Source organism: Lissotriton vulgaris, chromosome 12, assembly GCF_964263255.1.
Source record: "Lissotriton vulgaris chromosome 12, aLisVul1.2, whole genome shotgun sequence".
Lineage (NCBI taxonomy): Eukaryota > Metazoa > Chordata > Amphibia > Caudata > Salamandridae > Lissotriton > Lissotriton vulgaris.
Window position 1 is genome coordinate 112336940 of NC_141700.1, and position 72089 is coordinate 112409028.

General features: G+C 47.3%; 1 protein-coding gene across 1 annotated transcript; it reads left to right on the plus strand.

Moving 5' to 3' along the window:
• The first annotated feature begins 13908 nt into the window (after nucleotides 1-13908).
• Nucleotides 13909-36404, plus strand: LOC147673557 (cortexin-3-like). The gene is made up of 2 exons (XM_086946373.1): nucleotides 13909-14052; nucleotides 33170-36404. The coding sequence occupies exon 2, from the start codon at nucleotides 33213-33215 to the stop codon at nucleotides 33444-33446; it is 234 nt and encodes a 77-aa protein (XP_086802499.1). The 5' UTR covers nucleotides 13909-14052; nucleotides 33170-33212; the 3' UTR covers nucleotides 33447-36404.
• Nucleotides 36405-72089: the final 35685 nt, after the last annotated feature.

A 72089-nucleotide genomic window follows, 5' to 3' on the forward strand; every position in this document is an offset into this window, starting at 1 on the left:
TGAGGTGCATAGAGCGCATCATCGCTGGTTATTATTCCAGGTGCATATCATCGCTGGTTATTATTCAACACCATCAACCGCCAAACGGAACAAGCGAAAATTGCAGCAACTAATAACCCCTACCCACAGTTATTCAACTGCCAATCTTTCTTTCTACTTCCTCAGTTTGGAGCCTACTTGAACATTCCAAAACCTCTGCATGAAAAGAACTTGATGTATAGCTATGAATGATTCTTGCTCATGTGTTTGTATTTGAATGGTACTCTCCTTACGCTCCATCCTCTGCCGGCCTTAGTTCCTTTAAGTGTACTCAACCCATTTACTTGCCTTCCGCCCTACTCTCTACTAAACTTCAGTAAACTACCCATACCCCTCATAACAAATCATAAACTCTCCTTATGAGGAACCTCTCATGCGTCACTTAACCTGTAGTACCTATCTGCATACCCCACTCCCATAAATAGCATATTCTTCTTGTGTGTAACTTCTCTTTGCAAGGACCCAACATCTAACCTCCTCCACCCTATGTATTTACCCATCCCTTTTCCACTTGTTGGTACACACTAATAACTACACCTAACTCCGATTAACAAAATAAATTGCCCTCTTGAAAATAGAGACAATGTGTCAGTTCCCATAGAGCACAAGACCAACCCAATAACCTACAAATTTACAATAATAACCACTGGATTAACCACTAACTTTGGGTCACAGAGCAACGTGCCTTGTGAGAGCTGGACTTGTCCCATTGGGCGCAGGGTCAAGACTGATTTGCATATGGCTGGGTCCAAACTGGAATGGCATGGTGAGCAAAAAAACAATGGATTTAGGCCCAGATCTCTGTACTGGGGTGAATGTATGACATTGTTCTGCATTATGTCCATCAAGTGTTCTTTTTGCATTTGTCAGAGCTAGCAAGCACTATATAAATGCAAATACAATCCATGACACGTCATTGCCTCATTATTATTCATGCTGCATGCCATGGCTGTCCCCTCGAGTGCACATCGCATGTCACTCTCAGGTTATTACTTCTATAGTTTAAACAACATTGGTCCCTTCCTTGCCAGAAGCTCTCTCGTGTGCACTAGGCACGCCATCGCCTGGTTATTATTGCTAAGGTGTGACCCGGAAGCATTCTCCTGGGATGATGATATGAACAGCTTTTGCCTGTGATTCCACTGGGGATGGCACCAATTACATCATCTGGCACTGCCGTTGAATCCCTGGGCGCGAGCTTGGTCTGGCCTCGTGCAGGTAGTACAGCGACAGAGACGGGCGTGGAAAGTGATGGAGGTGAGGTTGGGAGGCGACAAGAGTGCTACCTCATGTGGAGACATCCTTTACCAATCAAGGGGCTCTACGTCACGTGGAGACACCCTTTACCAATCAATGTGCTCTACCTGATGTGGAGATGTCCTTCCTCAGTCAGAGAGGGGCGCTACCTGATGTGGAGACATCCTTCCCCTAGCAGAGGGCGCCACGTCATGTGGGGACGTCCTTCACCAATCAAGGAGGGCTACCTCATGTGGGAACATCCTATACAAATCAGGGTGCGCTACATCATGTGAAGACGTCCTTCACCAATCAAGAGAGGGATACCTCATGTGGGAACGTCCTTCGCCAATCAAGGGGCCCTACCTCAGGTGGAGACCTCCTTCACCAATCAAGTGGCGCTACCACATGAGGAGACATCCTATACCAATCAAGGGGCACTATGTCATGTGGAGACATCCTTCCCCAATCAAGGAGCGCTACCTCATGAGGAGATGTCCTTCTCCAGTCAGGGAAGGCGCTACCTCATGTGGAGACGTCCTTTACCAATCAAGGGGCGCTACCTCATGTGGAGACGTCCTTCACCAATCAAGGAGCGCTACCTCATGAGGAGACATCCTTTAACAATCGAGGAGCGATATGTCATGTGGAGACATCCTTCCCCAATCGGGGGCGCTACATCATGTGGAGACGTCCTTCACCAATCAAGAGGCAATCTCATGTGGAGACGTCCTTCACCAATCAAGAGGCGATACATCATGTGGGGATGTCCTTCACCAATCAAAGGGCGCTACCCCATGTGGAGACATTCTTTTAACAATCGAGGAGCGCAACCTCATGTGGAGATGTCCTTCCCCATTCAGGGGGACGCTACCTGATGTAAAGACATCCTTCCCCAATCAGGGTGTGCTACGTCTTGTGGAGACATCCTTCACCAATCAAGAGGCAATACCTCGTGTGGATTTGTCCTTCTCCAATCAAGAGGTGCTACATCATGTGGAGACATCCTTCACTTTTCAAGAGGTTCATGAGAAGACATCCTTCACTCATCAAGTGGCGCTACTTCATGTGGAGACGTCCTTCACCAATCAAAGGGCGCTACCTCATGTGAAGACATTCTACACCAATCAAGAAGCCCTACCTCAAGTGGAGACGTCCTTCACCAATCAAGGGGCGCAACGTCATATGGAGACATCCTTCGCCCATCAAGGGGCACTACCACAGGAGTAACAAAACTTGTGGGGGCCCCTTGCAAGGCACGTGGAGGGGCCGCTCTGGACTCAATCAGAAGATGTCTGACTAGAATACTGCGCTGAGGAGGCCCCTGGGAGCTTGGAGGCCCTCCCCCACAACGGGTGCCTGTGTTACGCCACTGGGCACTAGGTCATGTGGAGACATCCTTCACCAATCAAGGGGCGCTACCTCACGGGGAGACATCCTTCACCAATCAAGGGGCACTACTTCACATGAAGACGTCCTTCACCAATCAAGGGGCGCTACCTCACGTGGAGACATCCTTTCCCAATCAAGGTGCGCTACCTCACATGAAGACGTCCTTCACCAATCAAGGGGCGCTACTTCACATGAAGACGTCCTTCACCAATCAAGGGGCGCTACCTCATGGGGAGACATCCTTCACCAATCAAGGGGCACTACTTCACATGAAGACGTCCTTCACCAATCAAGGGGCGCTACCTCATGTGGAGACATCCTTTCCCAATCAAGGTGCGCTACCTCACGTGGAGACATCCTTCCCAATCTAGGTGCGCTACCTCACATGGAGACATACTTTCCCAATCAGGGTGCGCTACATCTTGTGGAGACGTCCTTCACCAATCAAGAGGCAATACCTCATGTGGATTTGTCCTTCTCCAATCAAGAGGCGCTACATCATGTGGAGACATCCTTTACCAATCAAGGGGCGCTACCTCATGTGGAGACATCCTTCACCAATCAAGGTGCGCTACCTCACGTGGAGACACCCTTTACCAATCAAGGTGGCTCGAAGGACTTGTGCTAGATGGCTGTGATTCGCTTCCACGCTGGATTGCAAGGTCCTTGTGTCGGTTTCTCCATTCACTTCATCAAGACACCATCGAAGGAGCCTCGGTTCAATGGGCACAGACCTCATTCAGGGCTGTAGCTCCAAGGGTGGGCATGGAAGCAGGACTGGGCCTCGCATTTTATTGCCAGCCACCCCTCAAAATTATTTTGACATACTCAGTGCCTAATTTGTGCCTGTGGTGGGCACAGAAACTAATTTTAAGGTGTTTTGCAACTTTAGACGTTTACCCAGAGCAAAATGGAGAAAGGCAGAAAACGAGAAAGGGGAGGCAAATACGAGAACAGTTTCAAACGTAGAAAGCAATGAAGAAAAAGAACCTGCAAGGGTGAGCTTAAGAGACAAGAAATGTAGTGTGTGGAAGAAAAGGTATGAGGTGGAATTAAAACAAGGCATCCTTGGCATCTGGCAGCGTAGGCGCAGAGTCCCCAAGAAAAACTTCGGGCCATTGCACTGATTTTCTTCAAATGATCGGAGCTTGAGGAAACCCCCGTCTGTGCTAATGAAGTCTCGTGCAAGCATCACTTGGCGCAGGGGTCGGGATTCTGAGCTGTGTGATCATCATCAGGCCCTCGTATCTTGCCACAGTCCCAGGAGAGTGCAAAAACAACAGGTGATGGACCGAATGTGGATCAATGTCACACACTCAACCCAGTCCGAAGATCTGGGCCCAAATCCATCGTTTTTTTGCACTCCACACCACCCCGGGTTAGACAATGGCGATATGCAAATCAGCTCTGACCCTGTGCCCCATGGGAACAGTCCAGTCCGAACTACAAAAGCCATGTCCTTCCCAGAACGGAATCAAGCATCCGAGGACCGGACCGGTTTCGAGGTAACACCTCTCATCAGCCCGGCTAGCTTGACTCCAGTGGTGTGGAGTGCCTGGGACCCACGTCTGGGCATCCCCAGCGCACTTAGGGCGGAATTTGCAAAAACAACAGGTGATGGACCGAATGTGGATCAATGTCACACACTCAACCCAGTCCGAAGATCTGGGCCCAAATCCATCGTTTTTTTGCACTCCACACCACCCCGGGTTAGACAATGGCGATATGCAAATCAGCTCTGACCCTGTGCCCCATGGGAACAGTCCAGTCCGAACTACAAAAGCCATGTCCTTCCCAGAACGGAATCAAGCATCCGAGGACCGGACCGGTTTCGAGGTAACACCTCTCATCAGCCCGGCTAGCTTGACTCCAGTGGTGTGGAGTGCCTGGGACCCACGTCTGGGCATCCCCAGCGCACTTAGGGCGGAATTTGCAAAAACAACAGGTGATGGACCGAATGTGGATCAATGTCACACACTCAACCCAGTCCGAAGATCTGGGCCCAAATCCATCGTTTTTTTGCACTCCACACCACCCCGGGTTAGACAATGGCGATATGCAAATCAGCTCTGACCCTGTGCCCCATGGGAACAGTCCAGTCCAAACTACAAAAGCCATGTCCTTCCCAGAACGGAATCAAGCATCCGAGGACCGGACCGGTTTCGAGGTAACACCTCTCATCAGCCCGGCTAGCTTGACTCCAGTGGTGTGGAGTGCCTGGGACCCACGTCTGGGCATCCCCAGCGCACTTAGGGCGGATTTTGCAAAAAACACAGGTGATGGACCGAATGTGGATCAATGTCACACACTCAACCCAGTCCGAAGATATGGGCCCAAATCCATCGTTTTTTTGCACTCCACACCACCCCGGGTTAGACAATGGCGATATGCAAATCAGCTCTGACCCTGTGCCCCATGGGAACAGTCCAGTCCGAACTACAAAAGCCATGTCCTTCCCAGAACGGAATCAAGCATCCGAGGACCGGACCGGTTTCGAGGTAACACCTCTCATCAGCCCGGCTAGCTTGACTCCAGTGGTGTGGAGTGCCTGGGACCCACGTCTGGGCATCCCCAGCGCACTTAGGGCGGAATTTGCAAAAACAACAGGTGATGGACCGAATGTGGATCAATGTCACACACTCAACCCAGTCCGAAGATCTGGGCCCAAATCCATCGTTTTTTTGCACTCCACACCACCCCGGGTTAGACAATGGCGATATGCAAATCAGCTCTGACCCTGTGCCCCATGGGAACAGTCCAGTCCGAACTACAAAAGCCATGTCCTTCCCAGAACGGAATCAAGCATCCGAGGACCGGACCGGTTTCGAGGTAACACCTCTCATCAGCCCGGCTAGCTTAACTCCAGTGGTGTGGAGTGCCTGGGACCCACGTCTGGGCATCCCCAGCGCACTTAGGGCGGAATTTGCAAAAACAACAGGTGATGGACCGAATGTGGATCAATGTCACACACTCAACCCAGTCCGAAGATCTGGGCCCAAATCCATCGTTTTTTTGCACTCCACACCACCCCGGGTTAGACAATGGCGATATGCAAATCAGCTCTGACCCTGTGCCCCATGGGAACAGTCCAGTCCGAACTACAAAAGCCATGTCCTTCCCAGAACGGAATCAAGCATCCGAGGACCGGACCGGTTTCGAGGTAACACCTCTCATCTGCCCGGCTAGCTTGACTCCAGTGGTGTGGAGTGCCTGGGACCCACGTCTGGGCATCCCCAGCGCACTCCACACCACTGGAGTCAAGCTAGCCGGGCTGATGAGAGGTGTTACCTCGAAACCGGTCCGGTCCTCGGATGCTTGATTCCGTTCTGGGAAGGACTGCAAATGCTACTTACCAGTATGCATCTGTTCTTGGCATGTAGGGCTGCTGATATTCATATCTGTGCATAGTCCGCCACCTAGTGTTGGGTCCGGATGATTGCACATTGTTGTCCTGGAAGAGTCTTCGAAGTATCACGAGATAGGTGGCTCCTCCCCTGGACTACAGTGCGCATGGGCATCGCCTCCATCCCCAGATTGTTTTTAGCCATTGGCAGAGATGGAGTGAAGAAAGTGAGTGATGACCATGCTATGAGCATATGTGTATATGAATGAATACTGCAGCTGCTACAGGCGCCGGGGAGGAGGGTGGGCGATATGAATATCAGCAGCCCTACATGCCAAGAACAGATGCATACTGGTAAGTAGCATTTGCAGTTCGAGGCATGTGGGCTGCTGAATTCATATCTGTGCATAGAATACATAGCAGTCCCTCCATTAACAGCGGCCGCCCGTGCCAGCTGCAGCAGTTTGAAAAAGCGTTTTTAGAACAGCCTGACCAACAGCTGCCTGCTGTCTGGAATGCACGTCTACACAGTAGTGCTTAGTGAAGGTATGTGTGGTAGACCATGTGGCTGCTCTACAGATGTCTTCCAAGGGAATGTTACCTAGGAAGGCCATAGAGGCCCCCAACTTCCTAGTGGAGTGGGCCCTTGGTGGGATAGTAAGAGTGCGCTTAGCTTTAGCATAACAGATCTGAATGCACTTTACTATCCATCTAGCAATCCCCGCTTTGGAGATTGCATTACCCTTGTGTTGTGTGGCAAAAGCAACAAAGAGTTGTTTGGTTTTGCGGAAATCTTTTGTCCTGTCCACATAGTACATCAAGGCCCTTTTCACATCAAGAGTGTGGAGCATGCGCTCCGCCAGCGTCTCTGGGTTTTGGAAAAACACTGGCAATTCAATTGTCTGGTTCATGTGGAACTGTGAGACTACCTTGGGTAAGAATTTAGGGTTAGTGCGGAGCACCACCCTGTTAGCATGTATTTGGAAGAAAGGTTCTTGGATGGTGAGCGCCTGCAGCTCGCTCACCCTCCGCAGCGATGTAATTGCTACTAGGAACGCAACCTTCCAAGTCAAGAACTGGAGCTCACAAGAGTGCAGTGGCTCAAAGGGAGGACCCATCAGCCTTGTAAGAACCACATTGAGGTTCCATTCTGGAGCTGGTGGGGTCCTTGGTGGAATGACCCTTTTGAGTCCTTCCAGAAAGGCCCTGATAGCAGGGACCTTAAAGAGTGACAGGTGCTGCCTATTCTGGAGGTATGCTGCCATGGCAGACAGGTGAATGCGGATGGAAGAGTACGCTAGATTACATCGATACAGGTGAAGGAGGTAACATATGATGTTCTGAATGGAAGCATCTAGCGGGTCAATGCTGTGGTTCGCACAGTAGATGACAAACCTCTTCCATTTAGCCGCATAACAAGCTCTCGTAGTGGGCTTCCTTGCCTCCCGAATGATGTCCATACAATCGGGGGGAAGATTGAGGTAGCCAAACTCTAGGACTTCAGGAGCCAGATCGCCAGGTTGAGCTGTTGCGGATCTGGGTGCTGAATGTCGCCATGGCTCTGCGTCAGAAGGCTGGGAGTGAGATGAAGCCTCTGATGCGGTACCACGGAGAGTTCCAGAAACGTGGTGTACCATGGTTGGCGAGCCCACGTTGGAGCAACCAGGATGAGCGTCATCGAGTGTTGCCTGAGCTTGCGTGCCACCAGCGGTATCAGAGGCGCTGGTGGAAAAGCGTACGCAAATCTGCCTGACCAGTTCATCCACATCGCATTGCCCTGTGATTGGGGGTGTGGGAACCTGGCGGCGAAGCTTTGGCATTTTGCGTTCTCCTTTGTGGCGAACAGGTCTATCTCTGGATGACCCCACCTTTGGAAGTACGGTTGGAGTACTGATGGATGTATCTCCCACTCGTGCATCTGATGGCTGTGCCTGCTGAGCAGATCTGCCATTTGATTGTCCTTGCCCGGGAGATGCTCTGCCATGAGGAAGATGTTCCTCTGAAGGGCCCACTTCCACATGCTCTGAGCCAGGTGAGACAGCTGTGGAGAGTGTGTACCTCCCTGCTTCTGGATGTAGTACATGGCCGTCATGTTGTCCGTCCGGATCAACACGACCTTGTTGCACAGATGTACTTTGAACGCCTTTAGGGCCATGAAGATTGCCATCAGTTCCAACACATTGATGTGCATCTTCCTTTGCTGAAGTGTCCACAGTCCCTGCACAGTGTAGTGGAGTACATGCGCTCCCCATCCCTGGAGAGAGGCGTCCGTCGTCAGGATGATCTGTGGGACAGGCTCCTGGAATGGTCGGCCCTTGCAAAGGTTTTGTGGATTCCACCAATGCAGAGAGTTGTATGCCCGACCGCTCACCAACACTAGGTCTGTTAGTCGCCCATGAGCCTGAGTCCACTGACGTGCAAGGCACTCCTGAAGCGGACGCATATGTAGTCTCGCGTGCGGGACAATGGAGATGCAGGAGGCCATCATGCCTATCAACTGCATGAACACCCTCGCTGGAAGCGAGTGTTGGGGTCTGAATCGTTGGATCAGCGCCTGGATACTGGCGATTCTCACTGAATTTGGCTGCGCAGTGGCTGCCAGAGTGTTGATAGTCGCGCCCAGATACTGTCGCACGTGGGCGGGCTGGAGATGGGACTTTGGGTAGTTCAGAGAGAATCCCAGATCGTGCAGGAGGTGAATGGTGCGTGACACGTGGTCTACGCACTGCTGTTCCGTCTTTGCCTGAATAAGCCAATCGTCCAGGTATGGAAAGACATGGACGTGCTGGCGACGGAGATGCGCCGCCACCGTCGCTAGGCATTTTGTAAACACTCTTGGTGCCGTGGTGACCCCGAACGGCAGGACCCTGAACTGGTAGTGCTGGTCTAAAATCTTGAATCTGAGAAACCTTCTGTGGGAAGGATGCAGGGGAATATGAAAATAGGCATCCTTCAGATCCAGCGTTGCTAGGAAGTCCCCCTGTTGAAGCAGGGGAAGCACCTGCTGCAATGTGAGCATATGGAAGTGCTCCGAGTTGATGTACCAGTTCAGTGGCCTGAGGTCCAGGATCGGCCTGAGTGATCCGTCCTTTTTGAGGATTAGGAAATACAGGGAGTAAACCCCCGTTCCCCGTTCTTGCAATGGAACGAGCTCTATTGCCCCTTTTTGCAGCATGACCAGAACTTCTTGCTGCAACAAGGTCAAGTGCTCGTCGGACATAGCACGGCTTCTTGGCGGTATGTCTGGTGGAATAGATGTAAGTTCTAGACAGTACCCGTACTGGATAAGAGACCTCACCCACCTGTCCGTGGTGATGGATCTCCACGCCGGCAGGAACTGTTGGAGTCTCCCCCCGACAGGTGTTGTGTGATCGGGGGGAAGTGACAAGACGTCACTGCTTGTTGGTGGTGGTGGACCTGGATGCATTGTTTCCACGTCCCCTGCCTTTGATATTGTTGCCTCTGTAGCCACCCCTGCCCTTGTTGTTGTTATACGAGGACTGGGAGCCACCCTTGTAGTATTGCGTGGATTGGGATGCCTGGCCCCTTGAGGTGCCTCTTGAGTTGGAGCGGCGAAAAGAACCACCCCGAAACTGCTGGCTTTGTAAAGCTCCCATAGATTTGGCAGTTTCAGTATCTTTTTTCATTTTTTCTAGGGAGGCATCCACCTCTGGGCCGAACAGATGGTCAGGATTCACTGTCTGCCCCAATATTGTGGTCTGTATGTCGGGTTTGAACCCTGAAATACGAAGCCAGGCATGACGTCTAAGTAAAACACTTGTATTGATGGCCCTTGAGGCAGTGTCAGCCACATCTAGGGCACACTTGATGGACGCATTCGTAATGAGTTTACCCTCCTGAATGAGCATCTCCCCCGCCTCCTTATACTGGTCAGGCAAGTGTTGAAGGATGGCCTCTAATGTGTCATAATGGGCCCTATCATAACGTGCGAGCAGGGCTTGAGTGTTAGAGATCCTCCAGATGTTTGCTGCCTGTGCAGCAATGCGTTTGCCTGATGCCTCAAAGATTTTGGACTCTTTGTCAGGGGGAGGAGCGTCACCAGTCGTTTGCGAATTTGCCCTTTTTCGAGCGTTGGAAACCACCAGGGAGTCCAATGGCAAGTGTCCCTTAATATAAGTGGGATCCGCGGGCGCCGCTTTATACTTCCTGTCGATGCGAGGATTGACCACCCGCGCCCGGGTGGGCTCCTTGAACACCTCCTGTGCATGCTTCAGCACTCCTTTAAGCATTGGAAGCGTCTTGACTTGCTTTTCGGCGACTGAGAAGGTGTCGACCAAAAAGTCCGCATCCACTGGATCCGAGTGGAGCTCGACGTCATGGTTCGCCGCAGCTCTCTCTATCAGTGCATTGAATGCCGCCGAGTCCTCCGTCGGGGACGTCTTTGCGGCGAAAAGTTGAGTGTCTTGCCCCGACTGCGGGTCGTTTGCGTCGTCGCCTGCTGTCCAGGGCACCTGCTCCTCGTCCGGATCCGAGTACGCAGGATAGGTGTACTCGGCCTCTTCCTCGTCGACGTCAGGCACGGGGGAATGGGCCGGCGAGTGTTCCAGGCCTTGTGGAGACAGTGGTTCCATCAGAGCCGAAGAGTCCGCAGAGTACTTTTTGCTCTTGAGTGGAATCTTAAAAGGTTCCAAGGTCGGCTCCGATGTAATCTTCCTCTTGAGGAGCGACAATTTTCCCGTGTTGGCGTCGATGTGCACCTCACGACGTTCTTCCGCCGCGAGCGGCTGGAGCCGAAGCTTCGACACCACCAAGGCAGCCTTCGGCGACAAGATGTCCTGAGAGTGTCCGCTCTGCTTAGGCGCGAAGGCTTTCGGCGCCGACTTGGGAGGAAGGGTAAAACGAATGGGCGTTTGCCCCTTGGCAGGCTTCGTCGTGGGCCTAGGCCCCGCAGGGTCCTGGCTGGGAACCACAGACTGCTGGATCCGCCGTAAGGATTCTCCCACCTTCTTGGTAAGGGACGCCGAGGGCTCAAACGACTCGAGCGACTCTTCGTCTTCGAGAGCGTGTTCGACGGTAAGCCTCTTCTTCGGCGCCGACGCCCCATGGCCTGGCGCACTGTCGGCGTGACGCTTTTTAGAAGCCGTCTTCGGGTCCGCGACCCCTTTCGGTGCCGACGCCGCCGCGTCGGATGCCTTCACCTTCGGCGCCGACCCAGATGGCTTTGGCGCGGCTCTTCTGGTCAGCCATTTTGGCGCGGCTCTTCTGGTCAGCCATTTTGGCGTGGCTCTTCAAGTCGGCCATTTTGGGTTTCGTGGAAGTTGACGCCTCCAGAACCTTTTTCACCAGCGCCACTTTTGGTTTCGGTTTCGCATCCGAGGGTGCGAGACCAGTTGGCTTCACTTTCGGTTTCTTGTGAGAAATGTCCGTGACCGGGCCCGGAGGCGGGGACGTAGGACTGGTCGTTAGATCTTGGGTAAGGCCCGAAGGCGATCCCTCGACCTGGGCCGTATAACGGGGAGTAACCCCGGAGTCTTGTTGGGGATGCTCTTCGTCCGAGCTATCACCCATTGCGGGACAAGCCCGGTCGTCGTCCCCTACCTCGTCGGAGACTTCGTCATAGGCCTCATCACCCGCGTCGCCGGTCTCTTCTTCGGACGCGGGGCTGGAGTCCGATTCTTGTACGTCGTCTTCTCCCTCAACCGATTCCTGGAAGATATCCTCAGGTGGGGGTGCCGAAGCCGACAATTGAGCCTGGAGCCGATTAGCCCGGCGAATCTTCAAAGTTTTCTTGCTCCTAAATTTGGAACACGCCATGCAAGTGTCCTCACGATGATCCGGTGACAAGCATGTATTGCACACGGGGTGCACGTCAAGGGGAGAATACTTTGAGTGACACAGCGGACACTTTTTGAATGGCGTCCGCTCCATAGCAAGAGTGTAGTGTAGGCCCGTCCGCGTCGAAGCACGTGGAGGGGCAGTAGGAGATCGGAGCTGAGAGTCAGTAAGTAAACCCGAACGCAACAATACCGACGCCCAGCCTAAAGACCTTTTGGTCTCGAGAAAAGTAGAACAAACTATCGGTCCCGAGAGAGGGTACCGAAACACATCCGAACCCGATGGCGGAAAAAAACAATCTGGGGATGGAGGCGATGCCCATGCGCACTGTAGTCCAGGGGAGGAGCCACCTATCTCGTGATACTTCGAAGACTCTTCCAGGACAACAATGTGCAATCATCCGGACCCAACACTAGGTGGCGGACTATGCACAGATATGAATTCAGCAGCCCACATGCCTCGAACATGGCTTTTGTAGTTCGGACTGGACTGTTCCCATAGGGCACAGGATCAGAGCGGATTTGCATATCGCCATTGTCTAACCCAGGGTGGTATGGAGTGCAAAAAAACGATGGATTTGGGCCCAGATCTTTGGACTGGGGTGAATGTGTGACATTGATCCACATTCGGTCCATCACCTGTTTTGTTTGCAAATTCCGCCATAAGTGCGCTGGGGATGCTCAGACGTGGGTCCCAGGCACTCCACACCACTGGAGTCAAGCTAGCCGGGCTGATGAGAGGTGTTACCTCGAAACCGGTCCGGTCCTCGGATGCTTGATTCCGTTCTGGGAAGGACATGGCTTTTGTAGTTCGGACTGGACTGTTCCCATGGGGCACAGGGTCAGAGCTGATTTGCATATCGCCATTGTCTAACCCAGGGTGGTGTGGAGTGCAAAAAAACGATGGATTTGGGCCCAGATCTTTGGACTGGGGTGAATGTGTGACATTGATCCACATTCGGTCCATCACCTGTTTTGTTTGCACAGTCCCAGGAGAGAGCACCTCTTTGGGGTTAATGCGTGCTACAGTCTATGTTGCACATTACCAGGAGAAAACCCCTCTATAGTCTTGGTGTAAACCCACATCCTGTGTTCACATTCCCAGGGGAGATAGAAGTCTACTGTAGTGTTGGTGTGTGTCCACTATCTGGGTTACACATTGTCTGGAGAGAGCTCCTGTGTATCCATCCGCTGGCTGTGTATCCATCCGCTGGCTGTGTTCCGTAGTCCCTCTAGTTCTGAGGTTCTCGTAAAAATATTTTAACATTTTTAGACCAAAACCTGGGGCAGGTGGAGGAGAATCCGATTGGTCAGAGCAGCTGCCATTAGGGGATGCTAATGATGGTTTACTAATACAGGACCTTTGCCCTTTGGGTGTGTGCAGGGGGGTCCACCGACCCCTCCAATGCAGGAGAAAAAGACCTCCGTCCTCTGTGTGAGTCAAGAGGGTCTGTCACCAGGGGAGGGCAAGACACACACAGTCACGAGAAGGATCGCGCGCCTGGGCTCGGTACATTACAGTGCAAGAAACGAGCATCAGCCTGCTGGTAGAAAGCAGAAAGACCCCCCCCCCTTCACCCTTGGGTGGGGAGAGGGGAGGGGGGGGGGACAGTCCCGCCACTGGGTAAGTGTGTGAGAGGCACCACTCGCTTTCCTGGGTTAACTGCTGAAGCCGCCCCCCTCCCCCCACCTGTGGGCGAGAGCAGGAGTCCCCCGCAGCCTCCCACGCGAGCCGAGTGCAGGCGAGCCTGGACGCAGGAGTCCCCCGCAGACACCCACGCGAGCCGAGTGCAGGCGAGCCTGGATGCAGGAGTCCCCCGCAGACTCCCACGCGAGACGCGAGCCGAGTGCAGGCGAGCCTGGACGCAGGCAGGAGTGAGTGGGTGGCAGCGATGGGCACCTCGCAGGCTCCCGCATCCCCAGCCTCAACAAGTGCGGTGCCTCTGGGGTTGCCATAGCTACCAGTTGCTACCGGCAACCCAAGCATCGCCTTGAAGCATCCAAGGATGCTATGATCACGGAGGCAGAGGAGGCAGGACGGGTCCAAACCGCTGGCGGAGGCGCGCGCGAACCAGCCACCTCCCGGCGCGCGACACACCTGTCCCCAGGAAGGCTGCATCACAGCAGAGGCTACGTAAGGGGGTTCCGAAGGCAATCCCCACAGGCCCTCGCCGCCCCCACCCTGGGCGGGGATGACAAGATAGGGGAGCCCAACAAGTGGAAGACGAGGAGTCTGGAGTGAGACAGGTACTGCATTGGGGGGGGGGGGGGGGGGGGGTAGAGCGGATTCATTTAGTGGCACCCCAAAATATACACATTTAGGCACCAAGGTGCCACCATCAAAGCAGGTGGGCAGGGCACTGCAGACCCCCCAGTCAGGTCCTATATGCATGACTTGGGCTGGTTGCACCAGAAGAATGCAACATCTGCAGGCAGAGTGCAGAGCCTGGCAGCGAATGCGTGATTGGCACAGGGAAGTGACCAGTGACCCGCACGCACGGGGCTGCTGTCACCACAAAACCCGCATCATACCCGATCTCAATAGAGCAATACGGTTTGTGAGGTGCAGGCTTGTGTTGTAGAGGGGTGCTCCGTGTATTGTAGTCACCTGTAGCTGCATGTGCAGGGCTGGTCCTGCACGGATAGCAGGCATTACGTGTATATTGCAGATTCCGACACCAGCATGTAAGGGTCAGGCTCTGATTGGATAACGGACATGAGGATATATATATATTACAGTCCACTTACGCCAGCATGCAGCTCTGGAAGGATAAATGTCAATTCAGTATGTATGTAACGCAGTTCAGCTTCACCTGCTGGTGAGGGGTCAGCTCCGCAAGGATGAAGGGCATTCCAAATACAATGCAGTTCAGCAGCACCTGCATGGGAGGGGTCAGCTCTGCAAGGATGAAGGGCATTCCAAATACAATGCAGTTCAGCAGCACCTGCATGGGAGGGGTCAGCTCCGCAAGGATGAAGGGCATTCCATATACAATGCAGTTCAGCAGCACCTGCATGGGAGGGGTTAGATCTGTAAGGATGAAGGGCATTCCAAATACAATGCAGTTCAGCAGCACCTGCATGGGAGGGGTCAGCTCTGCGAGGATGAAGGGCATTCCATATACAATGCAGTTCAGCAGCACCTGCATGGGAGGGGTTAGATCTGTAAGGATGAAGGGCATTCCAAATACAATGCAGTTCAGCAGCACCTGCATGGGAGGGGTCAGCTCCGCAAGGATAAAGAGCATTCCAAATACAATGCAGTTCAGCAGCACCTGCATGGGAGGGGTCAGCTCCGCAAGGATAAAGGGCATTCATATACAATGCAGTTCAGCAGCACCTGCATGGGAGGGGTCAGCTCCGCAAGGATTAAGAGCATTCCAAATACAATGCAGTTCAGCAGCACCTGCATGGGAGGGGTCAGCTCCGCAAGGATTAAGAGCATTCCAAATACAATGCAGTTCAACGGCACCTGCATGGGAGGGGTCAGCCCCGCTAGGATGAAGGGCCTCCATATACAATGCAGTTCACCAGCACCTGCATGGGAGGGGTCAGCTCTGCGAGGATGAAGGGCATTCCATATACATCCACGCACCCAACCGTCGAACCAACGCACCCCACCGCCACCCTCCGCACCTGGACCGCAGTGACCACCGAAGACACAGCCCGCACGATGAACACCATCTACTCCAGATCTCCGACTGACCCCTGCCCCCACCACGTCTTCAACAGGGCCGACTCCACCATCGCACCCCAACTCCGAGACGTCATCAACACCTCCTTCGACACCGCCACCTTCCCGGAGAGCTGGAAGCATGCCGAGCTCAGCGCCCTACTGAAGAAACCAACAGCGGACCCCACCGACCTCAAAAACATTCGCCCCATCTCGCTCCTCCCTTTTCCTGCAAAAGTCATCGAGAAGATCGCCAACAGACAGCTTGCCGCCTTCTTTGAGACGAATGGATCCCTCGACCCCTCGCAGTCCGGCTTCAGAGCCAACCACAGCACCGAGACCGCCCTCATCGCAGCCACCGACGACATCCGAGCCCTTCTCGACAACGGGGAAACAGAGGCACTCATCCTCCTAGACCTCTCCGCCGCGTTCGACACTGTCTGCCACCGCACCCTAGTCCAACGCCTCAGTAACACCGGCATCCAAGAGAAGGCATTTCAGTGGATCATCTCGTTCCTCGCTGGAAGACCACAGAGAGTCCGCCTCCCCCCGTTTCGTTCCGAGGCCACCAAAGTCATCTGCGGCGTCCCGCAAGGATCATCACTCGGCCCCACACTCTTCAACGTCTACATGAGACCTCTCGCAGCCATCGTACGCCAACACAACCTCAACATCAGCTCCTACGCCGACGACACTCAGCTGATCCTTTCCCTCACCAGAGACCCCGGCACCACCAGAACCAGCCTCCACGAAGGGATGAAAGACGTCGCCCAGTGGATGAAGAACAGCCGCTTGAAACTGAACTCAGACAAGACGGAAGTCCTCATCCTTGGACCATCACCCTCCGCCTGGGACGACTCCTGGTGACCCCCAGCCCTGGGCACCGCCCCCGAGCCGACAAACCACACACACAACCTGGGCTTCATCCTGGACTCCTCCCTCTCGATGACCAGACAAGTCAACGCCGTCTCCTCTTCATGCTTTCACACCCTCCGCATGCTCCGCAAGATCTTCCGATGGATCCCGATCGAAACCAGGAAGACGGTCACCCAAGCCCTCGTCACCAGCCAGCTGGACTACGGAAACACCCTCTACGCCAGAACCACAGCCAAGCTACAGACAAGACTACAACGCATCCAAAACGCCTCCGCCCGACTCATCCTGGACATTCCTCGACGCAGCCACATCTCCGGCCACCTGAGGAACCTGCACTGGCTCCCCGTCAACAAGAGGATCACGTTCAGGCTCCTCACCCACGTACACAAGTCTCTCCACAACCTGGTCCCCAAGTACCTCAACGACCGCCTGACCTTCCACACGCCCACCCGCCCACCCGCCAGCTACGATCCGCTAGCCTCGGCACCGTACCACGCATCCGATGAGCCACCGCCGGAGGCAGATCCTTCTCCTACCTGGCGGCCAAGACATGGAACTCCCTCCCCATCCACCTTCGGCTGACCCAGGACCACCTCGCCTTCAGGAGACAACTCAAGACCTGGCTGTTTGAGCAGTAGCGGCCCCCTTCCCCCAAGCGCCTTGAGACCCTTCCGGGTGAGTAGCGCGCTATACAAGTGTTATGATTGATTGATTGATACAATGCAGTGCAGCAGCACCTGCATGGGAGGGGTCAGCTCTGCGAGGATGAAGGGCATTCCATATACAATGCAGTTCAGCAGCACCTGCATGGGAGGGGTCAGCTCCGCAAGGATTAAGTGCATTCCATATACAATGCAGTTTAGCAGCACCTGCATGGGATGGGAGGGGTCAGCTCCGCAAGGATTAAGGGCATTCCATATACAATGCAGTTCAGCAGCACCTGCATTGGATGGGAGGGGTGAGCTCCGCAAGGATGAAGGGCATTCCATATACAATGCAGTTCAGCAGCACCGGCATGGGAGGGGTCAGCTCTGTGAGGATGAAGGGCATTCCATATACAATGCAGTTCACCAGCACCTGCATGGGAGGGGTCAGCTCTGCAAGGATTAAGGGCATTCCATATACAATGCAGTTCACCAGCACCGGCGTGTGAGGGGTCAGCTCTGCGAGGGTAAAGGGCATTCCATATACAATGCAGTTCAGCAGCACCGGCATGGGAGGGGTCAGCTCTGCGATGATGAAGGACATTTCATATACAATGCAGTTCACACCTGCATGGGAGGGGTCAGCTCTGCAAGGATTAAGGGCATTCCATATACAATGCAGTTCACCAGCATGTGAGGGGTCAGCTCTGCAAGGATGAAGGGCATTCCATATACAATGCAGTTCACCAGCACCTGCATGTGAGGGGTCAGCTCCGCAAGGATCAAGGGCATTCCATAAAAAATGCAGTTCACCAACATCGGCTGAAAGACCCTGGCAGGGTCCAGTCAACCGTAGTGGACACTTAGACTACGCCCGAATTTGGTGGCAATCGTTTTTCCTTCCCAGTGTTGAGAGAGAGGTGACCTGCTGTTGCTGACTGTGGGTGGGGATTTCCGTCCCGCGGACCCGGTATAGATTCCTGCCGGGGTTCGGCAGGTCGGGACCCCGGCCTGCAGTGTTGCACCGGGTTAACGGGGCTGTGGATAACGACGGGTCGCCATCCACGCTTGCCCTTTCGTGATCCTGTTCGTTCCCCCCGAAAATGCCAGATTCACCCGGGGAGTTAATTGTGACTGGTACCGAACTTGATACCATGGATCGAGCGGCGTCTGGGCTAACGCTGAGGTCCATATTGGCAGAACTTTGGGCGGTTCACTCGCAAGTGGATGTGTTATTCACTACAATGGATGCATGCCTAACTGGGATTCTGCTCGAGGTACCAGACCCTGCCCCACGGTTGAACCAGCAATCCACAGCTATTCAAGCCGTGGCCATTTTGACTTTGTGCGAGGACCCAGTGAAGAAACGAGTATCGAAACGAATATCGAAACCAACGGATGGCCCTCTGGTAGATGGTGTCCCCGAGGCCGTGAGTGTATTACCGTACCTTTCATCACCATTAACTTTGGAGGTAACGAATGGCGTTCCCCCCCCTGGAGACTGGCGCTGTAGACTCTTCTCTCATCTTGTGGTTGTCTTTCCCTTTTTTGGAGATTTTACGATCCCGAGGCAAGCAACATCGGAACAGTCAAGTTAGGAGAGGGGAACTTTCTGCGCTTGAAGTTCTTTTGGAGTTACTAGCTACAGGTGGTAATGGATTGATTTTCGATGACTTCCCTCTCATCTATGACTCGTTTGTGTGCTCGTGGGTTTTTCTGTTGAAGGTTCGTGTGCTGGTTCGAAAGGGTCAAGGTTAAGTCAATTGAATCGGGGTGGTTTGGAACTACTGTTATAGATGCTTGAACTGTATCTGTTTGATTAAAGAGGCTGGGCGGTGTATCACGGTGCCCCCTATTGTCTTTTGAAAGAGTAGCTATACTTCCATCTTTTGCGATAGGGAGTGTCTGTTTTTGGTGGGGGAGCCAAGGGGTCGGGAACATCGTACAACTATGCCCTCCTCCATTCTTCTTCTTCCTTCCTTTAGGGTTTAGGTTAATGGGGCGACAGGCACGCTGCTAGTGGGGTTAGGCTATAGCCATCGGCAGGGGTGCAGGGTGGGGGGTTGGAGGTTTTTTTTTTTTTTGCTTTTTTATTTTCTATGGCCTTTTTCTTCCTTCCCTTTATTCCTTTAGGATCAGTATGGTTTGTGTCATATTTTGATTTCATTGTGATCTGGAATTTACTGCCTATGCTTCTTATGTTAGTCGAACTTCTGGGTGAGCAGGCCCTGAGAACTGGTGTTCACGAAAACGTATATTGTTTTGTTGTTTATTTTGATTCATACGCTTTAACGCCAGAGTCCCACGAATGGCTGTTTCTAAATGCATATCCTGTTTCCTTGGCCTGTCCCCCGTATCCAATTGTTAGATTGTATGGCACCTGATCCGCTCATTTAAATAATATAAAATGAAACCTTTATTATATCCTGTGATTTATCAATGCGTTTTAATACAAGATCCATCCTGAATTGCTGCCGGACGTCAGGGTTGTCGGCTGAGGAGCTGTGTTGTATCATGATAAATCGGGTTTTACTTCTGTTTAGCGGCCGGCCCCTGCGGTTGTAGGCCCATACTTGTACTTTATGAATGCTGCAATAAAGGTTTAAAAAAAAAAATTACAGTTCACCAGCATGTGAGGGATCAGCTCCGCAAGGATTAAGGGCATCCATATACAATGCAGTTCAGCAGCACCTGCATGTGAGGGGTCAGCTCTGCGAGGATACAGGACATTCCAAATACAATGCAGTTGACCAGCACCTGCATGGAAGGGGTCAGCTCTGCGAGGATGAAGGGCATTCCATATACAATGCAGTTCACCAGCACCTGCATGGGAGGGGTCAGCTCAGCAAGGATACAGGGCATCCCATATACAATGCAGTTCACCAGCACCTGCATGGGAGGGGTCAGCTCAGCAAGGATACAGGGCATCCCATATACAATGCAGTTCACCAGTACCTGCATGTGAGGGGTCAGCTCAGCAAGGATACAGGGCATTCCATATACAATGCAGTTCAGCAGAACTGGCATGCTTGGGCCAGCACTGCAAAGAGGGACAGAATTCCATATACAATGCAGTCGTCAACACCTGCATGTGAGGGTTACTAAATTGCAGTTCCCAATTACTGGAGGCAGAAGGCACGCGCTACATGGTTAAAGAGCATTTGATATACAATGCAGGTCAACTGCATATGAATGGCAGGCTGTGCAGGGATAAAGGGTATTTGATCTACAGTGCAGGTAAACTCCTGCATGTGAGGCGCAGGCTTTGCATGGATAAAGATAGTCTGATACACAAACCTTTTCCTAAACACCAGCACACAATGAAAGGGATCAGCAGGCATGTCTGACTGCCAGGGCCTGGTGGGTGTAAGGCTTCCCTGATGGACTCCAGCCCAACATACGCTCATCATGCATGGTATCGCCAAAACACTTTATTTCTTTCTGTTTTTGCTACACGTGTTGGCTGTCATCTTAGTGTATGAGCCTCGCGCCTGCACATGTGCTGTGCATGAGACACCAAGTAAAGTCAGAGGCACTAGAGAGAATGGAATGACTCCCATGTTGCACACTGCACAGCAATAGGAATGCCATCATACATGTCAGAGAGGAAATGTGTGCCTATCGCAATGTGTCAAATGCTGCATGTACAATATATGTAATCTGTGCCCATCAAGAGGTTACAGACCAGATTGACAGGGTGGGCCTATGCTAAAGAGGATCTCCTTGGGTTAAAATTGAGTCCATCATATGCCCACTCTTGCGCCCCACTCCCCCCGAAAGATTCCTGGGCTCAATACACTAACATTTGCGCAGGCACTACGCATACAGGACTATTCCATGATAATTTTCATGGTCACAGCGAGATGGGAGTTCCCAATACCCTGGCTCCAAAATGTATTAGCCAGTCATAATGTACTGGGTGACTATGGAATGCATTCTTGTTGCAGTGTTGACCCTGAATATCAACTGCGGAATATCAAGAGATGCTAATATCGCAGACAGAATATCGAGAGGCAAAATATCGAAAGGTGATATGTATAGATTTTCTATACCTTACTCCACATACATGGACCTTGACAATACAAATATCTTCAAGGTACACAGGTGTGGAGTTAAGAAAAGTAAATCCAGCCCACCTCCCTCAAGTTGCAACATGGCAGACCAGAAGGTGGCGTCCGTTGCAAGGTGCGCTGTGGTTAAGCCTAGTAAGGACTGAAGCCTGCAATGCTGCTGGAAGAGGATGAGGGTCAGAGAGCTGCGACGTCCAGGTGGTGATTCTTTCAGGAGAGGTGCGGCTGGTAACTGACTCCCTTCATCGCCTGGAACGTTGAAGGGGAGAGAAGTCACGCCGGAGCGAGGGGAGGAGGACGGTGCGCCCGCATCAGAGAAGCAGGTTAAGGGCGGCCGAACTGGTTGCACCCTTGAAGTTAGGCCACGGCAAGGTGAGTTTTCATCCGAGGAGCCACGCTGAGGCCTGCATTGCCAGAAGTGGGAGACCGAGCGCCGGTGAAGATCGAGTGCACCTGGTTGGTGCCAGAAGACAGAGCCAGGCCCGCGGCATGGTGAGTGGATGAGTAAGAGACACAAGGGCTGAAGCTGGCCCCGCTGGACCAGAGCAGGGCCTGCCAGAGTGGACGCCTCGGGTGGCTTCCCCTAATTAGCTTCCAGGGCCTACCTCTACCAATAATCTGGCGGCGTGGAGGAAACAACACCAGGTTGGTGCGCATGGGAGGACACACTCTCATAGCTTGTCACGGCCTGAAGGGGAAGAAAGGAAGGACATGGCCAAAGACCCTTGACCCCACAAACAGGAGAAGTTTGATAAATTCAGGAAGGTCATAACCCCCCCCTCGGAACTCTGGGAGGTAGCGGAGCACTGGCCATGCCCAACTATACAGAACTCCTTCAGGCTCAAGAGGTTCTCTTGGGACACATCAGGGAGGTAAGCTCCGAGGTCACACTACTCCACCAGGATCTGCGTAATGTTGTGGAACCGATTACAAATACCTAAAATAGAATCTTAGATCTGGAGGACACGTTGCAGACCCTGCGCAAAGAGGTCATCGGCTTACAGGTAACAATGAAGGAGGTGGGCTGGAGGGTAAATGATGTGGAAAACCTTGCGAGACGGAACAACCTGCGCTTTGTGGGCTTCCAAGAAGCAGCGGAAGGCACCGACATGAGTCACTTCTTGGGACAGTGGCTGAAGACCTACCTGCCAGAGGTGCACTTCTCTACCTGCTTTGTGATGATAGAACAAGCTCATTGCACACAGACGATGAGAACTCTGGTGGATGCTTCACCAAGGCCTGTGATTGCCCGCTTCTTAACTAATCATGACCGCGACATGATCCTCCGTGAGGCACGGAGGCTGGGAGACGTCTATTATGAGAACTCCAAAATCATGATATTTCCTACTCCAGGGAGGTGCAAAAATGACAACGTACCTTTGATTCAGTCAAGACGAAGCTGCAGGCACTCTATTTACAATATATGCTTCTATTCCCTGCGAAACTCAAGGTGCTTTATATGGAAAAGACTTCTTTCAGAACCGAGGGGGTATGGACCTGAATAGAGGAGAGACCTTCATCATAAGCCCCAAAAATGCATGAAGTAAGCCACTGTGGCAGAGGAGAGAGAAACCATCTGATGACCCCTCGGTGTGGAAAACGTCATAGAGTCGACATTTCCAATAGGAGGCAGAGGAAGACACCCCTGCCTACTGAGAGTAGACCATCCCAATCGTGTCACTCCACAGAAACAGAGGGCGGAAGTCAACCGACAGTGACCACAAAAACGACCAGGCAGAGGTCGGCCTGGGACTTGAACACACCGGACCGGTCAGAGAGAGAGATCTAAGACTCGGATGACAGGCACCTGATATTGGCAGCAATTCACAACATGGATGGGGGCCTTCGCTGGGATCCCCTACACCAGACAAAAGTTGCAGCGCATAAGGGTTGCTGCTCACTGACTGGAAACACAGGCCCGAAGGTGCTGCATAAGACCAAATAGCTTTCACCTCTCACCCACTCTTTTTTTGTCCTTCTAAAGAGCACTCGCTAAGTGCACAGCTTGTCCATACTCTCACCCTCTTCCTTCCATCCAGTCTTTGCTCTTTCTCCCCCTTCCCCTCCTTTTTCTTCCTTCTTTCTTCACTCTTTCCCTCCCTTTCCCTTTTTTTATTCACTTCACACTGGTCCTCGCATCGCTGGCCCTCGCCTGTGAGTTTCATTTGAGGGTTAATCACTCCTACGATCATAGTTGGCTATACTTTACTAGGGTGGGTGAAAAGGTCAGGAGAGGGTGGACTACAGATCTCTCTGGTTTGACCTGCACCACAGTTGTCCAGTTGATGGAGGGGGAGGTGGGTGGTTGTGTCGGGAGGTGGGGGATGCTGTTACTGTTTTTCTGTTGGGGAAAAAGGGAACAAAGTGTAGACGCATGGCACACACATTAGCAACATATGGACACATGCTTGAGATGGAAACTGGATTACAAACTCAGTTGAGACGCACAAATGGAAGGGCTGGGAGACCACGATGACTCTTCCTATTTCGTTCTGACCTGGAACGTTAATGGGCTGGGGAGCAAAATCAAATGAGGGCTGAAGGCCGCCTACCTCAGGAGATTGTAAGCAGATGTGGAGTTTCTTCAGGAAACACACATGACGGGTACTTACTGCTCTGTCCTGGGTAGGGGAGCCTATGTTACACTGGCAAATACAGGTTTAACCTCAGGTGCCCAGGGGGTCAGCCATACTGACTAGGAAAACACCACCTTTTCGCATAGAAAAAAAATGGCTAGACCCGAATTGAACATATGCTGCAGTGTAGGGTCAATGGGTACGTAGAAGTATCACCCTTATCACAGAGTATGCCCCCCCCCCAGACTCCAAAAATGCACTATGGACAAGGTGGCGGGTATGCTCCAGGAAGCAAACTCATCTCTACATGTTGTGAGAGACTATCTTAACAATGTTCTCGACCCTTCTCTGGACCGCTGCTCAGTCAGGGTAGCTGGGAGGGAGACGCCCCTGGCTTTCTTTGTAGACACTTTAGGATTGGTTGACCTCTCGCATCCCAAACGTCTGGGAGCAAGGGAATATTCTTATTGTTCGGGCTCTCAAAGTTTTTTCTACACTGGATTATACACTTGCTCCCGCTGGAGGGGCCCACTCAGTAAGAAATTAAAAAAAGAACAATTGATGGACAAAATGCAGAACAATGGCATACATTCACCCCAATACAGAGATCTGGTCCTAAATCCATCGTTTTTTTCCCACCATGCCATTCCAGTTTGGACCCGACCATATGCAAATCAATCCTGCGCCAAATGGGAACAGTCCAGCCCGAACGGTCAGGCCAGGTCCTCCCTGGGCTGGAAACAAGCATGCTAGGACAGGTTTTGGGCTTTCAGCCCTCATCAGCCAGGATAGCTTCACTCCAGTGGCATGGAGAACAAGGGACCCACGTCTGGGAATACCCGCCCCACTCGGGGTGTCAAATGCAAAAAGAGCAATTGATGGACAGAATGCAGAACAATGTCATAGATTCAATCAATCAGGGTTATATATATATATAGCACGCTACTCATCCGTGTGGGTCTCAAGGCGCTGGTGGGGGGGTAGCTTCGGATCAGTCGAAGAGCCAGGTCTTGAGGTCCTTCCTGAACACGTGCAGGGTCAGGGAGCATCTGATGTTCACAGGGAGCTTGTTCCAGGTTCCTGTTCTGTTTCTGCGGATGTGGGGGACCTCTGCCAAGGTTCCTCTTGGGTGCGTGAAAGGAAAATCTATTGTTAAGGTTTTTGGGTCCGATGTTGAGTGATTTGTAGGCATGGATGAGGAAATTGTAGGTGACCCTCTTCTAAACGGGGAGCCAGTGGTGGTCTCATAGGTGTTGGGTCATGTGTTCGTGACGTGGTGTCCAGAGGATGAGTCTGGCTGCAGAGTTCTGGATGGGTTTGAGTTTTTGTAGATGGGTTCTGTTGATACCGGCATAAAAGGCGTTGCCGTAGTCCAGTCTGCTGGTTATGAGTATGTGGGTGACTGTTCTTCTGCAGTTGGGGGGATCCATTTGAAAATCTTGCGGAGGATGGGTAGGTAGTTGAAACTGGTGGAGGCGACGGCGTTGATCTGGCATTTCATTCAGAGGGAGGAGTTGAGGATGATGCAGAGGTTTTCTGCATTGTCTGTGGGGATGGGTGGGCTCCCAAGGGCGGCGGACCACCATGTGTTGTCCCAGGCAGAGGTGCAGGGTCCGAGGATGGGGACCTTGATCTTCTCAGAGTTTAGATTCAAACAGCTGTCTCTCATCCAGGTTGCCACATTATTCATTCCTTCCTGAAAACAGAGTCTGGTGTCTTCGGGCTTCTTCGTGAGTGAGAGGATGAGCTGGCTGTCGTCGGCGTAGGATACAATGCTGAGCCCATGCTGTCTGAAGATGGCGGCGAGGGGTGCAATGTAGATGTTGAAGAGAGTGGGGCTGAGCCACGATCCTTTGGGTACTCCGCAGATGATATCGGTGGGTTCGGAGAGGAAGGGAGGGAGAGAGTCTGATCCTCTGGGTTCGGCCGGAGAGGAAGGATTCTATCCAGTCAAGGGTGGTTCCTTGTATCCCCGTGTCGTGAAATCTGGCTGCGAGTGTGTGAAGGGAAACGGTGTTGAAGGCTGCAAAGAGGTCCAGAAGGATGACGGCCGCAGTGTGTCCCTGGTAGAGTAGCTTGCGGATGTCGTCAGTTGTGGCGAGGAGGACGGTCTTGGTGCTGTGGTTGCTGCGGAATCCAGAATGGGAGGCATCCAGGATGGAGTTCTCTTCGATGAAGGTGGTCAGTTGGGTGTTTACGAGTCTCTCAGTGACTTTGGCAGTGAAGGGGAGGAGAGAGATCGGCCGGTAGTTCTTCAGGTCCGTTGGGTCGGCCATTGGTTTCTTCAGGAGGGGTTTAATCTCCGCCTTCTTCCAGTCGTCTGGGAAGATGCCAGATCTGAAGGAGGCGTTGATGGTCCGTCCTAGTTTGGGTGCGATGGGCAGGAGTCGTTGGGGCTCCTGAGTCGGGTTTCTTCATGGTCGCGGTGATGTGTTCTATGGTGGCGAGATTCCAGGTCATGATGAATGGCTTATCGGCGGCGAGGGGGGGTGGGGGGGGCTTTTCGGTGTCCGGCATCTATTCATTGAAGATGTTGTAGAGGACCTTGATCTTCAGATGGAAGTAGGAGCTGAGCTTGTGGCAGAGTTGTTTGGAAGGTGTGAAGTATGTGGCTTCGTGGCGGGGGGGGGTTTGCGAACTGCTGCATGACTGAACAGTTCTGTCACGTTGGTCTAGGCTTTGTCTCTAATGAAGGTCTGTTTGGTGTCTCTTATGCGCCGGTGGTAGTCCTTAAGGGGGCTCCTGTGATTGTTTTGTGCTTTTCTGGTTTCGCCAAGTTTTCTCTAGGCGTCTGCAGAAGCGTCTGGCTTCTTGTGGTTCTGTGGTGAACCAGGCGGCTGTCATGGGGCATTGTTTCGCGGAGCGGGGCGGCAGAGGGGTGCAAGTTTGACGGCGCAGCAGGAGATCCAACGGTGGAATTCCCTGGCTGTGGAGTTGGTGTCGGTAGAGGCACTGGTGGGGTTTGGAGGAGGGTGGCGTTGAGGTGTTCCTCAGAGACCTTGCTCCAGTTCCTTCGTGGCGGGCGCTGGGGATGCTTGGGTGCGGTTTTGGTGTTGAAGGTGAAATGGATGCAGTGGTGGTCCGTTCAGAGGGGCTGGGTGGTGTGGCTGAAGCGGATGTTTGTCCCACCCGCGAAGATAGGGTCGAGGGTGTCCAGCTTTGTCCGTGGGTGTGTTGACCAGTTGCTTCAGTCCGAGGTTGGCGAGGAGAGTGGTGGAGTCTGGGTCGTCGCGGTTGTCGAGGTCGAAATTCAGGTCCCCGAGTAGGATGTAGTCCTTGGAAGTGATGGCGTGGGGGGCTGTGAGTTCGTTGATGGTAGTTGTGGACTGGGTGCGATGTCCCGGTGGTATGTAGATGAGGGTGCTGTTTAGGGTGGGCTGCGTAGGGTGGTCCTGGGGTTGGTCTGATTCTGGAAGTGGAGGTGTTTGGTGTTGGAGTGGGGGTCACTCGTGCTGGATGTGGATAGTCAGAGGGGGGTTCTTGTGTGCGATGGAGAGTCCTCCTCCTGGGCAGTGGGGTCCATCCTTTCTCTAGATCTTGTAGCCGTCGGGGATGGCAATGGCGAGGTCGGGCCGGAGTTGGAGTTGGTCCAAGTTTCTGTGAAGAAAGAGACGTTGGGCGAGAAGGTGTTGATCAAGTCCCAGATCTCTATGGCGTGTCGGTGGAGGGAGCGCATGTTGAGGAGAGTGCAAGTTAGGGTTTCGGCAGTGCGTGCATCATCCTTGCCTTTGGCGGTAGGGGTTGTTTTGTCGACGGTGAAGGATCTGCGGCAGAGTCTGCACAAGAACTGTCAATGGCTGGTGATGGGCAAGGATCTTTCTCTCATTCGTTGTGTCTTCCGGGGTTGAGTGCGTGGAGTCGTATCGGCGGGGACCCAAAGATCCAGGGTTCCTAGCGTTGTCCGCGGTCGGGAACAGGCTTGCCATTATGTAGGGGAGGGGGGAGGGACGTGCAGCTGGGAGGCAGGAGCAGGGCGGTCAGGGGAAGGGGTCATAGGACAATGCGGTGGCGGTGGCATGAGGCAAACAGGGGGGAAACACAGGGAAAAGGGGGAAAAAAAATAACAGTGGCACAATACAAGAAAGGAACCAACAGTAAGGCACAATATAAAGCAATTAAGAGGCACAGAGTGAAAAATGAAAAAAGACCAGATCAGGGTAGTCTTGAACCCTGCAACGGTGGGGCTGCCAGGGGATGCAGAGCACAGCGGAGCTGCAGGGGAGTGTGCGATCCTGGGACTGAAGTCGGAGGTCTCACTCACGTCCCCCCACAGCAGCCACCATTATGTAGAGGAGGGGGGAGGGACGTGCAGCTGGGAGGCGGGAACGGTTCGGTCAGGGGGTAGGGTCACTGGACAATGCGGCGGCAGGAACGTGGGGCAAACGGGGGGAAAACGCAGGTAAAAGTGGAAAAAATAAACCAAACAACAGTGAGGCACAATACAAGAAATTAACCAACAGTGAGGCACAATATAAAGCAATTAGGAGGCACAAAGCGAAAAAATGAAAAAAGACCAGATCAGGGTAGTCTTGAACCCTGCAATGGTGGGGCTGCATGGTGACGCAGAGCACAACGGAGCTGCAGGGGAGAGTGCAATCCTGGGACCGAAGTCGGAGGTCTCACCCCAGTTCAGAGATCTGGGCCTAAATCCATAGTTTTTTTGCTCACCATGCCATTCCAGTTTGGACCCAGCCATATGCAAATCAGTCTTGACCCTGCACCCAATGGGAACAGTCCAGCCCGAACTGCCAGGCCAGGTCCTCCCTGGACTGAAAACAAGCATCCTAGGACCGTTTTTGGGCTTTCAGCCCTCATCAGCTAGGATAGCTGGACTCCAGTGACATGGAGAGCACGGGTCCCACGTCTGGGCATACCCGTCCCATTCGGAATGACAAATGCAAAAAGAACAATTGATGGACAGAATGCAGAACAATGTCCTACATTCACCTGCTCCTTTGCATATGACCCCCAAAGCCTTATGGGGTGAAGCCAGAGGGAGTGCCTATGGGGTAAAAAATATTTTACTTTTTTATTTAACGTTGTCATGTCCCATTGGAGCCAGTGCAGTTCCAGTGTACAAATTTCTATTCAAATAACCCTATAAATTTGTGCAGGATTTCAGATATGAAATTAAATACTAAATGGCTCAGAATCATGTATACCATAAAATACCACTCACACACAAGCTCTTTGGTGAACTAAGGTCCTCATACACACATGGTTCATACTGTCCTAAACACTGCGTGGATGGCCAAACTTATGTGCGCAGTCATCCAGACACAAGTGGGCACACCTGTGCTGCAGACAAACTTTTGCCTAGTGAAGTGCTTTTCATAGCTGACCTTTTGTGGGCAATCAAGCACACATGGGAGAAGAACTATCTGCGGCATAGAGTGTTCCCGCCTATACACACCTTTTCATGCAGAGACCAGTCCCTTCAGACACTCGAGACCCCTGGGGAGAGTAAGCACCTTCTACGTACAACCTTCGAACCATAACAAATGTTTTACAGATAGCAAACCTCTTGTGGGTAATCAACGAGACATGTCGGCAAGTCATCAGTGATGTTATTGAACATGTTATGATTGATGTGCTATAGGAAATCTTAAGCAGAGCATGGTGGAGGCACACATAGTTAGCTCAGTAAATTATAATTGTGAATTTCAGTGTTTTTTGCATTTAAAACGTTATCGAATTATCGAATGACGAAAATGTAACCTTACTATAATGCTACCGTAAATTTTTTCCCCATTGAAGTGTGGCGAGATAATTCTCGCCTCGGTGCCTATTCCAATCACGGAGTCCCACTCTGCAACTCTGGGCAATAACTTGCTAACTCTCCACAACGGCCCCCACAACGCTAAGGATGCCTGGCCTCCACCTTGGGGGTGCCCAGGAGTGGATGCCTCACAGGGAAAGCCAGGATGGGTTCCACAGCGGTATTCGTACAAGCGCCTTAAGACCCTTGCGGGTGAGTAGTGCGCTATACAAGTATAAATTTACAATTTTTTATTTACAATATATATATATATATATATATATATATATATTCACTGAAAAAAACATAGGTTTCAAGCCTTATATAGTTAGGAATTAGCATTTTTTTAAAACCAGTGAAATTGCTCCTATATAGTTAGTTGTACTAACTATATTTCGCGCACCCGCAATCCACTGCTGGTGATGTCACATATTACATAATTCATGACATGGTCAGTGACATCACTGATGACATCACAAATGACATCAATGATGACATCACTGATGACATCATCCAGTGAATGTGGTTTGCTTCGATATTTAAATATGCATTATATATATAGTAATTTGCATTGAAGTATGAGTGGATATATAAAAATAAATATTTGGATGGAGGACTTTAACAATTTATAGTGTCTCACTAAATATAGTGGATAGTGACTAAACTGTGTGAATATCTGTATCACTTTGTCAGTTGTGTAAACTGGTTCTCCAGTTGGTTACTAGCTATGTGAAAGTCTATGTTAGTTATTGATTAGTTAATTGAGTATTTGTATGGGAGAGTGAATGTGTGTGTAGTTCGGTGGAGGGTGTGTGACTGCCCAAAGATGTGTGAATAGTTGATTCAGTAGATATATGAAGTTAAAACTACATGTTCTAACAGTTGTTTGGGTGAATGAATATCTTTATGGGTGTGGTGATGAGCAAATATATTTCTCAATGGTACATGTCCAACAAACTAGAAAAATAAAAGGCAGTGTATGTGTCAGTTGTATATAAATAAGTATACATATGACTCAATGATTGTGTGAGTGACTGTATGGATAACTGTATACTTGTAATAATGATTTTATAATATACTAAATATGACTTACTATATAAATGAATAGATGAAGTGGTGTTTGTATAAGTGTGTAGCTAAGTAAGTATGTAAGTATGATCCATTGTTTGCATAAGTGAGTAGGATAACTTCATATGTGAATAGGTTGTGTGCTGGTGTGTAATGTCGGTATAGGTGTATAAGTATTTTTGATAGTGTTCTATTGTTCATTGACAGCATGTATGAGTGAATCTACAGGTAAGTGATTAGATGTGTGTATACATATAGGAATCAATGAGTGGGTTTTTAAATACTTGTATTGCTGTGACAATGGATTCAAATATGATACTCTGTATTTTACAAAGAGTAATGAAAGATTTTACTAGTGTATGAAAAGGTGTATGTGATTGTCATGTGGATGATGTCATCAGTGATGTCATCATTGATGTCATTTGAGATGTCATCAGTAATGTCACTGACCATGTCGTGAATGATGTAATATGTGACATCATCAGCAGTGGATTGCGGGTGCGCGAAATATAGTTAGTACAACTAACTATATAGGAGCAATTTCAATGTTTTAAAAAAATGCTAATTCCTAACTATATAAGGCCTGCAACCTATGTTTTTTTCAGTGAATTTCAAAGGTTTTCTAAATGCTAATTCCTAACTATATAAGGCCTGAAACCTATGTTTTTTTCAGTGAATTTGCAAGGTTTTTTAAATGCTAATTCCTAAGTATATAAGGCCTGAAACCTATGGTTTTTTTCAGTGAATTTGCAAGGTTTTTTAAATGCTAATTCCTAACTATATCAGGCGTGAAACCTATGTTTTTTTTCAAACATTTTCCAAGGTTTTCTAAATGCTAATTCTATTAGCGGATAACGTTTAAATATGTTAATATCCTTGTGGGACCACCTGAGCAGCCCTAGGGGGTGAGGGTGTTTCTACCCTGCCCCCCTTTTGTATTCTACACATTTGTTTTTCTGCTTCTTTTGTGCCTCGGTGTACCGAGCACAAGATGGCTGCCCAAACTTCCTGGTTTGGAGTGTTCACAGCCAATCAATGCAGCCCATGCTCGGAAAGGTCTGCGCGTATTCCTGATTGGCTGGCAGTCGTCTGTCAACATTCCAAACTGTCCAAACCAAGAAGTGTTGGCCACCATCTTGTTTCTCAGGAGAACTGAGGCAGAAGAGAGCTCAAAACAAGAGTGGAAAACGCAAAAATGGGGATGGGTAGAGACCCCCTCACCCCCTAGCCCTTCTCAGGGGGTCCCAAAAGTACGCGTTTTCGAAACTTTTTTTTTGCTGGCCCTTGGGGTTCTTCTGGGACCCCCTGAGAAGGGCTAGATGTCCTATGGAAAATTGCATGGGTAAAAACACGTTTTGAGACCCCCTTTTTCACGGTTTTCGGCTGTGGTACGCTCAGGGTACGCGTACGGCTAAATGCACATGTACGAGTACATGTAAACGCGCCCTGAGCGTTACTTCGCGAAATTAAAAAAAAAAAATAGCTTTTTTCCCCTTCGGGGTCCTCCTAGGCCCCCCTGAGAAAACCTAGGGTGTCAGGGGGTCTCTACCCTGCGCCCTTTTAAAGTTTCCCCTTTTGTTTCTCACCTCTTGTGTCTCGGTTCTACCGAGACACAAGATGGCGGACTCTCTGGACCATTTGGCATGTTCACAGACATCCGAGAGCCAATCAGCTTTCCGCTCGCGCACTTCTGTGGCGTGCCGGGTGCGCTTACCGGTTTAGCGTACCCAAAGCGCTCGAAGCGTTCATATAGATATATATTTTTTTTAAAGTTAATTTTCATAAAAAACACTGGAGCGATTTTCACCAAATATGGGAAAAGCCCTACTGCGTACCAGCCCCTACCAATTTGCCAAGTTTGGTGTAATTCCGTTCAGCGGTTCGGGCTGTAGCCGTGTCTAATCGTCCTATGGAAAATAACATGGGGAAAACACGTTTTGGGACCCCCCTTTTTTCTCGGCCCCCACTTGACGAATCTCCCCGAAACTTTCAGGGAAGGAGCGGAGCGCAACAAGCCATCTTCTTTGAGAAAATCGCGTACATTCATTAACTGGCGCCAAAGTTATTCCCAATAGAATGTTGTGGATTTCCTATGGAAACTAGGTCCTAACTATATATACCTACTGGCGACCGCCAGTAGGATGGAGATAGATATATATATATATATATATATATTGTATTATAATTGCATTTATATAGCGCTTACTACTCCTGATGAGGCGCCAAAGCCTCAGGAACCCATAAAGGATTAGTGGTGAATTAGTATAGTGAAAATATGAAAGTAATTTGAGTGGTCAATATGTTAGTCAGTTATTTGGATTGAGAAGGATAGTGACGGGGTAGAAGAGGTAAAAAGGTTTGCATTTATATAGCGCTCGTTACCCCTGATGAGGTGTTGCAGTGCTTTTTCGGCGATGGTGATTTTAGTGGTCTATAGGTATATGTTGTACATAAATATTTTCCTTTACTCTATTCAGCTAAGCTAGCAGCATAAGAATGTTATATTTAGTTGTTAATTTTCCAGACAGATTACATTTATCCACCACGCACATACTTGCATGAGCCGCTCCCCTGTTCTTGGGCCATACCCACAATTGATTATTATTTTAGTGCACTTTCTGGTCCCTTCTCTTCTCGTTCTACTGAAAGCCTTGGTCTCCATTTTATTTTGCATTACTAATGACACTTTGCATTTCCAGGTGCACGCGCGTTCATCTGGGAGACGCAACCCAAGTAGCTGCCATGACGGGAGACCTCCTCAGCACCACATTGTCAACGCCGGGGGCGGTGCTGCACGTCACTTCCTTGACCCTGGAGCAGAAAGCGGCCTTCGTTTTTGTCTTCTTTCTCTTTATCTTCTTAGTGCTCTTGATCGTCCGCTGCTTCCGGATTCTGCTGGACCCGTATCGCAGCATGCCCTCCTCTACCTGGACAGACTACATGGAGAAGGACACTCTGGACTACCGCCTGGGCTGATCCCAGCAAATTGCTATGGTACCAATGCGAAGGAGAGCCCCTCTAAGACATTAAGGTGTGGAGCTCTTACCTAATCGAATACAGAAAAAAAAAAATCTCATCACTTTGACACCGCATAGAATGCCGCTAAATGGACGTTTAATGTTAAACCAGAGCAGAAGGGTTAAATCAGTGCAGGGAGATCACATCTCTGCACATAGCAAGGCTTGCACAAAACATTCCCATTGGCCTAAAGAAAAACTGGAAATTAACAAATCAGCACTTGCCATTCTTGGTGTTTACCAATCAGGCAAGGGACACAAGGCCTTCAACCAATGAAACTTCAGCTCATAGGGGGAATTCCAATGCGAGCGTAGAGTAAACGTTAACTTGCAGTAGGGCCTCAGGCTACCTGTGGAAATTGACCAGTTACATTCCAGCAGAGGTTTATTCAACATAGGTCTAGGATGGCCTGATCTATGCCAGATTTTCAATGAGTTTAATGTACACAGTGACTCTAAATGGAATTTAATTACATAGTAGTTATCCTGAATCTATGGCGTGGACCCGAGCTTCCTTCACCTACGTCGGAGAAACCCTGCCCTAGCACACTATTAGCTTTACCCACCATTGTATGGTTGTATTAACCCATCAGCATACTGCAGATGGGCGCATCCACCAACAAGGGCCCTTGTTTCCAAGCCGAACATACAGACAGCGAAGAGCAGCCTACCAGCAGTAGGCCACATTACATATCAGCTGTTCTCCATAGTACATACTCACGCCAGGGCTGCCTTACCTCCGTGTGCTATTTGTGCGTGGTAGATACTGAAAATCCAAAGACGCAGATTGTACAAGCTTCGGTCTTCGCCGAACACTGTGGTTAGGATTTGTTGTCAAGCTGGCATTTAAAAGCTTATCACTACAACAAAACGTTAGAGTTAAACTGTGGGCAGACGGCTACTGAGAAATAAGTCCCTGGTGCATTCACATTGCAAGTTGCATGGGCATAGAGGACTCCTATGGGGACTGGAGGGGCATGGCGCGGTCACACAGGGCCAGATGGGCATGGAAGTCACGTTAGCAGACGTCCTAGCGCATTTTGGCAGAATGGGTGTGTACCTGGTATTCACGCGGACACTGGTGTAAATGCCTAAGAGATAAAATGGCAGCTGTAAGTACAAAGCTTGGCTTCTTCGCTCCAAGGATAACTGTGCTGTCTTGTGTGATGTGATGTTTACAAGCAACTCAATGTTTACAAGAACACATATTACTGTATGCTGTGTACTGTGTGAAGAACATGGTTACATGCAGCTGCCGTTGCCTTGTCCATCACAAATAGCTGGGGTCTCATCTCATGGGGTGATCTATTATTTACTATAGGGACGCATGTCTCCGACTCACACAGGAAGAAGCGTCACACTTGGGAATGAGCGATTCACGAGAGTGTCCAAATATATACTCCAAGTTGGAGGTTGTCACTGAGATAATGAGGAGCATCAGTCATTTCCGCATCAATGGAATGGCCACTTTTGCTTACAACAGATGCAGTTTGCTATTGGTAGAGTTTCTTATTTGCTAAAAGTTTGGGGGTTCGGGGAGGAGGTCGCATTCATGCACAAAAGGGAGACCAGGTTTACTAAGCACAGATGGAGAACTTGATTAACTCACAGGTTGGAGGGTCTCATTCATTCAACTGATTAACTACCAAATGGTAGGGCTCCCAGAATTCACACATCAAAGAGGTGCCATGGCTCAGTCACAAAAGGAAGCAGCCTAGATTCATTCACCTTACGAGGGGTGAGACAATCATGTAGTTTCTCACTTAATTCATTCAGAGGGAAGCTGTCCAGATATCACTCATTTATTGGATTTGCAAAGTCTATTGGTCGAGATCATTTGACCAAAGGCACAGCAGCAGTTCATCCTGGAGTTATTAGAGAAAAACAGGTAACTATGAGAAGCAACCAAGGGATCAATGTTTAAAAGAAAAAATCCTCTGCACAGCAAAGTAGTACAGATTTGTGTAATTTTATTTATTTCGTAAGGGCTGCAAAGGTAGCACGAAGCAGCAGAAACGAACGCGACAGAGAAAGGTAAACCGGTCCCTTTACCTTAAATGCAAAAGACCCAAAGAGACAATGATAAAGCACAGAGGTCAACAAGAATTCTTATAACTCCAAATTTGCATTCCCTTTCCCCAGACACCAAATGCAGATGACCAGTTTCCTCTCAGTTCCACCATGTCTTGTTGCAGTAAGCAATGGTCAGAAACTTTTGGAGCAGTCACACCTTGTTCCGCCGCAAATACATACACTTTCAAACCCTTCAGCCAATGGACCTAAAACTATGGAAAATTGATTCCAATGTATTCCTATAACCCTCAGCACACCATATCCACATGTTTACCTCAAAATGCAGTTGATGCTTAAATAGAGAAACCAGCATAAAATGAGGGTTATCTTTACAAGGTTCCCTTTGTCTTTCGCAGTTCTTTAGTCATGATACAGCAAGTGTGGAAAAATAAGCCATGGATCTACTAAAGAGGTAAAAAAAAAATGTACCGTATTTTCCGGCGTATAAGACGACTTTTTAACCCCTTAAAATTTTCTGGAAAGTGGGGGTCGTCTTATACGCCGGGTACCAAAATTGACGGTTTGTTTCACATAGCGCGGACTTCACCCGAAGGTGTCAGACCGCTTCTCAATTGAAAATGGTGGCGCTTAGGGAACTCCAGCACAACAACGAAGAACGTAGGCGATGGTGGCACTGTGCAACAACACGATATCAGCCCGTCGCCAGGCACTGAAAGCGGTCTTGAAAATAAATTACAGTTACGATATCAGCCCGTCACCAGGCACTGAAAGCGGTCTTGAAAATAAATTACCGGTACAGTTACGATATCAGCCCGTCGCCAGCCAGAGGCAACTCAAACACTGCGCAAGTATCAAAAGCAAACAAATGGCGCCGTGAGCCCTACCTAGACTGAAGCAGCACATCCCCAGGCAGACGAGGCGCTCCTCCACATGTGCTGATCTCTCTCTCCTTCCATAATTCTTACGCTTATCGGAAGGAGAGGAGCGTCAGTACCACATGATCTCCTCAGTCCATGGAGATAGAAAGAGGGACTGTAGGACGTTAGGAAGTGGGGGTAGTCTTATACGGCGAATATAGCATGAAACCTACATTTTGTCAATAAAAGTAGGGGGTCGTCTTATACGCCGGAAAATACGGTATGTACCTCAAACATCCACAAACTCCCCACACCTTTTTGGTTTTATCAATAATACCAATGACCTTTCTCAGTATTGATAGAGCAAGTAGAGAAAAACAGAAAACTGGCTAGATTGTAGTAAGAAGTTATACCCCACAATCATCTGAACCCACCACCTATCCTGTAGCAACCACAGATGTTTCGCCCTATATTGCAGATGCTGCCAATCAATAGCAAGAAAGCCAACAAGTACCACAAGTACCACAAAGCTTCAGTGTAAGGGTGCTATCCATGTTCATCACCATAGTCTAGGCGGATAAGACCAAAATCTCAAAGACTGTTCTTTTCCAGACAAAATCATCTTCTGTGAAGCCAGACATAAATTGTTGGTACTCCCTTTCCCTTTAAAATTAAATCTCAGCTGCTTTCCTATGGGTGACAGAAGGCAATGGCACCACTCCACACATGGTCCCTTTCGTGCTCATGGCACTTGATTATTAGAAAAAGTGAAAAAGGGTCGATTCCATTGCGGAAGGCACAAGAAAGTGAAACTTTGTTGAAAACAGCAACAAGGGAAAAGCAAGCAATGATGGGACCCCCACCAAGGGGGTCAAACCAGAACTTCTTTGGTTCCATCTACTACTTGTTAACATTCCGTAGCGATAGTAGAATTTTTTTTAAAGCCTGTTTCTTTTTTATTGAGATTAAGTGTATGTAAAAACAAATGTGCGAGTTGATATCCTTTACTGGTGGTGATGCTGCTTATAAAAATGTTGGTAAATTGTGGCTATTTGTGTTTTATTCTGACACATTCAAACAGTAGTTTTTGAAGATGTGAGAGAAGTAGGCATCCGCTCAAAAGACTGCACCAATTGTTCCTACATTTAATGAATGAAGCGCTGAAAATTCAGCTCACAGTTCATGAACAGGATTCCCTTATCAGGAGCAAAGCAAAAACCGAGTAACAAAGTGCACAGTAACCTTAAAATCACACACAGAGTATCATAAGTGTAGACAGTATTAAAGCAAGTTACTTAACTCCTGTATTCAGTGTTTTAAAAAAGGGTATCTAGTTCCATCACCAGCAAAAAAGTGGATACTAAATCGGCAATTAAGGATATGAGAATACTTTTATCTGAATGGCCCTACTCACCATAATGAATTTTACTATTGAGATGAATTTCAAATTACTTTTAGACTTACATTCCAGACTTTCAAAGGCGCATGTAATGCCATGACCGACCATCTTTACCTTTAGATATTTCATCCATCCTAATTTACCCCTTTGCAGCCAGATCAGTTCAAACAAGAGGGCCAATTCTGATTCGTAAAGAGAAGCCAACAACAGTGGCTAAAACGAGCTAGTTGCAGCTAATCTGACTGGCCATCCTTCAATTAATAAGTAGGAACTGCATTTTTGCGGGAATGATTGCTTCAGCTGTAGGGCAGTAAATCAACTTGTGTACCCCATCCATTCATGAGTTGGGTTTGCATTAAAAAAAAAGAAAGGATACAGTCTATGTTCCTCAAAAGCAGATCCCAGAAATGGCAGATCGACCCACAAAATATGGTTCCAGTATTTATCAATTTCTGGCTAACACCACTCAATGTACTGAGAACAGAGAATCCTGCTACATAAAAAAAAAGTTACTTTCTTTAGGAAAAGCTCTTTATGGTGGATACTCTATTCAATCACAGATTCGTCCCTTACAATACAACCTAGACTTCAGAGTGGATCTGGAAACTTTTCTTTCCGTCAGCAATTCTTCTGCATGCCGCTACATGGTGCTGTGCAGCTCCACAGCGCCCTAAAATTGACAGAGCCGAGATGCATATAAGTGCGCACGGACGTCATATTTTTGTCTTTTCCCTTTTCCAGGCGTGGTGTGTGAAAAACTGTTGGTACCAATGAGCTAATTCCTCACTCAGGACATTTTTAGATGTTCAAAAGAGACACAACTGGGAGATGGCTGGGCAGCGAGAGATCTAATATTAGATAGAGTATTCACCATAAAGTGAATATGTGTTACAGAAGGTACGTAAATCTTCTAATTGATACTTATAACCACAGATTCCTCGCCTTAGAAGCAGTACATCTCCAAGGCAGAAGCTCTGTTGAGTGGATCCCGCTCTTTGCCCTTAATAACCCCACTAAAGAGGACCGTCCACATTGTTCTTTGGCCCAGTCAATATAAAGGCAAGCACTTTTGGGGTTCAGCCAATGAAGCCACTCTTCCTCTTTCGAAGAGTGAAGGTTGGAGCAAAACACATTGGTCTGGCGATGGACTCCTCAATGTTCTAAGGTGTCACAACTTAAGGTAAGTAGGCCACTCTAGTCCTCAGCACCAATTTATCCTGGAAAAAGTGGTATAGGGTTGTTGCACCATTTGTGCCTGAAATTCACTGACACGACAAACTGAAATAATCGCAATGAAACTCTGGTTTTTAAGGCCGATATCGACCTAAAGTGAGTACTTGTGAAACATCTAGACCAAGTTAAAGTCACACTGTGGTATTACAAACTGTACATGTGTCAGACCTTTAATAAAGCTCATCATAACAGGTAATTTAAAAAAGGACAATTGGTACGGTATACTCAAAAAGGCTGAACGGGCCGACAAATAACCTCCAATAATGGCCACTGCAAGGCCTTGCAAGACGAAAGACAAAACAAACAAAAGAACATCTGATAGCTTTTCTTGTAAACAGTCAGTCTTGCGGATACCATGTTAGGCCACAAATTTGTACCTGCACCCGGCACAGATTTCGTCAAAAGGAAGCCTGGTGGGAAGGATATCACCCTCCACTTTATTTTTTATTCGATTCAATCCAAAGCAAGTAACAATCAACAATTATTACACACTCATAAACAACACGTCAGTTTGACAATGTGCAGGGCGTCAACTAATAAAAAATAAAAAAAGGGATGCACAGCAAAATAACATAGTATACGAAAGAATTACAACTTGGCCATCTCAGCTCATATGCTGTATCATAGGCTCCTGTATTAGAATCCCTATTTTTTGCCTTTTCCGTGATTTCAAACAATAGAGGCTATATTCCAAATTGTAAATATTATAGAATTTAGCCCGCCACATTTCAAACGATGTGGCATCCTGCTGCAGCCAGGCTGACGCAACACAGAGCTGTGCTACTGCCACAGCTATAAATATAAGATATCTAAATGGATAGCTTGGTTGGCCCTGTTTGATGGCGTCACCAACCCCTGTTAGCATTATCTGCTGTTATATGGACATCAACCCCTGTGATTTCAGTCAGAAACACCTCAATGTGTCCCCGCCATTGCATTAAGTCTGTGCAATCAAAAAAGATATGCATAATATCTGCCATCTCTGAAGCGCATCTAAAACATTTCCAATCGTTTGAACTCCCCCATTTCATCATCCTCACCTGTGTGTAATAAAGGTTAAAGAGTGACTTAAAGTGTTGGGCTTTCAGGCTGGCTGACAGCAAGATTTTCCCCGCAGTATCAAATGATTGCTGCATGTAAACACAGTTCTGTCCTAGACGTATACTCCATTTCTGGTCTTGGACTTCCAAATCATCCTGCTGAGTGTCCATCAAAATACCATACATTACGCCAAATTTCGCCCCTCGTTTAATTGCCTCCACAAATAGACTAATTTCCATCCGAGCCGATTTGTGATGTTTCCACAGATAATCCCGAATTTGCAAAAACTTAAAGCCATTTTTTTGCAGACTATATTGGTCAGCCAAGTCTAAAAATGACAGAAGTATTCCACCCTCATAAGTATCCTAATAACCTTATTCCATTAACCCTCCATCCGCAACTCCCAAAATATAGCAGGTAATACAAGCGTTGAGTTAATAGGTGTATAAAAACAAATCCCCGGGATAGATATCCTATGAACAATATTCCAGACCTTATAGACTGCCATCACAACCTTGAAGTGTATTTTTTTTATAGTAGCTTGGCTCCAAGAACTTAAAATAGAGAGTTTCTTGCAGCTGAACCCAGTAACATCGGATAAATTGATGGTGTTTCCGCCGATACATGCACTTCCTCCCGATAACAATATCCGCTAATTTTGAAGCAGACACAAAATAATAAAACTTGAAATTAGGCACAGCCCATACCCCCTATCTTGTGGTAGCATCATGAACTTGAAGGCCCCCACAAAAACCTATCAGTTATGTATTTAAATTTTTGTAATGGCTCTAGAGGGACCGCCCTGAAATAGTACATAACTTTAGGTAGAATACTCATCTTGAGCACATTGGATCTCCCCACCAGTTAGATGCAAGCACTCCCAATCCAATTGTTGTTGATTCCCTGAGACTATACCGCCCCACTTGACCTCCATTAATTCCTGCAGGGATATCCTGATTTTAATACCTAAATATTGGGCTTCCTCAGTTAACCGAACATCTCCAGGGCAGGCCGCTTCATTACAAATAAATTGAGTTTTTGTTGGATTTAATTTATACCCTGATGCCTCCCTAAATAAATTGGCCAAGTGTTATATCTGTACAGCAGCCTGCTCTGGGTCTGCCATTGCAACGTCATCTGCATAAGCTAAAACCTGCACCTGGTATTGCCCACGAGTCATGGAGGTGATCTTATTACTCTTTTCCAGCATTGCAGAAACGGCTCTATATATAGGGCAAATAAAAGCAGGGAGCGTGGACAACCCTGGCCTTGTTCCCCTATTAATACAAACAGGCTCTGATTCCTTGCCCATTACACAAATCCTAGCACAAGGTGATTTATACATGATCGGTATAGCCCTGATAAAGTTTAAACCAAACCCCATCTAGCGCATGAGTGCCCATAAAAAAGGCCAGTACACACTGTCAAACGCTTTCTCAGCATCAAGAAAGATCAAACCGAAGCTAGTATGTTGTATATGTATGTATATGTATAGGCATTTATATAGCGCACTACTTACCCGGAGGGTCCCAAGGCGCTTCGACCGCTGCGAAACCCTTCCTGGCTTCCCTGAGAGATGGTCCCTTAATGGGTATCTCCAGGGTGAGACCAGGCATCCCCGGCGGTCTGGTGGGGCCGTTAGTGAAGATGAGGCAAGCTAATGCCCAGAGTTGCCGAGTGTGATCGCTGATCAGAGTGGGCACCGAGGCGAGAGAATTATCGAGTCCGCTGACCCTGGTCCAGAAACCTGCCGCGCCGGGAATCGAACCCTGGTCCCGGGCCGTCCTCTGCTCTCGGGTCTGCCACCTCTAACCAGTGAGCCACACTACTTCACATTGAACATTAACGTAGTCTATCAAAGTAATGACTCTGCTAATATGATTCACCGTGCTCCTGCCAGGTATAAATCCATGTTGATCGGTAGATACCAAAGGCAAAATCACACGCGCAGCCTTATAGCTAGGATCTTTGCATACATTTTGCCATCCGCATTTAACAACGAAATTGGTCTGTAAGACAATGGCAGATTTGAAGGTTTGTCTTTCTTTTTGAAGACACTTATATTAGCCTTGTCCCATGATCGTGGCAGATTCCACACTGAGCCGCTTGAAAAGTGCCCAACATAGCCTCTTTAAGCAACTTAAAAAGCATTCAATAGATCTCCAGTTGCAATTCATCAGGTCTTGCTGCTTTTCCACTTGCCAGAAACCCTATTGCCTCCTCCAAGGTTATCGATGCCTCAAGTGCTGTCTGTTCCTCTTGTCCTAACCAGACTACCTCTAATTGCTGGAGAAATGTCTTTATAGCCCGATCATGACATTAATTATGTGTATACAGCTCTTTATAAAAGAGGTGCAATACTTCCAAAATGTCCTCCATAGTTTCTGCTATATTCCCTGCTGTATTGACCAATGCCGTTATTTTCTGTAAAGACTGTTTTACTCGCAACCGCTGGGCCAAACAGCGCCCTGTAGCCTCACCATATTCATACCTCTCCTCCTAATAAGCCTTATATTGACTAGTAATTTCCTTACTCCATACCCTGTTGATCTTAGCTTTGCAACAAGCTATCTTAGTTTGTATTTCCTTGACTTCCAACCCCATCCTAATCCCCTGCATAAGTTCCTGCTCTGCTTCCCTAAGATACCCCAAGAAGCACTGCAGCACAGTCTGTTGTTGCCGCTCCTTAGCCAATCCATAACTAAACGCTTCTCCTCGCAACCCCGCCTTCAGAGCATCCCATACCATGGCACTAGAGGTACATTCTCTATTTATATAAAAAAAATTGTGTAGCCCACGTTTTCATATGATCCCTAAAAGTACTGTCCAATAAGAGCTTCCTATTAAGGTAAAAGCCCTGCCCATTTTCACTCGACTAATCCTACACATATCCGAAAGCAGTGGGCCATGATCCGGTGTGTGACTCTGGGCCACACCTGCATTTTTGCCCCCACAATAAGCGATCTAGACATGAAAACATAATCAAGCCTAACTAGTTTGTGGCGAGGATATGAATAAAAAGTATATCAGGGTTCCGGGTGATTAAGAGATGCCCATACATCTACCAATCCTCGATTGCTTATAAGCTGTCGTAGCGCTTTAAGACTCTGGGGTTTCGACCCTCATGTCTATCAGTCATTATCACAAATCTGTCCTTCCACATGGATGTTAAAGTCTCCACATAATATCAGCGGGTGTCTCACAGGGTCAGTTCTACATTTAACCCCTCTAGTATTGCTGCTGAGTCAATATACTGTGCATATTACCTTCTTAGTATCCCTTATTGAACATTCAGCAATGGCCCACCTTCCAAAATATTCTACCAATTTTCTGCCGGTCCCAACAATTCCTTAGCGGGCCAAAATCACGACTCCTCTATTTGTGGTAGTCTTTCGGGATGTCACAATCAGTGAAAATCCAAGCTACTTTAGTACCATACGTTTGCTCCAGGGTGTGTGGGTCTCCTGTATACACAGAGTAAATGGTGGGCGTAAGGAGCACTCCCTTTGATTCAAGATATTTCTGTGTATCCAATGGTGCTTCGATTTATCAGGGTAGTCAATCCTGTGTTATCAATCCAAGTTATGATGGGTTGTTGGGCCCACCAAATCGGGCACTGTGCACTTTAGCGCTCCGCGCCTTAATTATACTTTACACACTTTTTGAGTTTAGTTGCTTATTTTATTCTTGTTTTTCTTACTCATGTATTATTACCATTTTTTCATAATACGAGCATATGGTGCAATTTCATCACTTTTACAAACATTATCTCATATATACAGATTCAATACTTTGGCTTAAATTATATTTCACAATAAACCATATACAAAATTTTTTACACGTGAGCCCAATGCAATGACATTTGAGCTACGGGACAAACGATGCCATGAATTACCGTAGGTAACATTTCAATGTGAACCTATGATGTAAGATCGATAATACATAAGCATTTACTTAGCCCTAAGGCAGTAAGCATACCATCTAGCATGTTTTACTGTTTTTTACATCCTCAAGTATGACGCCCACAGTTATGACCCGGACAGCCACGGTTCTGTGAATTAGTCCTTTCTTTATGTTTACAAACTCCGCTTCCTGGCGGAGTCCGCGCAGTTACATATGGTATCTCACCGGCACACAGAGAAGAACAACGATTGACATACGGGACCCCTTACACAGTGAAAATCTTTGGCGTATCAGGTATGCCCTAACCTCTTCAAATTAAGTATAACGGACAACTTCGCTATACCGCCCGTAAACAGTTGAGTAATTGAGTTTTCTTTCACTAGATTGAGTCATAATCTCGGTGAAGACAAGGTAAGGGTCTCATGACCTACGTAGTTAGAGCAACTAACTTGTAAAACAGGGCGGAATTTCATCTTGATAAATATCATTTTCTCTTTTCAGCGAGTACAAAACCAATTAGACAGGTATGTCAAAATTAATTATTTTTGAGATAAAGTCCAAAACCACCATGCAGTTATTTTATAATTAACATAGATTATTCATCATTGTTTACAGTGATCGGATACTGAACCCAGCGAGTGAGGCGTATATAAATAGTTTTACACATCAGGTATGACATTTCAATAGAGTTTTAGCTACACAAACCCCCATAAACTACATGGAATCAAGATTCTTACACCATTTCATATGTTTGATTTTCAGACACGCCCCTGATGAAGGCACCATCGCGGCGCCGAAATGCATTGGGCTCACGTGTAAAAAATTTTGTATATGGTTTATTGTGAAATATAATTGAAGCCAAAGTATTGAATATGTATATATGAGATAATGTTTGTAAAAGTGATGAAATTGCACCATATGCTCGTATTATGAAAAAATGGTAATAATACATGAGTAAGAAAAACAAGAATAAAATAAGCAACTAGACTCAAAAAGTGTGTAAAGTATAATTAAGGCGCGGAGCGCTAAAATGCACAGTGCCCGATTTGGTGGGCCCAACAACCCATCATAACTTGGATTGATAACACAGGATTGACTACCCTGATAAATCGGAGCACCATTGGATACACAGAAATATCTTGAATCAAAGGGAGTGCTCCTTACGCCCACCATTTACTCTGATTCATTAACCTAGTCGACTAGTAAGGAAGCACCCATCATCTGAACATGCAGTTTGAAACGATCACAGGAATGACAGATAACAGAGCCAACACAATGGCTTACACGACAGAGCAGGCGGATAAAATTTACTCTTTAATCAAGGAAGTCAAAAGTATGGATGTTCATGGGGGATCAATAACTCAACAACTCAAACAATTGGAGTACCTGACACGCCGTCAACTAAACCAAAGGATGCACGCCTCCACTCTTATTCAATATCATCGAGCTAAACGAATTCCAAGAGGCCTACGTCTATCAATTAAACCTATGTTATTTCGTTTTAACCTTAATTCAAAATTCATGGAGAAATGGTTTAGCATTCTTAATAAATGCTCTTTGGATCTAATACTCCTAATAATAGAGGAACTCGCCAAAACAATAAGGGAATTGGATGATGAAATCTACGTCTTAAAAACAGAACTAGAAGCCAGAATGGAGACAGATACCTGGAAAATGAGCTTGGAAGGTATCAACATTAAACTGGACAAATATGAGAAAGAATTACAGGAAGGAAAACTCAGAAAATACAAGCGTGATACCATCGATTATAAGCTCAACGAGGTTTATACTTGGGCAGACATATATGCACGACGCCAATATATACCGAAGAAGACACCAACATCAGCACGATCATCAGAGGAGAGTCTCGTAACAGATAAAGAAACATCTATACGCAGAGGACCGGTAAAAGCAACACAGGATGGCATCATTATATCCGGTGAAAGCTCTAATCAAACAACAACCAGCAGTACAGCATCGTCTTTTTTGTTACAGGAACCGGAGTCAGGGCAACCGCCAACAGCAGTACCCGACCCATTAACATCAAGCGGAAAACAAGGCGAGGAAGTGGCCGGAAAAGCACTGAGGAGCGGACGAACAGTGATCTAATCATCAACATATCCTCAATCACATTGAGCCAACAACAAACATCAACTTTAAACAAAGGTCTAACATTTGTTCCAACCGTGACTACAAATGAACTGGAAACAGAGGGGGCATTTTTTAGATTTATGAGAACATTGAAATTGAGACACTATTTTGAGAATGTTATTGAACCTACAGAGAGCACAGGAGAAGACACAACTAGGAAATTCAAACCCAAGAGCGTGTTCCAAGCACCAGTATCACATAAGATGCTTGATACTTTTGAAATTATGGTGAGGAAAGACCTACAGGCATTGGATTACAAAAGGAAAAGATATAATAATCTAACCAAACAAGAGCAAAACATAATCAACAATTTGGCAAACAATCCAACATTGACAATACAACCAGCAGATAAGGGGGGAGCTCTGGTATTAATGGACACGGAGTTCTATGACCAAAAAGTAGAGGAACATGTGGCAGACATTAACATATATCTGAAACTACCAATGGATCCAACAGGCTCTTTACAACAGATGCTGAATGATATACTGAAATCAGCGTTGGACAATGAATGGATTGATGAGCAAACCTCAGCATATCTTATCCAGAGGAACCCAAGACGACCCAGTCTATACATGATCCCAAAGATACACAAACATCCGACAAATCCCCCTTTCAGACCAATAGTGTCAGGATGTGGATCAATTTTTGACCCGTTAGGAAAATACATTGATTACCATCTACAACAGTTTGTCCAACAATGGGGATCCTACATACGGGACACGACAGACTTTCTCAACAAATTAAAATGGACAGAAGCAGGATTCCAAGAACATTGGATTATGTGCACCATTGATGTGGTGGCACTTTACACTTCCATACCGCATCACGCAGGACTGGAATCCATCGAATGGGCACTACTTAAAATGGAGAACGTACCTAACAACCAAAAAATCTTTCTGCTTCAGCTGTTAAAATTTTGTCTTCATAACAGCTATTTTTCCTGGAAGAACCAGTACTTTGCCCAATTACATGGAACTTCTATGGGTTTTGCAGGGGCCCCTGCATATGCTAATATTTTTATGGCTCAATATGAAGCGAACAACCTCATGTCACTGAGGGAATGGCCACATGTTAAAATGTACAGTCGGTTTATAGACGACGTATTTTTGATTTGGGACGACACACGAGAAAAACTTGAGGAGCTGATCATGACTTTGAATGCAGTGGATAATAGGATTCAATTCACTCATAAGATCAGTGATTGTACCATCGACTATCTTGATGTCAGGATAACAAAAACGCAACAAGGCTTTGAAACAGCGTTATATACGAAACCGACAGATCGCAACAGTGCGCTCCATTACAAAAGCTTTCATCCTAAGAGCCTTATTAGCAACTTGCCGGTATCTCAGTTCATCAGAATCAAACGCATAGCTCAGAACCATACGAGTGTCAAACTAACTTGGAAAAACAAACCCAGAAATACATAGACAGAGGTTATCCTCCAGAAATTCTGGAACAACACTTGGAAAAAGTCCACACAATGAATAGAGGCGATCTTTTAAAAACACGAGAGAGACAAAGACGAAATAGGATGGTTTTTGTGACCAAATACACAACATTGTCTACAAAAATCAGAGCAATAATCAACAAAAGATGGGAGTTGTTATCAGAAGAACCAGACTTTCATGGGATCTTCAGAGATTTACCTGTACATGCACACACCAGAGGACCAAACCTAAGAACAAAGTTAAAACACAAACAGTTCGCCACCATACAAGGGAACAACAAGATGCACTAATTGTACCAACTGTAACAATGTGATCACAGGAAATGAGTGCACTCACCCAACCACAGGAAAAGTGATACAGCTTAAACATAACAGTGACTGCAATTCCAACAACGTTGTATATGCCATTAAGTGCCCTTGTGGCAAAATGTATGTCGGAATAACGGAACGTAAAGTGAAAGTGCGCATAACGGAGCATAAGAGCAGAATCCGCAATTTGAATTTAACGTCACCTTTAGTACTTCATTGGAGAGATGAAAAACACACCATATCTCAGCTAAGATTTTTTGTCATTGAAAAAGTACAGATAAAGGATGGAATTGACAATCGCCAGAGATTGATGCAACGTGAACTATTCTGGATAAAATACCTAAAAACATTAACCCCCACAGGGCTGAATGACAAATATGACCTTTCGTGTTATCTGTAAGAACCTTTCTAGATAGATTAACATAACATCACAGTCAAGGAAAAACCTCCTACACTAACATTCTGAGCAGTTAAAAATTGATACACATCTAAAACTACTATACTGATTGGAACTTATTATGCAGATTGTTGTATCATAGGACACTCAACCCATAGATCTATGTGATTCTCACAAATGTTAACATGAATTAGGGTTTGATATCACTGCAATGTAGATAATCTCTAAATGTTTAAACTGACTGCGAATGTACCAACATGTTTAAATGTTCTATAATATTTGCCATGTACACGATTCCCCAAAGTCGTTATGAATGGATGTAAACCTCACATGTGTTAATTAGACGAATGGTTCCACAGAACTGGAATTTACATGACCACCAAAAATTTTTATAAATTTTTAAGAAAGCTCACATGAACCAATGTCCTATAGAATAGCAATGAACATGACCATTAAATATCACGGGGTTACCAACCAGGGTTACACAATACATACAGCAAGTCAAATATAGTAAGGATTTTCATTAGATCTCAGATCACCCCTCATTCACCACCTATAGCGACCGATCCTATAGACTCGCTAATAGTTTACTTATAACATTTTTACCGATAGCGTTTTCAACCCACGAGATTGTTGGTTGTTAGTAAGCGCAGGGATTTCTTTCAATTTTGAACGTTAACATTACATGTTTTACGTTCGGCAGACCACCCATGACATTTGAGCTACGGGACAAACGATGCCATGAATTACCGTAGGTAACATTTCAATGTGAACCTATGATGCAAGATCGATAATACATAAGCATTTACTTAGCCCTAAGGCAGTAAGCATACCATCTAGCATGTTTTACTGTTTTTTACATCCTCAAGTATGGCGCCCACAGTTATGACCCGGACAGCCACGGTTCTGTGAATTAGTCCTTTCTTTATGTTTACAAACTCCGCTTCCTGGCGGAGTCCGCGGAGTTACATATGGTATCTCACCGGCACACAGAGAAGAACAACGATTGATATACGGGACCCCTTACACAGTGAAAATCTTTGGCGTATCAGGTATGCCCTAACCTCTTCAAATTAAGTATAACGGACAACTTCGCTATACCGCCCGTAAACAGTTGAGTAATTGAGTTTTCTTTCACTAGATTGAGTCATAATCTCGGTGAAGACAAGGTAAGGGTCTCATGACCTACGTAGTTAGAGCAACTAACTTGTAAAACAGGGCGGAATTTCATCTTGATAAATATCATTTTCTCTTTTCAGCGAGTACAAAACCAATTAGACAGGTATGTCTCAATTAATTATTTTTGAGATAAAGTCCAAAACCACCATGCAGTTATTTTATAATTAACATAGATTATTCATCATTGTTTACAGTGATCGGATACTGAACCCAGCGAGTGAGGCGTATATAAATAGTTTTACACATCAGGTATGACATTTCAATAGAGTTTTAGCTACACAAACCCCCATAAACTACATGGAATCAAGATTCTTACACCATTTCATATGTTTGATTTTCAGACACGCCCCTGATGAAGGCACCATCGCGGCGCCGAAATGCATTGGGCTCACGTGTAAAAAATTTTGTATATGGTTTATTGTGAAATATAATTGAAGCCAAAGTATTGAATATGTATATATGAGATAATGTTTGTAAAAGTGATGAAATTGCACCATATGCTCGTATTATGAAAAAATGGTAATAATACATGAGTAAGAAAAACAAGAATAAAATAAGCAACTAAACTCAAAAAGTGTGTAAAGTATAATTAAGGCGCGGAGCGCTAAAATGCACAGTGCCCGATTTGGTGGGCCCAACAACCCATCATAACTTGGATTGATAACACAGGATTGACTACCCTGATAAATCGGAGCACCATTGGATACACAGAAATATCTTGAATCAAAGGGAGTGCTCCTTACGCCCACCATTTACTCTGATTCATTAACCTAGTCGACTAGTAAGGAAGCACCCATCATCTGAACATGCAGTTTGAAACGATCACAGGAATGACAGATAACAGAGCCAACACAATGGCTTACACGACAGAGCAGGCGGATAAAATTTACTCTTTAATCAAGGAAGTCAAAAGTATGGATGTTCATGGGGGATCAATAACTCAACAACTCAAACAATTGGAGTACCTGACACGCCGTCAACTAAACCAAAGGATGCACGCCTCCACTCTTATTCAATATCATCGAGCTAAACGAATTCCAAGAGGCCTACGTCTATCAATTAAACCTATGTTATTTCGTTTTAACCTTAATTCAAAATTCATGGAGAAATGGTTTAGCATTCTTAATAAATGCTCTTTGGATCTAATACTCCTAATAATAGAGGAACTCGCCAAAACAATAAGGGAATTGGAAGATGAAATCTACGTCTTAAAAACAGAACTAGAAGCCAGAATGGAGACAGATACCTGGAAAATGAGCTTGGAAGGTATCAACATTAAACTGGACAAATATGAGAAAGAATTACAGGAAGGAAAACTCAGAAAATACAAGCGTGATACCATCGATTATAAGCTCAACGAGGTTTATACTTGGGCAGACATATATGCACGACGCCAATATATACCGAAGAAGACACCAACATCAGCACGATCATCAGAGGAGAGTCTCGTAACAGATAAAGAAACATCTATACGCAGAGGACCGGTAAAAGCAACACAGGATGGCATCATTATATCCGGTGAAAGCTCTAATCAAACAACAACCAGCAGTACAGCATCGTCTTTTTTGTTACAGGAACCGGAGTCAGGGCAACCGCCAACAGCAGTACCCGACCCATTAACATCATGCGGAAAACAAGGCGAGGAAGTGGCCGGAAAAGCACTGAGGAGCGGACGAACAGTGATCTAATCATCAACATATCCTCAATCACATTGAGCCAACAACAAACATCAACTTTAAACAAAGGTCTAACATTTGTTCCAACCGTGACTACAAATGAACTGGAAACAGAGGGGGCATTTTTTAGATTTATGAGAACATTGAAATTGAGACACTATTTTGAGAATGTTATTGAACCTACAGAGAGCACAGGAGAAGACACAACTAGGAAATTCAAACCCAAGAGCGTGTTCCAAGCACCAGTATCACATAAGATGCTTGATACTTTTGAAATTATGGTGAGGAAAGACCTACAGGCATTGGATTACAAAAGGAAAAGATATAATAATCTAACCAAACAAGAGCAAAACATAATCAACAATTTGGCAAACAATCCAACATTGACAATACAACCAGCAGATAAGGGGGGAGCTCTGGTATTAATGGACACGGAGTTCTATGACCAAAAAGTAGAGGAACATGTGGCAGACATTAACATATATCTGAAACTACCAATGGATCCAACAGGCTCTTTACAACAGATGCTGAATGATATACTGAAATCAGCGTTGGACAATGAATGGATTGATGAGCAAACCTCAGCATATCTTATCCAGAGGAACCCAAGACGACCCAGTCTATACATGATCCCAAAGATACACAAACATCCGACAAATCCCCCTTTCAGACCAATAGTGTCAGGATGTGGATCAATTTTTGACCCGTTAGGAAAATACATTGATTACCATCTACAACAGTTTGTCCAACAATGGGGATCCTACATACGGGACACGACAGACTTTCTCAACAAATTAAAATGGACAGAAGCAGGATTCCAAGAACATTGGATTATGTGCACCATTGATGTGGTGGCACTTTACACTTCCATACCGCATCACGCAGGACTGGAATCCATCGAATGGGCACTACTTAAAATGGAGAACGTACCTAACAACCAAAAAATCTTTCTGCTTCAGCTGTTAAAATTTTGTCTTCATAACAGCTATTTTTCCTGGAAGAACCAGTACTTTGCCCAATTACATGGAACTTCTATGGGTTTTGCAGGGGCCCCTGCATATGCTAATATTTTTATGGCTCAATATGAAGCGAACAACCTCATGTCACTGAGGGAATGGCCACATGTTAAAATGTACAGTCGGTTTATAGACGACGTATTTTTGATTTGGGACGACACACGAGAAAAACTTGAGGAGCTGATCATGACTTTGAATGCAGTGGATAATAGGATTCAATTCACTCATAAGATCAGTGATTGTACCATCGACTATCTTGATGTCAGGATAACAAAAACGCAACAAGGCTTTGAAACAGCGTTATATACGAAACCGACAGATCGCAACAGTGCGCTCCATTACAAAAGCTTTCATCCTAAGAGCCTTATTAGCAACTTGCCGGTATCTCAGTTCATCAGAATCAAACGCATAGCTCAGAACCATACGAGTGTCAAACTAACTTGGAAAAACAAACCCAGAAATACATAGACAGAGGTTATCCTCCAGAAATTCTGGAACAACACTTGGAAAAAGTCCACACAATGAATAGAGGCGATCTTTTAAAAACACGAGAGAGACAAAGACGAAATAGGATGGTTTTTGTGACCAAATACACAACATTGTCTACAAAAATCAGAGCAATAATCAACAAAAGATGGGAGTTGTTATCAGAAGAACCAGACTTTCGTGGGATCTTCAGAGATTTACCTGTACATGCACACACCAGAGGACCAAACCTAAGAACAAAGTTAAAACACAAACAGTTCGCCACCATACAAGGGAACAACAAGATGCACTAATTGTACCAACTGTAACAATGTGATCACAGGAAATGAGTGCACTCACCCAACCACAGGAAAAGTGATACAGCTTAAACATAACAGTGACTGCAATTCCAACAACGTTGTATATGCCATTAAGTGCCCTTGTGGCAAAATGTATGTCGGAATAACGGAACGTAAAGTGAAAGTGCGCATAACGGAGCATAAGAGCAGAATCCGCAATTTGAATTTAACGTCACCTTTAGTACTTCATTGGAGAGATGAAAAACACACCATATCTCAGCTAAGATTTTTTGTCATTGAAAAAGTACAGATAAAGGATGGAATTGACAATCGCCAGAGATTGATGCAACGTGAACTATTCTGGATAAAATACCTAAAAACATTAACCCCCACAGGGCTGAATGACAAATATGACCTTTCGTGTTATCTGTAAGAACCTTTCTAGATAGATTAACATAACATCACAGTCAAGGAAAAACCTCCTACACTAACATTCTGAGCAGTTAAAAATTGATACACATCTAAAACTACTATACTGATTGGAACTTATTATGCAGATTGTTGTATCATAGGACACTCAACCCATAGATCTATGTGATTCTCACAAATGTTAACATGAATTAGGGTTTGATATCACTGCAATGTAGATAATCTCTAAATGTTTAAACTGACTGCGAATGTACCAACATGTTTAAATGTTCTATAATATTTGCCATGTACACGATTCCCCAAAGTCGTTATGAATGGATGTAAACCTCACATGTGTTAATTAGACGAATGGTTCCACAGAACTGGAATTTACATGACCACCAAAAATTTTTATAAATTTTTAAGAAAGCTCACATGAACCAATGTCCTATAGAATAGCAATGAACATGACCATTAAATATCACGGGGTTACCAACCAGGGTTACACAATACATACAGCAAGTCAAATATAGTAAGGATTTTCATTAGATCTCAGATCACCCCTCATTCACCACCTATAGCGACCGATCCTATAGACTCGCTAATAGTTTACTTATAACATTTTTACCGATAGCGTTTTCAACCCACGAGATTGTTGGTTGTTAGTAAGCGCAGGGATTTCTTTCAATTTTGAACGTTAACATTACATGTTTTACGTTCGGCAGACCACCCATGACATTTGAGCTACGGGACAAACGATGCCATGAATTACCGTAGGTAACATTTCAATGTGAACCTATGATGTAAGATCGATAATACATAAGCATTTACTTAGCCCTAAGGCAGTAAGCATACCATCTAGCATGTTTTACTGTTTTTTACATCCTCAAGTATGGCGCCCACAGTTATGACCCGGACAGCCACGGTTCTGTGAATTAGTCCTTTCTTTATGTTTACAAACTCCGCTTCCTGGCGGAGTCCGCGGAGTTACATATGGTATCTCACCGGCACACAGAGAAGAACAACGATTGATATACGGGACCCCTTACACAGTGAAAATCTTTGGCGTATCAGGTATGCCCTAACCTCTTCAAATTAAGTATAACGGACAACTTCGCTATACCGCCCGTAAACAGTTGAGTAATTGAGTTTTCTTTCACTAGATTGAGTCATAATCTCGGTGAAGACAAGGTAAGGGTCTCATGACCTACGTAGTTAGAGCAACTAACTTGTAAAACAGGGCGGAATTTCATCTTGATAAATATCATTTTCTCTTTTCAGCGAGTACAAAACCAATTAGACAGGTATGTCAAAATTAATTATTTTTGAGATAAAGTCCAAAACCACCATGCAGTTATTTTATAATTAACATAGATTATTCATCATTGTTTACAGTGATCGGATACTGAACCCAGCGAGTGAGGCGTATATAAATAGTTTTACACATCAGGTATGACATTTCAATAGAGTTTTAGCTACACAAACCCCCATAAACTACATGGAATCAAGATTCTTACACCATTTCATATGTTTGATTTTCAGACACGCCCCTGATGAAGGCACCATCGCGGCGCCGAAATGCATTGGGCTCACGTGTAAAAAAATTTGTATATGGTTTATTGTGAAATATAATTGAAGCCAAAGTATTGAATATGTATATATGAGATAATGTTTGTAAAAGTGATGAAATTGCACCATATGCTCGTATTATGAAAAAATGGTAATAATACATGAGTAAGAAAAACAAGAATAAAATAAGCAACTAAACTCAAAAAGTGTGTAAAGTATAATTAAGGCGCGGAGCGCTAAAGTGCACAGTGCCCGATTTGGTGGGCCCAACAATCCTGTATACACAGGACATCAAGTTTTATCAATCGTAGGTCTGCCGCAACCCATTGCCTTTTCCCAATATTGTTCAAGCCACAGACATTAAAGAAACATACGTAGCCACAGGTAGTTATTTTACTTGCCATGCCTATCACAACCAACAGACCAGATGCATGTCAGAGCTACCAAATAATATATAGTAATCATATACACCAACTTCCTCTTGCTCTGGATAGTTTTTTGATAACCCCTCCCCACACCGCTCATCTACCCCCCTCAGCCCCACAAACCCACCATGTGCGCCGACCCCCCCCCTTACCTCCCCCAAAACAACAGGCATTAGTGCCCATGCACCTTGCTGGTATACGCCCCCCTCCTCTCAGTCAAAATTCTTTCCTCCTCTATTCCGTAGGTCTAATCGAGAAAAACAAACCAAAAAGAAAACCCATTGAGTAAATTACATACAGCATTAAGGACCTAATAACTCAGCCATGATTAGCTAAACCTTTGTTCACCATTCCCCTAAAAAGCTCCACAACAAGTCCAGATTAAAGTATTAAGTTAAAGCCACAGATGTTTCAGCTTAGATGGACAACAAATATTCCTTAGCCTGCACTTCTGATGTAAAAATAAAACACATTTGTCCCTTGCATATCATTTTCAGCGTGGCCGGATTTAACAGGAAGGCATTCACCCCCTTGCCTTGGAATGGTGAAACGGACGTAGTTGCCACCTCCTTTCCACGTGTGACGGCAAAAGTCAGGCCTGACAACAAATTGTGTACCAATCCCCGCCCTCTTCCGTTCTGGCCTTGCCAGATCATAAACGGCCCGGCATGCTAAAAAGTTGTTCAGACAGATCAAAATCGCCCCTGCCTAGAAGCAGACTGTCCGTCTTTTGCAATATATTGTTTAAATGGAAAACTATGTGCCCTTTGTATTTCACTAGCCCAGTTCCACAGTGAGAGTTCCGAGAAGGCTTCTATGAATAAATCCACCTCAAATTTGCAAATATCCTGGCTCTCGACTCCTTCAGGAATCCCTAATATGCGCAGGTTTGTGTGCCGTAGTCCATTCTCTAGATCTACAATCTTTAATTGCACATCTCCTTGTGTTAGCTCATAGCTGCATTTGTTGCCTTTTGGTCGACCATCCCATCTTCGAGAACCAAGATCTGCACTTCTGCTTCAGTAATACTTTATGTGAATTCATTGCAGGCTTTGGCGATCCTCAGAACAGTATTCTGCAATTTCCGGCAAGCAGTGTGGGTTTTTTAATTCGCTGTACGAGTCTGGATTCTATGATCCAGAATACTTTGATATATTGATCCCAATTAGATTCCTTCATCCGGTTTGCTTAGAACCTCTCCCATGACCTAGCCAACAACCCTTTCTCCTTCAGGTGACATCTCTAATGAAGAAGAAAAGTCCCATAGGCTACTCTCACTCACCTATTTGCTGCCCTTTTCCTTAGCTACTCTTATTTTCTTACAAACTGTAAAAACTTTGTTTTTTTCCTCATCAAGGTAGGCGCTATTCTGCTTACTGCCAGTGCTCAGTAATGAATCCTCGTAGGATCTTAATTTAATGCCTAGTGCACTTTATTCCTCTGACGTATCCAAAGCATCAGAATGTGAAAAAAGAATTTCACCAGAGTCTGTCTCTTTAGCAATGCCATCATACGCTCCTCCATGTACTGCCAAGTCCGGGGCTTGCTCAGCCACAAATCCCATGCCGGACTCATTTTCTGTGAACTTGGATTTCTCCAATATCTCACAGATACCCTCCAAGGTCAGTTTGTGATTTGCTGCTGCCACCAGCTCCACAACATCGTCCCTCCTCTCTTGTGTATCCCCCTGAATCAACTGAATTACTCTTGGGGTATTCCTGTGATGACAGCTGCCCCTGAGGTACATGGTCACAGATTCCCTCCCAAGATCAAATCATGATTTACTGCTGCCGCCAGCTCCACAGCGTCCCCCTTGTCCAATGCACCACCTGAACTACACTTGGGGTATTTTCTAAAGGCAGCTGACCCTGACAGGCATTGTCAGCCCGGTCACTACCTGCACCTCCTAGTACTGTTTCTGATGTTTTCCCGGGACAAAAGGGGGTGGTGATGTACAGAGCATCTGAACCAATCAAACACTCGCACCCAGTCAACAGATCTGGGTTTCATCCATCACAGTCCTTTAGCCCACTCTGCCACCCCAGTTCAGACAGATGTCTGATGTTTTCCCAGCACCTGCTCTAGAAACAGCCATAGAAGTGACTTTTTTTGGCCAAAAAGATCGAGGGGACTTCTCTATTTTCCATTCCCAGCTTACCTCCTTGCAGCGAGTTGTCCGTATTGCTCTGTACACCTTCCTTTGTTACACGCTGTGTACCACACCCAGTAACAGAAGCTCTGCTGCCGTTCGCCGCATCCACCATTACGCAAGTCTTCCCACCTCTTGCGGATTTCGTCAGCATACTGCATCACCAGAGTTTGGAAGACTCCGCCTCCCGCCACCGCCGGCCTTACCAACGCTGGGCTTGCTGCCGCTGCAGACCCAGGTGCTGCAGCACTGTCAAGCCCTTCTGCATATACCACCACACTTAGGCCTCAATGCTGGTCCCGTATTGCCATTGATAAGAGTCTTTTTCTGGCGCAGCATGTGAATTTATCTTATCCTATTCCGACTTTGATTTGTCCGGCAGCTTTACCGCTCAGTCCTTCGATTTGGACCCAGAGGTGGGGAGAGACCGGGAGCTCGCTTCTCACTCGTCCGAATCGTCGGACGCCATCTTGCCCTCCCGGCAGACTCTCATCCTCCACCACTTCATGTGGTAAATTAACCAAGACTTCTGAGGCGTGAGCTGGGAGCATAGATAGCGCTTTGTAAAATTTAGATCGAATTTTCACTCGTAAATTGTATTGGTGTGTTTTCTACTGTGGGGAATTGAATGTTAATCACTTTTCTTTACAGCGCCGTTATTTTCGAAGTAGTTGCGCTTTAAACACCATTAGGAGCCACTGCTCGGGGCAAGGAAGTGACTGTGGTCGCCATCTTGGGTGTGGAGGATCAATCAAGGTCGCAGGCTAGTGGTTAGTGAATCGCCTGCCCGGCCACCTCCGGGGCTCCTTTAAATGTTCATACTGAGGCGCCCGCGCAGCAGACGCGCGCAGGGGGCGCGCCAAAGGCACGCCAGAACCCCTGCATCTCCCAAGGGCAACACTCTCCGGTACACCTGCGACAAACTTATGGGTCTGGCCACTAGATGCTCATCAGCACCGTGGGTCTTTCAAGAGCCATATTTTGAGTGTAATCGCTGTACCTTTAGAGTTAACTCTGAGGTGCAGGCTATCTGTACATCTAATTACACCAAATTTAACTTTCTTAGTCTAAATTGCCGCTCTTTGGTGAGCCATCATGTTGATGTGTTTGATCTTTTAATGGCCGAGGCCCCTGATGCCCTGTTTCTTACAGAAACCTGGCAAACCAAGGACACTGTGGCGGAGCCAGGGCTTGCCCTCCCTGACGGTTATATGATATATCATATCAACAGAGAGGGGGGTAGAAGGGGGGGGGGGCATTGCGGTGATAGCTAAAGCGACAGTTGCTGTCAATTTAGCAAAGGAATACATTGCGGGTTGCGAGAGTGTCTCTTTAAAGTAAAGTTGAGCTGCAACCTGACCATGTCTGGTCTCTTAATCAATAGAACCCCGGGGACTTCTGGAACTTTTGTGAAGATCTAGCAAACAAAATTGGACGTATGGCTAGCAAAGCGGCCAACTTTACCATTCTAGGGGATCTTAATCTGCACCTCGAACTGGAGGATAAGGCAAAGATCTAATTTTTTAGCAGATTTAGAAGCTTTCCACCAGCTGCCTCAGTTAGTCTTGGAGGGCACACACGCGGCTTGACCACATTTTTTCCAATTTTGCCTGCCTAAAAATCCTCCCCCCGGTCCCGATGACGTGGACTGACCATTCAGTTATCCCATTTTCTCTACTGTGGCAGAGTAGAGTTGATGTGATCTGCCCGGCTGCTGTGGTAAAACAGCCGTGGCATAAGCTTGACCAGGAGGAGCTCGCCGAGCGATTAGCGGAATCTAGACCTCAGCTTCCTTTAGACATTGAGGAAGCGCACGCGTGCTTTCAGGACTGACGGATAGCAGGTCTGGATAGTTGCATCCCGGCCAAGCAGGGAGGTAAGGATCATGGGCCATCAAATCCTTGGTTCACTGACCTTCTAACGCATGCAAAGAAGAGGTGTAAGCAGTTGGAACGCGTCTGGCGTCGCTCTTATGAGCCATCGGCCAAAGCTGTATACCGCAAGGCAGAACAGATTATCATAAGCTTATCCGTAAAACACGGGCAGAGTTGGTCGCAGACCAAATCTTGACAAGCTCTAACCCCCCCAAAACCATCTTTAAACTGCTAAAAAATATGAAGAACGATGGTCAGGCCAGGGTTTCCCCGGTAGTTTCTAATTATCATTGTGAGGCATTAGCACTCCACTTTGTGGAAAAAGTGGAGCAGATCTATCGGGGCCTCGCTACAGGGAATACCCACACTGAAAACGCGGGGCTAGCAGGGTCAGACAATGGGATGAATAATGGCGTGCTGGCTCTGCCATTGCTGTCGCCGGAGGAATTTCAGATTATAAGTTCTAAGATCAAATCAGGTTCGCCGGCTGACCCGCTGGCGGCGAATCATTTCCGCCAGATCTTACCTCTCATCTTCCCGGTGGCCTTAGAACTGATTAACCTCTCTCTGAAGTCAGCCTCCGTCCCCAGGGCTTGGAAGCAGGCTAAGATTATTCCACTGTTAAAGAAGCCATCACTAGACCCAGATGACCCAGGCAACTATCGCCCAATATCTCAGCTCCCTTTCATGGCGAAAGTGGTAGAGGCACATGTAAATTCCATCTTATCCAACTACATTGATGAGCATAACATCTTTGACCCATCCCAACATGGCTTCCGCCCCCGCCATAGTATGGAATCCGCTCTTTTGGAGGTCACAGAATCTATCCGTAGTAGGTTGGATGTAGATGATTCTGCGGCCTTGATCCTATTGGATCTAAGCGCCGCATTTGATACGGTGTCCCACGAGATTCTCCTTCATCGTCTTTGGACGATCGGCATTAGGGATGCTGCCTTGGAATGGTTCCGGTCCTTTTTGGCCGAGCAGTCTTTCCAAGTGTCCGTACCGTCGTTCCATTCGCACGAGCATGCTCTGGGCAGGGAGGTTCCTCAAGGCTCCATCCTGAGCACTCTTTTATTCAATCTGTATGTGGGACCTTTGGCAGAGGTGGCCTGAGGCAGGGGGCGGTCCTTCGTGTCGTATGCTGACTAAACCCAGATAGTGATTGCCTTTTGTAAAAAATGCAGGACTAACTTGGAGAACTTCAAGGAGGATGTATCCATCATCTCGGCCTGGATGAAGGCTAACTGCCTTCAACTAAATGCCAGCAAGCCCAAGATTTTACTGTATGGGAAGGACCAGGGACTATGGTCAGAGCAATGGTGGCCCGATCACTTGAAGCCCGCGCCGTTGCCGAAGGAGACAGTGAAGAATCTGGGTGTCTGGTTCGATACCGGACAAACATTCGATAAGCAGACAAAAGCTGTAGCCGCAGTCTGTTTTGGGCTTCTGAGAGGACTGAGACCTTTGCTTGGTTTCTTCCCTCCCAGAGTACGTCAGACCATCTTGCAGGCCTCCAACCTGGCGAGGCTTAATTATGGCAATGCCTTATATCTTGGTGCCAACAAAGCTAGCATCAAGCGCCTGCAGAGGGTCCAGAAAGCAGCTGCTCGCATGTTAGTGGCTCTCCCAAAATCTCACTCTGTGGCCCAGGTTCTTTTGAAGCTGCACTGGTTGCCAATCGAAGCACGCATACAGTTTAAGGTGCTCTGCATTGCGCATAAAATTTTGAGGCTCCATGCCACAGTGGGGCTATTGGGCCTATTGAAGTCATACCTGCCTAGTCGACCTCTGCGATCGGCTAATCAAGGTTTGGTCTGTGTCCCCCGTGTTAGGAAAGCGAGGGCAGGGGGCCGTTCTTTTGGCCTCTTGGCGGCCAAACTGTGGAACTTCCTTCCAGTAGGGATTCGATCCACCCCCAGCCTTCTGACGTTTCGTAAATCTCTGAAGACTTGGCTGTTCCCTTCTCTGTGATTTCTGTTGCTCGCTGCGTTTCTCTAGTCTGGTTTCTGGTTGCGCTGGGATGCCTCGTCGCTGAGGCAACCATGCGCATTACAAATCCTGTAATTAATAAATAAATAAATACCACACAAATGGGATACTGTTTCTATGAGCAGATGTGTGGGAACACTAGGTGGTAAGAAATGTGTGGATTTCCTGCTCATTCTGGAATGCTCCCACACAGAAATTAGGAAAATATGTGTTTTTATGCAACGTTTCATGTTTGCAAGGGCTTCTGGGTAAAAAAAAAAAGTCACAGGATGTCACAAAACTTACACCATACTTAACTAGACGTCTAGTTTTTATAACATGTCAGGGTTTGGCAAGTTTTTGTGTGTGTCGGCTGAACAAAGGTCCTAATGCCACATTGTAAAAAAAAGTACATTTGCTGGGTGAAATAGGTCTCCATGTTGTGCTTTGCAGCATTTTGTGTCGTGTCACAGGTGCTAGAAATAGCCACAAGTGGGGCACCACTTAATAATCGGGTTTACTTTTCAGACTTGTGTAGCTGGTCATCACTCAAGGGTTTCATACCTGTTTCCACCACAAACAAACTAGGCTGAAACCAATAAAAATTGGGGAAAAGGGACTACCTGCTAGAAATGTAAAAACAATGGTCATTTTTTTTTTTTCCATACAACTTTGCATGTTTCTGAAAGCTGGGAAGATGGTGTTCCCAGCACAGCAAACCTTTTGTTGATGTCATTCTGAGAAAAACAAGTACACTGTCTCGCACAGCACTTTTTCCAAATGTTTTCCGCATAAAAACTAAATATAGGTACATTTTAGCTATTTTCTCAGCACCCTCTGGTGGAATCTAAAAACTATGCACACCTTTAGAATCTCCTTTCTGTTGGGAAAAAACTGAAAATTTAGCATGGATTCCATTTGTGATAGCTTGCATGTAAAGCATAACTTTTTCCACAAATATCCAAGAAACAGCTTAGACCTTGTGAGGGCTTGGCAGTGATTATCACAGCCCAAATCAATGATTTCCAGTTTTTGTCAAAGTGGGTAAAACACCAAACCCCTTCCTTACTAAGGTAATTTGTGGGATTCCAAATAAGAAAATACACATTTACGTGCTCTTTGGAACTGAAGTAACAATCCACTCAAATGCCTATTTACTTTAAAATACATTTTCATAAGAAAAAGATCAGGCCAACTGCCTTTGTAATAACTTTTCACAGTAAACATGTCCAACGTAGGCATCTAACATAGCCTTTCCAATTAACCAATCAGGTCTATAACCTTTCAAACTGCCTCGTCGCACAAGTTACTTACCTCCGGTAACGATATATCTGTAAGAAACATTAGTAGTGATAGATTCCTTACCTTAGAATTACCCCCAGGCGTCAGACTGGATCCGGAAAGTTTTCTTCAGCAGTACCCCTGCGTGTTGGAAGGTGGTGTTGTGCGACTCCGCGTCCGTCGTAGGCATCATGATCGCCAGGATGACGCCGCAGCAGCTACGATGACGCCGCAGCAGCTACGATGACGCCGCAGCAGCTACGATGACGCCGCAGCAGCTACGATGACGCCGCAGCAGCTACGATGACGCCGCAGCAGCTACGATGACGCCGCAGCAGCTACGATGACGCCGCAGCAGCTACGATGACGCCGCAGCAGCTACGATGACGCCGCCCTCGCGCGCGGACATCAGTTCTGTACATGACTTTCCGTGCCAAGAACGCAGAGCCATGCAAGCTACTGACCACTGGTGCGTTGAAACTAGGGCCCTGAAAGGGATGACCTTAACCCTAGAAATCAGTTCACAGAACGGGGAGGATAGGTGGGGCGGTAAGGAATCTATCACTACTAATGTTTCTTGCAGATATATTGTCACCGAAGGTAAGTAACTTGTATATCTGAAAGAAGCACATAGTGATAGATTACTTAACTTAGAATAGATACCCCAGCAATACCAACCCCGGTGGTGGGTCTGCGAACCAAGATCACACCAGAAAGTCCTGGAGAACAGAACAGTCAAAAAAGTCGTCTCTCCGGACTTGGCTGTCCAGGCAGTAATGCTTGGTAAACGTGTGCAGTGAGGCCCAGGTAGCAGCCTGACGGATGTCATGCAAGGAAACTTCCCGTCCCAAAGCAGTAGTGGCTGCCGTCGCCCTGGTAGAAAGGGCGCGTAGCCCCACCGGAGGCTCCTTTTTAGTCAAAGAATAACAAGCCTTTATGCACAGAATGACCCACCGAGAGATGGTCCGCTTGTGCTTGGCCTGACCTTTTTTGGCGCCCACGTAGCCAACAAAGAGCTGGTCATCAACCCGGAACTGTTGTGCGCAGTTCAGGTAGAATGAGAGGGCATGGTTTGGGTCCAGACGGTGGAGCCTCTCCCTCTTTTGAGGGATGCAGATGCGGAAAGAAGGTGAGCAAAGTGATGGTCTGCCCGATGTGAAAGGCAGTGGCAATCTTTGGCAGAAAAGATTGACGAGTCCTTAGAACAACTTTGGATGGAGAAAGAGAAAATGAGGCTTAGAAGAAAGAGCCTGGAGCTCGCTCACACTCTTCCGGCAGAGGTGATGGCAACCAGGAAAGCAGTCTTTAAAGTGAGAAGATGAAGAGAACAGTTGTGACGTGGCTCAAAGGGAGCACACATCAGATATGTCAGAACCAGGTTCAAGTCCCACTGAGGCATTATGAAAGGACCAGGAGGAAAAAGAGGAGCAAAACCTTTTAGGCTGATCTGGAAGCCGTAAAAAGGCTGAAATGGCAGACAGATAGCCCTATGGTGCCCAGAGCAGAGCCCTGCTGGGCCAAAGAAAGTAAGAATAGAAGAACCTGTGTACCATCCCACAAACGTATTCCACATGCAGGCGTATACCGTCTTAGTGGAGGGACGCCTGGCTGCCAAGATGACATCACAGACTTCGGGAGGAAGATTGAAAGCTGTCAACTGTCGCCCCTCAATCTCCACGCATGGAGGTGGAGGCTGGACAGGTTCCGGTGGAGGACCGTCCCCTGCTGCTGCAACAGAAGATCCTCCCGAAGAGGCAGTCGGATTGGGAGATCGATGGCCATGTTGAGTAGCTCGGGATACCATACTCTTCGAGCCCAGTCCGGAGCAACAAGAATGACATGGCCCGGTCACGCTTGATCTTCTTCAGCACTTAGCAGTGGTATAGGCGGAAAGGCGTATAGTAGACCACAACCCCACTCACGACAAAAAGTATTGCCTACCGAATGTCGCACTGGAAATTCCAACACGCAGAACTGAGGACATTGTGCGATCTCTTCGGTGGCGAATAGATCTAACCAAGTCTCTACCCACTGCAGAAAGAGACCTTGCGCCATGTCAGAGTTCAGACGCCATTCGTGATCCATCATGCACCGGTGGATGAGTTTGTCCGCCCTGGCATGAAGAGATCTAGCCAGGTGTTGAACCACCAGGGAAGCGCCCTGGTGTTCCAGCCAAGTCCAGAGGTGCAGAGCCTCCAGACATAGGGTCCACTACCCTATGTCTGTTGCAGTACCACATGGCAATGGTGTTGTACGTGAACACCTGCACCACTCTTCCCCGAACAGAGGGAAGGAATGCCTTCAGTGCAAGCAGGATCGCCCAAAGCTCCAGAAGATTGATGTGGAGCCCGGAGTCCGTCTGAGATCAGAGGCCTCTGATCTCCACCTCTCCCATGTGGCCGTCCCATCCCAGGAGGGACGCGTCCGTCACAACTGTACGCTCCGGATGGGGAAGGCAGAGGAATCTGCCATTGACCCAATTGCGATTCGTGAGCCACCACTGCAATTGTCGTGCAGTGCCCTCCAAGATCTGGATGTGGTCGGACAGGTTGCCATGATGCTGTGCCCACTGGAACTTCAAGTCCCACTGCAGAGCCCGCATATGCCCTCTGGCATGATCCACTAGCAGGATGCAGGAGGCCATCAGGCTCAGGAACTGGAGTGTCATCCTGACTGAAACCCGGAATAGGGGCTGAAAGATCGGAATCATAGCCTGAAAATCCCAGACTCGCTGCTCAGGAGGATAAACCCGAAACTGCGCAGAGTCCAGATCCGGCCCGTTGAAGAGGAGCTTCTGAGAGGGAATCAGGTGCGACTTTGGCACATTGATGGAGAACCCCAGCAAATGCAGGAGGTCGGCCGTAGTCTGGAGGTGGGAGACGACTGCTCGGGGCGAGCCCGCCTTCAACAACCAGTTGTCAAGATAGGGGAAGACTGGAACCCCTGATCTGCGCAGATGAGCTGCGACCACTGCCATCCCCTTCGTGTACACCAGAGGGGTGCTGGTAAGGCCGAAGGGGAGCGCTGTAAACTGAAAGTGCTCATGGCCTACCGTGAACCGCAGGTAACGCCGGTGGGCCGGCAGGACAGGCATGTGGAAATATGAGCCTTGCCAGCCCAACGCTACCATCCAGTCTCCAGGGTTGAGGGCAGATAAGACCTGAGCTAGCGCCAACATCTTGAACTTCTACTTCCGGAGGAAGCTGTTGACGATACGGAGGTCCAAGATAGGATGCAGGCCCATGTGCTTCTTGGGGACCAGAAAGTAGTGGGAATAACAACCACGACCTACTTCTGGCAGAGGAATGCGCTCGATGGCCCCTTGGCCAAGAGGGCCGTGACTTCCTGCTAAAGAAGCGCCAGATGGTCCCCCGACATACGGTGGTGTTGAGGTGCTACTGAGGTGGCATGGCTGGAGGGGTAGTCTCGAAGGGCTGGGAGAAGCCCCTTTGGAAAATTTGCAGAACCCACTTGTCCGAGGTGATGTTGCGCCAGTGGGGGAAGATGATGGCGAATCCTGCCGCCCACTGGTGTCCGATGGGCCTGAAAGGACAGACTAGGAAGGCTTGGAAGTGGATGCTGCGAGTGGAGGTGAAATGACCCGCCCGCTGGCCGCCAGAACCGCCTCAGGGGTTCCCACGTCCTCAGCCGCACTGAGGATGTTGTTGCGCTGGCCTGTGGCTCTGAAAAGAACGTGTTGGGGCTCCCCTTCCGCGGCCACGAAAGGAACGAAAAGCAGAAGGAAGAAGAGGCCGAGTCGCGGACAGGCTCAAGAACTTGGCCGTAGCCCTTGAGTCCTAAAGCGCGCCAACGCACTACCTGCCTTATGGTAAAAAAGGCGAATGCCATCAAAGGGCATGTCCATCAGTGTTCTAGACATAGCCCCGAGAAGCCAGTTGTCCTCAGCCGTGGAAATCGCCCTGTCCAGCAAATTGGCGGCGTGAAGCCCACAACTAGTAGTGAACTTAGCTGCATCTCTCCCAGCTGCTATAGCTTGGGAGAGTACTGTCCGAGCCTCCTCCGGACAGTGGGGCAGCACCTGCAAAACCGTGTCCCGCACAGAGTGGGAATAACTGCCTAAGAGGCATGCAGTGTTCACCGATCGCAGCCCTAAGCTGGCAGATGAACAGCTTCTTGCCAAGCTGGTGCAGCTTCTTGGATTCCCTATCCAGAGGTGGGGAGCAGAGGCTTGGACAACCAAGCTCTCAAGAGTGGGGTGTTGGGAGAGGAGGAGGGGGTCACCCGGAGCCGGGCGATGGCGTTAGACCACGTTCCTGTGCACAGGCGCCCCTGTGTTGGGCCTGGACCAAGTCATTAAAGGCAGCAAGGGCTCCGAAGAGGTCGCCGCCGGCTGCAGCACTACTGTCAGGAGGTTAGTCCGGACAGCCACTGTAGTGAGTCTGAGGTGGAGGGCCTCGGCCACCCTAACGCAACACCACTTCGTAACTTGCTCCCTCCTCCGTAGCCACGGAAGGAGGAGACAACATGCCACGGTCAGGTGAGGTGTAGAGACCGCTGGCAACCCCCAAATACTCTGCCCAGTCCGGATCATAGTCACACTGTTGTGAGAGAGGGTCCTCAGACACGCCCCAGTCGTCCCCTTCCTCCAAAGTCTGTAAAACAGGCTGAAAATAAGGAGGACCGACGTAGGGGTAGAAAGGTCCCATCGGCGTCAGAAACTGCGTCCTGTTAGGGGCTTAAACCGGGGTGGACGTCCGCGGTAGCACCGGAGGTGGGGTCGACACCGGAGGAGGTGTTATGAGGTCAACCGGTGTCATTCGGGACACAAACCCAAATCCAGCATGGTCCTGCAGTGCCAGGGCCGAAGCCGACAGAGGTCCCGGGGTCCAAGCCACCGGCGACGGAAGAACAGGACCCCTATTCGGGCCCACGGGGCCCGAAGGTGCACCGGCGAGGCCAGAGGGCCCAAATAGTGGGCCATGGCAGCAAGAAACTCTTGCACCTGAGCAGGTGTCGCCGACGCACCCGGAAAAGGTGAGTAGGCTGGTGGCTACATCGCAGGTTCCTTGGGGGTGGCACCACCAGCACCCTCAGCCGCGTCGGTCGAGGTACAGTCGAAGAGCGATGATGCTTCTTCTACTTATTTTTGGAATGCTTCGATTTACCTGACCCAGAGTGCGAAGAATTCGATCCAGACAAACAATGGTGACTGCTCCGCAACCAGTCCCACGGGACCGGGAACTTGAACGGCCCGAAGCGGACTGCTGGACTTCCAGCAACTTTCGGGACCGCTCCCGCAAAGTCTTCAGCACCATGGCCCGGCAGTCGGGGAACAACTTGGAGTCGTGGTCACGCTCCAGGCAGTAAAGACACACGTTGCGGTGACAGTCCCTCAAGTTCTTAAAACCGGGCTTCCCTACGACACCAGGAGTTAATCGACACAGAAGAAATGAGGTAAAAGGCCTTGAAAAAACGTAGTCAAAAAGTGATGGGGGTACGTGCTCTTTCCGGATCTGCGCTTGTTGGCGTGGAAAAAGAAAGAACTGACATCAGGGCGCGAGAGCGGCGTCTAAGTAGCTGCCGCAACGTCAAAACGCCTACGAAGGACGCGGAGCTGCACTACGCCACCTTCCGACATGCAGTGGTACTGCGGACATAAATTTCAGGATCCAGTCTGACGCCTGAGGGTAATTCTAAGGTAAGGAATCTATCACTACATGTTTCTTTCAGATGCCATAAGCAACTCCGTCTTGCCTTAATTGTAAACCTCTCACCACAAGGCAACCAGCAGGCATATAACATATGATTTTACATACGTACAAAAACACAGCTGGGAAAACAATATGCCATCTTCTTATCGGGTGTAAAAAGGTTTCTACCAGTAAAAATCTTAACATCCCCAGGGTTTGTCAGAGGGTGTAGCCAAACACAAAATCCCTTGCCTACTAAAGTAAACTGTGAGATTCCATGTGGCAAAATATATTTCAACAAGCTTTAACACACTGTGATACCAATCCCTGCTCAAACGCCTTCTCACTTTAACATATGTGTTTTACATAAATGCATTGGATCTTCTTCCATTGTTGAAAATGTCATAATAAACAGATCAGACCTATTGGACCCGACGTAAGTTTTCAGAGACCCAAAGAGGGCTATAGCCTTTGTGTCTGGCATGGGACAATGACAAACACAGGCCTGCTGTATTGCTCTTAAGCTTTCCTACAAGACACCCACCAGGTATAATACTATAAACAAATATGCATAAATGTACAACTGACAAAACATTATACCACCTCTCCTAAGAATGACAGAATTATCTAAATGCAAACAATCTACACCCAAGGTTTGTCTGAGGAGGTGAACAACAGGACAACCCTTGCCTACTGCATTAACCTCACCGATTCCAATATCTGTCTACAGGCTTCAATACCAGATAACAATCCACTCAAACACCAACAGGAACGTATGCTTTTCAAAACATAGGTCAGGCCTACTCTCTGTCATAATCTTTCATAACTAACAGATCAGAGGTTTGCAATTATTATCAAAGTGCACATCTTATACGCCAAGGGACCAGAGGGGTGACCAACATGAAAACCCTTTGCTACTACAGTAACAGAGTCTGTTTGATCCAATACCCGTCAACAGACTAACGCTGTACAAAAACTATCCACCTATATATACCTATTCTCTTAAGCATATGATGTTCACAATAGGTCTACTTTCTTTCAGCAGCATTGAGCATAAGTTTACACAATTAAGTTCAATACAAGCACTCTTTTGCAGTGGAAGCACATAACTGCCCAATTACTGGAGGACATCTTGTGAGTGGAGCTAAAGCCCCTTCTGCAGTAGTGCTTCCTAATGATTTTTTTGATGATCACATTAAGCGAAGCAACAGCTGCACTGTCAAGCCAGTTCTAAAAAGCAAAGCTGATGGGTGAAGGTGTCCTCTGTCTGTTTAGATAATAAACCACCACAATTGTTTGGTAAGCAAAGGCTTGTTTTCCCCTTCAAAGATAAGAAAAAGCGTTGAAGGCCTTGAAAACAAGCTTCATCTTCAAGATGTTGATATGGAAAATGTCATCGAGCATGGCGAAAAGATTGGAATGTTCAATTGTACAAAAGTAGCACCATGCTCTCACGTAACAACTGAGATTTGAAAGACCTGCAGCATGGAGGGGTAGCCAACAACAGGATGGCCTCCAGCAACAACCAAATAAGGTGTGATTGAGCCTTCCATGAGAAATGCTCTTATTTTAACTGACGAACAGACAACTGGTTCCAATATAAAGCAAGACTGACCGAGCCCTGTCAATCTTCAGCATGAACATGATCTAAACAAAATACCACAATCCTTAAAGTCCTCTTTGAACCACCATTTACTGATATTACTGTGAAACTGAAACTAGACATGCCAAAAAGACCATGCTTTCTCCCAGAGAGAAGGGATGGAGTACGACAATAGAGCCAGTCAGGGAAAAACAATTGAGAGTCTATGATAGCCCCAATGAGGAGGGAGTGGTGGAGTTTAGGAATGACTTGTTGCATTGGCTAATTGTGTGAGGTTGATCAGGTAGGCGAACAATCCAGTCAGTCATTTGAGTATTGATACATTTCAAACTCCTGCTGGCAAATGAAGGCTTTCACTTCTACCATCACCTTTATGAAGACACATGGAGCATCTCAAGTCAAAGGTGGTCAAATGGTATCATTCAAGGCAGTTTACGGTCACAACAATGTATTGAACGTCTGCAAGGAGGCCACATGGTATGTTAAAGTAACAATTCCCACTATCTATTGCAAAGAGCCAATTCCCTACATGTAATATCAAAGATTGGGCACAAAATCCATCCTGAACACCTACCATAAGGCCAATGGATGAACAAAAGTTTACTCCAGGATCATTTGCAGATCATTGAAGATCCCTTGCCGAACATGCAAACACAAATATACACCCACACGGTATAGCATAGTCAACAGCACTTCAAGCTTCATTCTGACATCCAGGCGTGCACGGTACAACACTAACAGCAGCTGTGCAATATTCACTTCACATGTACAAAACTATTGCAATTGGGAGCAGAGTAACACAAACATAACAGTAGGGGTGGAAGCACTGTGATCTTCTATCACATAAGTAATAAGTATAGCACATACAAGCATAAGGGTTTCGTCACACAAAGAAGTTCCGAATGAGAAAACCAAAACAAACTTCCTTCACACACAGACTTATCTGTGGCATTAGCAATGCAGGCTTCCCTCGCCCAACCAAATAGTTACAGCACATGAATCTGAAGTGCAGCTCACACAAACAAGCATTTGCAATGCAATAGGTCTCGCATTAGGAAAGTTGGAGCTATTGGTATTGTAAATGACAAATGTGTTATTTATGTGTTGGTTCTGAAAACAGCTAAATTAATAGCTTTGTCATGTACAATGCCAATAGTTTTAACTTTTGCAAATGTGACACCTATAGCATTTGTAATGCAATATGTATTGTATTAACATGACTTAGATGTATTGATATTACAAATAACAATGGCTTTAATTTATTTTTAATAATTAATACTTAAATAAAAGTTATTGTAATTTATAATGGCAATAGCTTAAACTTTGGTAAATAACTTTTGTGAAGATTATGTTCAGTGTATTTTATTGTGTCAAAATCCAAGACAGAATTGAAATATTAACATCTTTTTGTGACATTTGTAATAAAGCTTGAAACATTGAGAGAACGTATTTGAACCGGTTGTTGTTGAATGGTTGCACAGAGTGATGCTGTGGCATTCAGTGGTGCTGAGTGATGTGGTTGCGACGAGTGATGCTGTGGCTTTCAGTGATGCTGTGGTAGCGCATAGTAGTGATGTGGTGCCCCTGGGCGATGCTGTGGTGGTAATGAGTGATGCTGTGGTGGTGCTGAGTAATGCTGTGGGGATGCGATAGAGTGAGTGCGATAGATAGAGAGAGGGAGGGTGATAGATAGGTAGAGTGTTGGCGATAGAGTGAGTGCGATGGATAGACAGATAGAGTGAGTTAATAATTTTCTGCTGTGGGCAGCGTGCTCCTCAGAAGCATTCCCCAGGTAAAGGGAGGCTTTGTGTGAGCCGCATTCCAGGCAATTTACAGTGACGGTATGACGAGAGCGGCAGAGAATGTGATGAGAATTGCCAACCCGCAGGCCTCCATTTTTGCTGATGCGCATGAATCTCGGTAATTAATCTGCACACAAAATGATAAATGTATCCCCCTTAGCCGTAGCCGTTGAACCACTGGCTCTATGTGTTGCAAGCATGCGTTAATGTGGTAGTCTATTTTGGCCAGCAGGCGCACTCACAACACAATGAAAATGAACTACTATTACCCAATGTAACGGTACTCAATTCATCCACCTTAGAAGCTGGAAGTGCGAGTTGGTCCTGCCAGGATGTGAACTGATTACCTTTATTACATAACTGAAGATGTCAGCAGCGAGCGTTTAAAACACAGAAAAATCTTGCTGCGAATGTGTGTGTGTGTGTGCGTTTGTGCATGTGTGTGAAAGAATTAGCACTA

Coding starts and splice junctions, on each gene's coding strand:
- LOC147673557 (XM_086946373.1), top strand. CDS start 33,213: ATGACGGGAGACCTCCTCAGCACCACATTGTCAACGCCGGGGGCGGTG.